Source organism: Salvelinus fontinalis, chromosome 15 (assembly GCF_029448725.1).
Source record: "Salvelinus fontinalis isolate EN_2023a chromosome 15, ASM2944872v1, whole genome shotgun sequence".
Taxonomy (NCBI): Eukaryota; Metazoa; Chordata; class Actinopteri; order Salmoniformes; family Salmonidae; genus Salvelinus; species Salvelinus fontinalis.
In genome coordinates, this window is record NC_074679.1 from 1,266,905 (window position 1) to 1,338,993 (window position 72,089).

Here is a 72,089-nt window from a genome sequence, read left to right on the forward strand (position 1 = left end):
CAATATGTTGGCATGATGTATCATTCAGAACAATATGTTGGCATGATGTATCATTCTACAATATGTTGGCATGATGTAGCATTCTACAATATGTTGGCATGATGTATCATTCTACAATATGTTGGCATGATGTAGCATTCTACAATATGTTGGCATGATGTATCATTCTACAATATGTTGGCATGATGTATCATTCTACAATATGTTGGCATGATGTAGCATTCTACAATATGTTGGCATGATGTATCATTCAGAACAATATGTTGGCATGATGTATCATTCAGAACAATATGTTGGCATGATGTAGCATTCTACAATATGTTGGCATGATGTATCATTCTACAATATGTTGGCATGATGTATCATTCTACAATATGTTGGCATGATGTAGCATTCAGAACAATATGTTGGCATGATGTAGCATTCAGAACAATATGTTGGCATGATGTAGCATTCTACAATATGTTGGCATGATGTATCATTCAGAACAATATGTTGGCATGATGTAGCATTCTACAATATGTTGGCATGATGTAGCATTCTACAATATGTTGGCATGATGTATCATTCTACAATATGTTGGCATGATGTAGCATTCTACAATATGTTGGCATGATGTATCATTCTACAATATGTTGGCATGATGTAGCATTCTACAATATGTTGGCATGATGTAGCATTCTACAATATGTTGGCATGATGTAGCATTCTACAATATGTTGGCATGATGTAGCATTCTACAATATGTTGGCATGATGTATCATTCTACAATATGTTGGCATGATGTATCATTCTACAATATGTTGGCATGATGTATCATTCTACAATATGTTGGCATGATGTAGCATTCTACAATATGTTGGCATCATGTAGCATTCTACAATATGTCTACAAGAAGATTTGCAGTGGTAGGTCATACAGATGAGCGGTATAAATGCAGTCATGTTTTTGTGCAAACAACCCAGAGAGATACAACAAAGATGTAGAGAAGGGAAAGTGTCTCTAACTAAATAGTAGGATTTTATTGGCCATGATGATTACATAGGTAAAAAACCCACTCCAGTCTCCTAATCCACTACCTGGGTGGCACAGTGGCTCTCAGAAGGGATTTTCTAAATGTTTCTCAAACACAGCGTTTTGTCTTCCTCTATGTTCGGGACAGTATTAAAGACAGCGACAAAGAGCAGAGTCATTCTGAGTAGTGTTAGATATTCACAGGGGCTTTGTGCCCCTAGATTTACCAGATTTACCCATCTCATTCATAGCAGCAAAAAAATGCCCCCAAAATCTTTGACTTATTGAAGCCGTTCATTACCCCAAATTTGAGGGTAGCTGGACAATAGCTAGCCAACATTTTACTTACTGTGAATAAATAGCTATATAAAATTTTTATTTTTTCCAAACATGCCCCCTAAATGAAACAACTTGGGCCACATATGCCCCCTAAATGAAACAATGTGGGCCAAAGATGCCCCCTAAAGTAAACAACTGGAGCCAAATATGCCCCCTAAATGTGCATTTTATTTCTTCCAATGATTCTGTGGGATCTCCTACTCCCCTCCATCAGACAGACAGAACCTGAGGATCTATGGGGATCTATGGGGACGGGACTGAACGGTGATTCTGCGGGATCTCCTACTCCCCTCCGTCAGACAGACAGAACCTGAGGATCTATGGGGATCTATGGGGACGGGACTGAACGGTGATTCTGCGGGATCTCCTACTCCCCTCCGTCAGACAGACAGAACCTGAGGATCTATGGGGACGGGACTGAACAGTGATTCTGCGGGATCTCCTACTCCCCTCCGTCAGACAGACAACCTGAGGATCTATGGGGACGGGACTGAACGGTGATTCTGCGGGATCTCCTACTCCCCTCCGTCAGACAGACAACCTGAGGATCTATGGGGACGGGACTGAACGGTGATTCTGCGGGATCTCCTACTGCCCTCCGTCAGACAGACAACCTGAGGATCTATGGGGACGGGACTGAACGGTGATTCTGCGGGATCTCCTACTCCCCTCCGTCAGACAGACAGAACCTGAGGATCTATGGGGACGGGACTGAACGGTGATTCTGCGGGATCTCCTACTCCCCTCCGTCACACAGACAACCTGAGGATCTATGGGGACGGGACTGACTGAATGAGAACAATAAATCCATTGTTCCACAGTGTTCTAGAACCAGACAGCAGCTCTACAACATGTAATCAGAACAGATAGAACTTCTTGGCCAGACACCAATAATATATGCCATTTAGCCAAAAATACTGACAGTCGTGTCTGCGTACATTTCTTGTATGGGTGGCCCCAGCAGGTATTGAACCCTCGATCTTTGGCATTGAAAGCGCCATGCTCTACCAACTGAACCACACAAGATCAGGATTGGACTTTAACTTTGGGCTAGGTGGGATGCTAAACCTGGCCAACATCTGGTGAAATTGCAGAGCGCGAAATTCAAAATACAAAATTCGTAATATTAAACATTCATGAAAATACAAGTGTCTTACATCGTTTAAAAGATTAACTTCTTGTTAATCCAGCCACTTTGTCAGATTTCAAAAAGGCTTTACGGCAAAAGCACACCATGCGATTATCTCTCTATAGCACAGGTGTCAAACTCATTCCACGGGGGGCCGAGTGTCTGCGGGTTTTCGCTCCTCCCTTATACTTGATTGATGAATTAACATCACTAATTAGTTAGGAACTCCCCACACCTGGTTGTCTAGGGCTTTATTGAAAGGAAAAACCAAAAACCTGCAGACACTAGGCCCTCCGTGGAATGAGTTTGACACCCCTGCTCTATAGAGTCTATCTGACATTCTATTGCACATTTGAACAGACTGCTTCTACTCACTAAACAGAGAACTGTCTAAAACATGAATATTATGTAGCAGGTCTGTGAACCACGAGGTGACCATGAGTCCCGCAGTCTCAGAATATCTCCGACTCTCAGGTATATACGGCCATTAAGGCCCAGATTAACCAACAGGGAATGATATTGATGGGTTTAATCTGATGAACACCGGCAAATTTTTCTAAATAATAACTTAAAACAGAAATTATTTATTATTATTATTACAATTCTAAAATCTGTGAAACATTTTATTACATTTTATAGCAAAAATACACAAAATATATATATGCATATGTGTATATCTACATATATCCAGTGCAGTAGTTAAGGTAGTAGTTGCGGAGTTGCGGAATTGTTAGGTTAGATTACTTGTTGTTATTACTGCATTGTCGGAACTAGAAGCACAAGCATTTCGCTACACTCGCATTAACATCTGCTAACCATGTGTATGTGACTAATACATTTGATTTGATTTGATTTGATTTGATTTGATTTGCCTTTGGAAGTATTCAGATCCCTCCCCTGTATCCACATTTGGTTACGTTACAGCCTTATTCTAAAATATGTATGTTTTATTTATTCGTTATCCATCTACACACAATACTCCATAATGACAAAGCAAAAACAGGTATTTAGAAATGTTTGAAAATGTATTTGACAAAATCAAAAACGGGAAATATAACATTTACATAAGTATTCAGACCCTTTCCTCAGTACTTTGTTGAAGCACCTTTGGCAGCGATTACAGCCTCGAGTCTTCTTGGGTATGACGCTAAAAACCTGTATTTGGGGAGTTTCTCCTATTCTTCTCTGCACATCGTCTCAAGCTCTGTCAGGTTGGATGGGTAACGTTGCTGCACAGCTGTTTTCAGGTCTCTCCAGAGATGTTCGATCGGGGCTCTGGCTGGGCCACTCAAGGACATTCAGAAGATTTGTCCTGAAGCCACTCCTATATTGTCTTGGCTGTGTGCTTAGGGTCGTTGTCCTGTTGGAAGGTGAACCTTCACCCCAGTCTGAGGTCCTGAGCGCTCTGGAACAGGTTTTCATCAAGGATCTCCCTGTACTTTGCTCCGTTTATTTTTCCCTCGATGTTGACCAGTCTCCAAATCCCTGCCACTGAACCCCCCCCCCTCCACAACATGATGCTGCCACCACCATGCTTCACCGTAGGGATGGTGTTAGGTTTCCACCAGACGTGACGCTTGGCATTCAGGCCTAAGAGTCCAATCTTGATTTAATCAGACCAGAGAGTCTTGTTTCTCATGGCCTGAGAGTCTTTGGGGGCTTTTTGGCAAACTCCAAGCGGGCTGTCATGTGCCTTTTACTGAGGAGTGGCTTCCATCTGGCCACTCTACCACAAAGGCCTGACATATAGCAGTCATATAGCAGTCATATAGCAGTCATATAGCAGTCATATAGGAGTCATATAGCATTCATATAGCAGTCATATAGTAGTCATATAGTAGTCATATAGCAGTCATATAGCAGTCATATAGCAGTCATATAGCAGTCATATAGCATTCATATAGCAGTCATATAGCATTCATAATGCAGTCATATAGCATTCATATAGCAGTCATATAGCATTCATATAGCATTCATATAGCAGTCATATAGTAGTCATATAGTAGTCATATAGCAGTCATATAGCAGTCATATAGCAGTCATATAGCAGTCATACAGCATTCATATAGCAGTCATATAGCAGTCATATAGCATTCATATAGCAGTCATATAGCAGTCATATAGCAGTCATATAGCAGTCATATAGCAGTCATATAGCAGTCATATAGCAGTCATATAGCAGTCATATAGCATTCATATAGCAGTCATATAGCAGTCATATAGCAGTCATATAGCAGTCATATAGCAGTCATATAGCAGTCATATAGCATTCATATAGCAGTCATATAGCAGTCATATAGCAGTCATACAGCATTCATATTGCAGTCATATAGCAGTCATATAGCAGTCACATAGCAGTCACATAGCAGTCATATAGCAGTCATATAGCAGTCATATAGCAGTCATACAGCATTCATATAGCAGTCATATAGTAGTCATATAGCAGTCATATAGCAGTCATATAGCAGTCATATAGCATTCATAATGCAGTCATATAGCATTCATATAGCAGTCATATAGCAGTCATACAGCATTCATATAGCAGTCATATAGCAGTCATATAGCAGTCATATAGCATTCATATAGCATTCATATAGCAAGGGGCAAACACATAATTAAAGGTACTAAAATCTGCATTTAAAATGACATTCCCATCTTTCTAAAGAAATGTCAACAGTTGTAAAAGCCCATTCAGTGATTTAAACACATTGTATTTCAACGTTTTCAATGAGCAGGGACTCTCCAGATACAATATGATCACATTACGTTTATTGATGATCACAGAGGAGTTTGATGATGCATGTGAAAAGTGAAGACAAAACTATAAGAGGATATTATATTTGTATCATTACTATGCAGCAGTTACACATGGTGAGGATGTCATGTTGAAACCCGGGAGCTGATGAGACAATCGGATATATTTACTGTTCCCATGATGTTTCCCTCAAGAAAACCCCCCCAAAGGATTTACTGATGCTATTCTTGATTCGTTTGATTTGATTCACCATGACATTCCACTGGGCACAGTCGTCAGTTCAACATCTAGTTTATATTTACATTTTTGATTGAGTTGTCAACGAACATTAATTCAACGTGATATCAACATAAAATGTAACCATGTCATTGGATTTAGTTGAAAAGGTAGGTGAAAAAAAGTATACAATTCCAGGAATTCCTTTACATTGGGGCATGTTTATAAAGAGAACTTCAAGCTGTGCTGGTATATTGATGTCTCCTTCACCATCTGATCTGACTCCGTGACATTTACAGACAGGTAGAGGTAAGTACAACAGAAACATCATTATATAAAATAATAACCTATATGGGTCTAGAAGAAGAATCTGTACATCATTTAAATAGTTACAATCTAATATGTATCATTTACAAAAATACACACTTATACACATATACACATATATACAGTACCAGTCTAACGTTTGGACACACCTCCTCATTCAAGGGTTTTTCATTATTTTTTACTATTTTCTACATTGTAGAATAATAGTGAAGACATCAACACTTTGATTTTTGGTTCCAAACTCCGTGTCTTTGTGAGACGCATAGTAGGTGAACGGATGATCTCCGCATGTGTAGTTCCCACCGTGAAGCATGGAGGAGGAGGTGTGATGGCATAGGGGTGCTTTGCTGGTGCCAATGTCAGTGATTTATTTAGAATTCAAGGCACACTTAACCAGCATGGCTACCACAGCATTCTGCAGTGATACGTCATCCCATCTGGTTTGCGCTTAGTGGGACTCTCATTTGTTTTTCAACAGGACACAAATACCCAACACACCTCCAGGATGTTTAAGGGCTATTTGACCGAGGATGAGAGTGATGGAGTGCTGCATCAGAGGAAATGGCCTCCACAATCACCCAACCTCAACCCAATTGAGATGGTTTGGGATGTGTTGGACCGCAGAGTGAATGAAAAGCAGCCAACAAGTGCTCAGCATATGTGGGAACTCCTTCAAGACTGTTGTAAAATAATTACACGTGAAGCTGGTTGAGAGAATGCCAAGAGTGTGCAAAGCTGTCATCAAGGCAAAGGGGGGCTACTTTGAAGCTTCTAAAATATAAAATATATTTTGATTTGTTTAACACTTCTTTGGTTAGTACATGATTCCATATGTGTTATTTTATAGTTTTAATGTCTTCACTATTATTCTACAATGTAGAAAAATATATAAAAAAATAAGAAAAACCCTTGAATGAGTAGGTGTGTCCAAACTTTTGACTGGTACTGTATATTTATACAAAAGTATGTGGACACCCCTTCAAATTAGTGGATTCGGCTATTTCAGCCAAACCCTTTGCTGACAGGTGTATAAAATCGAGCACACAGCCATGCAATCTCCATAGACAAACACTGGCAGTAGAAAGACCTTACTGAAGAACTCAGTGACTTTCAACGTGGCACCGTCATAGGATTCCACCTTTCCAACAAGACAGTTCGTCAAATTTCTGCCCTGCTAAAGCTGCCCAACTGTAAATGCTGTTTTTGTGAAGTGGAAACATCTTGGAGCAACAATGGCTCAGCGGCAAAGTGGTAGGCCACACAAGCTCACAGAACGGGCCCGCCAAATGCTGAAGCGTATAGTAAAAGTCACCTGTTCTCGGTTGCAACATTCACAAGCGAGTTCCAAACTGCCTCTGGAAGCAATGTCAGCACAATAACTGTTCATCGGGAGCTTCATGAAATGGATTTCCATGGCCGAGCAGCCTAAGATCACCGTGCACATTTCCAAGCGTCGGCTGGAATGGTGTAAAGCTCGCCTCCATTGGACTCTGAAGCAGTTGAAACGCATTCTCTGGAGTGAAGAATCACGCTTCACCATCTGGTAGTCCGACAGACGTATCTGGGTTTGGCGTATGCCAGTAGAACGCTACTTGCCCGAGTGCATAGTGCCAACTGTAAAGTTTGGTGGAGGAGGAATTATGGTCTGGTTATTTTTTCCATGTATTAGGGCTAGGCCCCTTAGTTCCATTGAAGGAAAATGTTAACGCTACAGCAGACAATGATATTCTAGACTATTCTGTGCTTCCAACTTTGTGGCAACAGTTTGGGTAAGGTCCATTCCTGTTTCAGTATGATAATGTTCCCGTGGACAAAGTTAGGTCCATACAGAAATGGTTTGTCGAGATCGTTTTGGAAGAACTTGACTGGCATACACAGAGCCCTGACCTCAAACCAATCGTACACGTTTTGAATGAATTGGAATGCAGACTGCGAGCCAGGCCTAATCGCCCAACATCAATGCCCGGACATCAATGCCGACCTCACTAATGCTCTTGTGGCTAAATGGAAGCAAGTCCCCACAGAAAAGTTGCAACATCTAGTGGAAAGCCTTCCCAGAAGAGTGGAGACTGTTATAGCAGCAATGTTCCAACATCTAGTGGAAAGCCTTCCCAGAAGAGTGGAGGCTGTTATAGCAGCAATGTGCCAACATCTAGTGGAAAGCCTTCCCAGAAGAGTGGAGGCTGTTATAGCAGCAATGTTCCAAAGTCTAGTGGAAAGCCTTCCCAGAAGAGTGGAGGCTGCTACAGCAGCAATGTTCCAACATCTAGTGGAAAGCCTTCCCAGAAGAGTGGAGGCTGTTATAGCAGCAATGTTCCAACATCTAGTGGAAAGCCTTCCCAGAAGAGTGGAGGCTGTTATTGCAGCAATGTTCCAACATCTAGTGGAAAGCCTTCCCAGAAGAGTGGAGGCTGCTACAGCAGCAATGTTCCAACATCTAGTAGAAATTCTTCCCAGAAGAGTGGAGTCTGTTATAGCAGGAATGTTCCAACATCTAGGGGAAAGCCTTCCCAGAAGAGTGGAGGCTGTTACAGCAGCAATGTTCCAACATCTAGTGGAAAGCCTTCCCAGAAGAGTGGAGGCTGTTCTAGCAGCAATGTTCCAACATCTAGTGGAAAGTTTTCCCAGAAGAGTGGAGGCTGTTATAGCAGCAATGTTCCAACATCTAGTGGAAAGCCTTCCCAGAAGAGTGGAGGCTGTTAAAGCAGCAATGTTCCAACATCTAGTGGAAAGTCTTCCCAGAAGAGTGGAGGCTGTTATAGCAGCAATGTTCCAACATCTAGGGGAAAGCCTTCCCAGAAGAGTGGAGGCTGTTATAGCAGCAATGTTTCAACATCTAGTGGAAAGCCTTCCCAGAAGAGTGGAGGCTGTTACAGCAGCGATGTTCCAACATCTAGTGGAAAGCCTTCCCAGAAGAGTGGAGGCTGTTATAGAAGCAATGTTCCAACATCTAGTGGAAAGCCTTCCCAGAAGAGTGGAGACTGTCACAGCAGCTAAGGGGGACCAACTTCATATTAATGCCCATGATTTTAGAATGAGATGAGACGAATAGGTGTCCACAAACTTTTGGTCATGTAGTGTGTATACATATATATATATATATCCCATGGGAATATGTATATATATAAATAATGGCTGGAATGGGATGAGTGGAATGGTATCAAATATATCAAACACATGTTTGATGCCGTTCCATCTGCTCCGTTCCAGCCATTATTATGAGCCGTCCTCCCCTCAGCAGCCTCCACTGATATTTAATATACAAAAATGCATTTACACTCATAAGAGTATATTGTGGTTTCAATCGAAGTGTTCCCCAACCACGTAAGTTCCGCAGTATCTAGTCCCACAGTATCTAGTCCCACAGTACCTAGTCCCACAGTATCTAGTCCCACAGTATCTAGTCCCACAGTATCTAGTCCCACAGTACCTAGTCCCACAGTATCTAGTCCCACAGTATCTAGTCCCACAGTATCTAGTCCCACAGTATCTAGTCCCACAGTTTCTAGTCCCACAGTATCTAGTCCCACAGTATCTAGTCCCACAGTATCTAGTCCCACAGTACCTAGTCCCACAGTATCTAGTCCCACAGTACCTAGTCCCACAGTATCTAGTCCCACAGTACCTAGTCCCACAGTACCTAGTCCCACAGTGCCTAGCCCCACAGTACCTAGTCCCACAGTATCTAGTCCCACAGTATCTAGTCCCACAGTATCTAGTCCCACAGTACCTAGTCCCACAGTATCTAGTCCCACAGTACCTAGTCCCACAGTATCTAGTCCCACAGTACCTAGTCCCACAGTATCTAGTCCCACAGTACCTAGTCCCACAGTACCTAGTCCCACAGTATCTAGTCCCACAGTATCTAGTCCCACAGTACCTAGTCCCACAGTATCTAGTCCCACAGTATCTAGTCTCACAGTATCTAGTCCCACAGTATCTAGTCCCACAGTACCTAGTCCCACAGTATCTAGTCCCACAGTACCTAGTCCCACAGTACCTAGTCCCACAGTACCTAGTCCCACAGTACCTAGTCCCACAGTATCTAGTCCCACAGTATCTAGTCCCACAGTACCTAGTCCCACAGTATCTAGTCCCACAGTACCTAGTCCCACAGTACCTAGTCCCACAGTGCCTAGCCCCACAGTACCTAGTCCCACAGTATCTAGTCCCACAGTATCTAGTCCTACAGTACCTAGTCCCACAGTACCTAGTCCCACAGTGCCTAGCCCCACAGTACCTAGTCCCACAGTACCTAGTCCCACAGTACCTAGTCCCACAGTATCTAGTCCCACAGTACCTAGTCCCACAGTATCTAGTCCCACAGTACCTAGTCCCACAGTGCCTAGTCCCACAGTATCTAGTCCCACAGTATCTAGTCCCACAGTACCTAGTCCCACAGTACCTAGTCCCACAGTATCTAGTCCCACAGTATCTAATCCCACAGTATCTAGTCCCACAGTACCTAGTCCCACAGTGCCTAGTCCCACAGTATCTAGTCCCACAGTATCTAGTCTCATGGTAATGAATCCCACAGTACCTAGTCGCACAGTACCTAGTCCCATGGTAACATCCCACAGTACCTAGTCCACTGGTAATGAATCCCACAGTACCTAGTCCCATGGTAACTTCCCACAGTACCTAGTCCCATGGTAATGAATCCCTCAGTACCTAGTCCCATGGTAACGTCCCACAATACCTAGTCCCATGGTATCGAGTCCCACAGTACCTAGTCCAACAGTACCTAGTCCCACAGTACCTAGTCCCATGGTAATGAGCTCCACAGTACCTAGTCCCATGGTAATGAGCCCCACAGTATCTAGTCAAATGGTATCGAGTCCAACACTACCTAGTCCCATGGTAATGAGTCCAACAGTACCTAGTCCTATGGTAATGAGTCCAACAGTATCTAGTCCCACAGTACCTAGTCCCATGGTAATAAGTCCAACAGTATCTAGTCCCACAGTACCTAGTCCCATGGTAATAAGTCCAACAGTATCTAGTCCCACAGTACCTAGTCCCATGGTAATAAGTCCAACAGTATCTAGTCCCACAGTATCTAGTCCCATGGTATCGAGTCCAACAGTACCTAGTCCCATGGTAACTAGTCCCACAGTATCTAGTCCCACAGTATCTAGTCCCACAGTATCTAGTCCCACAGTATCTAGTCCCACAGTACCTAGTCCCACAGTATCTAGTCCCACAGTATCTAGTCCCACAGTATCTAGTCCCATGGTACCTTGTCCCACAGTACCTAGTCCCACAGTTCCTAGTCCCACAGTACCTAGTCCCACAGTACCTAGTCCCATTGTAATGAGTCCAACAGTACCTAGTCCCATGGTAATGAGTCCAACAGTACCTAGTCCCACAGCATCTAGTCCCATGGTAAAGAGTCCAACAGTACCTAGTCCCATGGTAAAGAGTCTAACAGTCCATATTCCCATTTCAATGAGTCCAACAGTACCTTGTCTCATGGTAATGAGTCCAACAGTACCTAGTCCCATGGTAACATCCCACAGTACCTAGTCCACTGGTAATGAATCCCACAGTACCTAGTCCCATGGTAACGTCCCACAGTACCTAGTCCCATGGTAATGAATCCCTCAGTACCTAGTCCCATGGTAACGTCCCACAATACCTAGTCCCATGGTATCGAGTCCCACAGTACCTAGTCCAACAGTACCTAGTCCCACAGTACCTAGTCCCATGGTAATGAGCTCCACAGTACCTAGTCCCATGGTAATGAGCCCCACAGTATCTAGTCAAATGGTATCGAGTCCAACACTACCTAGTCCCATGGTAATGAGTCCAACAGTACCTAGTCCTATGGTAATGAGTCCAACAGTATCTAGTCCCACAGTACCTAGTCCCATGGTAATAAGTCCAACAGTATCTAGTCCCACAGTACCTAGTCCCATGGTAATAAGTCCAACAGTATCTAGTCCCACAGTACCTAGTCCCATGGTAATAAGTCCAACAGTATCTAGTCCCACAGTATCTAGTCCCATGGTATCGAGTCCAACAGTACCTAGTCCCATGGTAACTAGTCCCACAGTATCTAGTCCCACAGTATCTAGTCCCACAGTATCTAGTCCCACAGTACCTAGTCCCACAGTATCTAGTCCCACAGTATCTAGTCCCACAGTATCTAGTCCCATGGTACCTTGTCCCACAGTACCTAGTCCCACAGTTCCTAGTCCCACAGTACCTAGTCCCACAGTACCTAGTCCCATTGTAATGAGTCCAACAGTACCTAGTCCCATGGTAATGAGTCCAACAGTACCTAGTACCACAGTACCTAGTCCCATGGTAAAGAGTCCAACAGTACCTAGTCCCATGGTAAAGAGTCTAACAGTCCATATTCCCATTTCAATGAGTCCAACAGTACCTTGTCTCATGGTAATGAGTCCAACAGTACCTAGTCCCACAGTATCTAGTCCCACAGTATCTAGTCCCACAGTATCTAGTCCCACAGTACCTAGTCCCACAGTATCTAGTCCCACAGTATCTAGTCCCACAGTATCTAGTCCCATGGTACCTTGTCCCACAGTACCTAGTCCCACAGTTCCTAGTCCCACAGTACCTAGTCCCACAGTACCTAGTCCCATTGTAATGAGTCCAACAGTACCTAGTCCCATGGTAATGAGTCCAACAGTACCTAGTCCCACAGCATCTAGTCCCATGGTAAAGAGTCCAACAGTACCTAGTCCCATGGTAAAGAGTCTAACAGTCCATATTCCCATTTCAATGAGTCCAACAGTACCTTGTCTCATGGTAATGAGTCCAACAGTACCTAGTCCCATGGTAACATCCCACAGTACCTAGTCCACTGGTAATGAATCCCACAGTACCTAGTCCCATGGTAACGTCCCACAGTACCTAGTCCCATGGTAATGAATCCCTCAGTACCTAGTCCCATGGTAACGTCCCACAATACCTAGTCCCATGGTATCGAGTCCCACAGTACCTAGTCCAACAGTACCTAGTCCCACAGTACCTAGTCCCATGGTAATGAGCTCCACAGTACCTAGTCCCATGGTAATGAGCCCCACAGTATCTAGTCAAATGGTATCGAGTCCAACACTACCTAGTCCCATGGTAATGAGTCCAACAGTACCTAGTCCTATGGTAATGAGTCCAACAGTATCTAGTCCCACAGTACCTAGTCCCATGGTAATAAGTCCAACAGTATCTAGTCCCACAGTACCTAGTCCCATGGTAATAAGTCCAACAGTATCTAGTCCCACAGTACCTAGTCCCATGGTAATAAGTCCAACAGTATCTAGTCCCACAGTATCTAGTCCCATGGTATCGAGTCCAACAGTACCTAGTCCCATGGTAACTAGTCCCACAGTATCTAGTCCCACAGTATCTAGTCCCACAGTATCTAGTCCCACAGTACCTAGTCCCACAGTATCTAGTCCCACAGTATCTAGTCCCACAGTATCTAGTCCCATGGTACCTTGTCCCACAGTACCTAGTCCCACAGTTCCTAGTCCCACAGTACCTAGTCCCACAGTACCTAGTCCCATTGTAATGAGTCCAACAGTACCTAGTCCCATGGTAATGAGTCCAACAGTACCTAGTACCACAGTACCTAGTCCCATGGTAAAGAGTCCAACAGTACCTAGTCCCATGGTAAAGAGTCTAACAGTCCATATTCCCATTTCAATGAGTCCAACAGTACCTTGTCTCATGGTAATGAGTCCAACAGTACCTAGTCCCACAGTATCTAGTCCCACAGTATCTAGTCCCACAGTACCTAGTCCCATGGTATCTAGTCCCACAGTATCTAGTCCCACAGTATCTAGTCCCACAGTATCTAGTCCCACAGTACCTGGTCCCACAGTATCTAGTCCCACAGTATCTAGTCCCACAGTACCTAGTCCCACAGTATCTAGTCCCACAGTACCTAGTCCCACAGTATCTAGTCCCACAGTATCTAGTCCCATGGTACCTTGTCCCACAGTATCTAGTCCCACAGTATCTAGTCCCACAGTATCTAGTCCCACAGTACCTAGTCCCACAGTATCTAGTCCCAAGGTACCTAGTCCCAGAGTATCTAGTCCCACAGTATCTAGTCCCACAGTATCTAGTCCCACAGTATCTAGTCCCACAGTATCTAGTCCCACAGTATCTAGTCCCACAGTACCTAGTCCCACAGTATCTAGTCCCACAGTACCTAGTCCCACAGTATCTAGTCCCACAGTATCTAGTCCCACAGTACCTAGTCCCACAGTATCTAGTCCCACAGTGTCTAGTCTCATATTACCTAGTCCCACAGTATCTAGTCCCACAGTACCTAGTCCCACAGTATCTAGTCCCACAGTACCTAGTCCCACAGTATCTAGTCCCATGGTATCTATTCCTACAGTACCTAGTCCCACAGTATCTAGTCCCACAGTATCTAGTCCCACAGTATCTAGTCCCACAGTATCTAGTCCCATGGTATCTATTCCTACAGTACCTAGTCCCATATTACCTAGTCCCACAGTATCTAGTCCCATATTACCTAGTCCCACAGTACCTAGTCCCACAGTATCTAGTCCCACAGTACCTAGTCCCACAGTACCTAGTCCCACAGTACCTAGTCCCACAGTATCTAGTACCATGGTATCTATTCCTACAGTGTCTAGTCCCGTATTACCTAGTCCCACAGTATCTAGTCCCATATTACCTAGTCCCACAGTATCTAGTCCCACAGTATCTAGTCCCACAGTATCTAGTCCCACAGTACCTAGTCCCACAGTACCTAGTCCCACAGTACCTAGTCCCACAGTACCTAGTCCCACAGTACCTAGTACCATGGTATCTATTCCTACAGTACCTAGTCCCACAGTACCTAGTCCCACAGTATCTAGTCCCACAGTACCTAGTCCCACAGTACCTAGTCCCACAGTATCTAGTCCCATGGTATCTATTCCTACAGTATCTAGTCCCACAGTATCTAGTCCCACAGTATCTAGTCCCACAGTATCTAGTCCCACAGTATCTAGTCCCACAGTATCTAGTCCCACAGTACCTAGTCCCACAGTACCTAGTCCCACAGTACCTAGTCCCACAGTACCTAGTCCCACAGTATCTAGTCCCACAGTACCTAGTCCCACAGTACCTAGTCCCACAGCACCTAGTCCCACAGTATCTAGTCCCACAGTACCTAGTCCCACAGTATCTAGTCCCACAGTATCTAGTCCCACAGTACCTAGTCCCACAGTACCTAGTCCCACAGTACCTAGTCCCACAGTATCTAGTCCCACAGTACCTAGTCCCACAGTTTCTAGTCCCACATTATCTTTTCCCACAGTATCTAGTCCCACAGTATCTAGTCCCACAGTATCTAGTCCCACAGTATCTAGTCCCACAGTACCTAGTCCCACAGTATCTAGTCCCACAGTATCTAGTCCCACAGTATCTAGTACCACAGTACCTAGTCCCACAGTACCTAGTCCCATTGTAATGAGTCCAACAGTACCTAGTCCCATGGTAATGAGTCCAACAGTACCTAGTACCACAGTACCTAGTCCCATGGTAAAGAGTCCAACAGTACCTAGTCCCATGGTAAAGAGTCTAACAGTCCATATTCCCATTTCAATGAGTCCAACAGTACCTTGTCTCATGGTAATGAGTCCAACAGTACCTAGTCCCACAGTATCTAGTCCCACAGTATCTAGTCCCACAGTACCTAGTCCCATGGTATCTAGTCCCACAGTATCTAGTCCCACAGTATCTAGTCCCACAGTATCTAGTCCCACAGTACCTGGTCCCACAGTATCTAGTCCCACAGTATCTAGTCCCACAGTACCTAGTCCCACAGTATCTAGTCCCACAGTACCTAGTCCCACAGTATCTAGTCCCACAGTATCTAGTCCCATGGTACCTTGTCCCACAGTATCTAGTCCCACAGTATCTAGTCCCACAGTATCTAGTCCCACAGTACCTAGTCCCACAGTATCTAGTCCCAAGGTACCTAGTCCCAGAGTATCTAGTCCCACAGTATCTAGTCCCACAGTATCTAGTCCCACAGTACCTAGTCCCACAGTATCTAGTCCCATGGTATCTATTCCTACAGTATCTAGTCCCACAGTACCTAGTCCCACAGTATCTAGTCCCACAGTATCTAGTCCCACAGTACCTAGTCCCACAGTATCTAGTCCCACAGTATCTAGTCCCACAGTACCTAGTCCCACAGTATCTAGTCCCACAGTGTCTAGTCTCATATTACCTAGTCCCACAGTATCTAGTCCCACAGTACCTAGTCCCACAGTATCTAGTCCCACAGTACCTAGTCCCACAGTATCTAGTCCCATGGTATCTATTCCTACAGTACCTAGTCCCACAGTATCTAGTCCCACAGTATCTAGTCCCACAGTATCTAGTCCCACAGTATCTAGTCCCATGGTATCTATTCCTACAGTACCTAGTCCCATATTACCTAGTCCCACAGTATCTAGTCCCATATTACCTAGTCCCACAGTACCTAGTCCCACAGTATCTAGTCCCACAGTACCTAGTCCCACAGTACGTAGTCCCACAGTACCTAGTCCCACAGTATCTAGTACCATGGTATCTATTCCTACAGTGTCTAGTCCCGTATTACCTAGTCCCACAGTATCTAGTCCCATATTACCTAGTCCCACAGTATCTAGTCCCACAGTATCTAGTCCCACAGTATCTAGTCCCACAGTACCTAGTCCCACAGTACCTAGTCCCACAGTACCTAGTCCCACAGTACCTAGTCCCACAGTACCTAGTACCATGGTATCTATTCCTACAGTACCTAGTCCCACAGTACCTAGTCCCACAGTATCTAGTCCCACAGTACCTAGTCCCACAGTACCTAGTCCCACAGTATCTAGTCCCATGGTATCTATTCCTACAGTATCTAGTCCCACAGTATCTAGTCCCACAGTATCTAGTCCCACAGTATCTAGTCCCACAGTATCTAGTCCCACAGTATCTAGTCCCACAGTACCTAGTCCCACAGTACCTAGTCCCACAGTACCTAGTCCCACAGTATCTAGTCCCACAGTACCTAGTCCCACAGTACCTAGTCCCACAGCACCTAGTCCCACAGTATCTAGTCCCACAGTACCTAGTCCCACAGTATCTAGTCCCACAGTATCTAGTCCCACAGTACCTAGTCCCACAGTACCTAGTCCCACAGTACCTAGTCCCACAGTATCTAGTCCCACAGTACCTAGTCCCACAGTTTCTAGTCCCACATTATCTTTTCCCACAGTATCTAGTCCCACAGTATCTAGTCCCACAGTATCTAGTCCCACAGTATCTAGTCCCACAGTACCTAGTCCCACAGTATCTAGTCCCACAGTATCTAGTCCCACAGTATCTAGTACCACAGTACCTAGTCCCACAGTACCTAGTCCCACAGTACCTAGTCCCACAGTATCTAGTCCCACAGTATCTAGTACCACAGTACCTTTGTCGTGTTGGTTTGTGATCCCTATTGGCATTTCTGCAAAGCAATCCAGAGGAGGATTCTGGATATATCGTCACGTGTTCATTTCAGTGGTTTATTTTGCGATAAGCAGCTGGATCGTTATAGAGAGGTTGACAAGTTTGGTCAAATATGAACTTCCTAACAATTTGGCTGCAGTACATTCCACCGTCCTCTCTGTGGTGGCATGGATTGGGAGTTTTTCAGGCACGTGATCTGTATTGGTGAAGTCCACTGACAGATTGGTAATGTGAATAGGCCAATGGAGCTGCCTGCTGACTGTAGCTGTACAGTTTGTGATTCATAAAGGTGTCGTCAGAGCTCTGTCTCTATCCTGTGAAGGCCATATGAATGGACTGGTCTGTCTCTGTCTTGTGAAGGCCATCTGAATGGACTGGTCTGTCTCTGTCCTGTGAAGGCCATCTGAATGGACTGGTCTGTCTCTGTCCTGTGAAGGCCATCTGAATGGACTGGTCTGTCTCTGTCCTGTGAAGGCCATCTGAATGGACTGGTCTGTCTCTGTCCTGTGAAGGCCATATGAATGGTCTGTCTCTGTCCCGTGAAGGCCATCTGAATGGACTGGTCTGTCTCTGTCCTGTGAAGGCCATATGAATGGTCTGTCTCTGTCCCGTGAAGGCCATCTGAATGGACTGGTCTGTCTCTATCCTGTGAAGGCCATATGAATGGACTGGTCTGTCTCTGTCCTGTGAAGGCCATCTGAATGGACTGGTCTGTCTCTGTCCTGTGAAGGCCATATGAATGGTCTGTCTCTGTCCCGTGAAGGCCATCTGAATGGACTGGTCTGTCTCTGTCCTGTGAAGGCCATATGAATGGTCTGTCTCTGTCCCGTGAAGGCCATCTGAATGGACTGGTCTGTCTCTGTCCTGTGAAATCCATATGAATGGTCTGTCTCTGTCCTGTGAAGGCCATCGGGGCGGCAGGTAGGATAGTGGTTAGAGTGTTGGACTTGTAACCGAAAGGTTGCAAGATCGAATCCCCGAGCTGACAAGGTAAAAATGTGTCGTTCTGCCCCCTGAACAAGGCAGTTAACCAACTGTTCCTAGGCCTTCGTTGAAAATAAGAATTTGTTCTTAACTGACTTGCCTAGTTAAATAAAGATACAATATGACTGGTCTGTTTCTCTCCTGTGAAGGCCATATGAATGGACTGGTCTGTCTCTATCCTGTGAAGGCCATATGAATGGGCTGCTCTGTCTCTGTCCTGTGAAGGCCATGTGAATGGGCTCCTCTGTCTCTGTCCTGTGAAGGCCATATGTATGGGCTGCTCTGTCTCTGTCCTGTGAAGGCCATATGTATGGACTGGTTAGCCAAGCCCTCTGATTTGGCTGACCTGTCGTAGTCCGTGACTATACACTATATGCTATATGTGACTATACGTCTGTGCCCTCTCGGGGGTATAAGATATTGTTGACACTAAAGCTGTTGTAGAAGTGGCTGTTGAACTGTCCTGCCTGGCCCCCTCCACTGAAAGTGTTGTAGTACAGTCCTCTGTTGAAGGGAGACAGGCTGTCTGCTGGGTGACCGTGGCCCCCGAGGCCTGCCTCTGAGACCCCCGGGCTGTGACTGTCCTGGCCTGGGCCTGGGCCTGGGGTGTGGGGTGTGTGGTTGTGGTATGGGCTGCTATGGAGGGCTGTAATGTTCCTATTGGTCAGCTCGTTGACCAACCCCAGAGAGCCAGTCTGTCTGCTGGGGGGGCCAGAGGCACCTAGGGACCCAGAGCCCAGCCCAGCCATACTGCTGAAGAAGTTATTAAAACACGGGGTGCCACCGGACGCAAGGCCCGAGGGGGAGGAGCTCTTATGACCCTCACTGACCACCTCCATGTCAGGGGAGGCGGGGCCTAGGAGCTGGGGGCTGTCCATGGTCTTGGGCGGGGCTGCTCGGCCGTCCTCTGTCTTGGTGCTGTTAGTGGAGTCTGAGCGGCGTTTCCTCTTCCTCCTGAAGTTCCCGTTGTCAAACATCTTCTCGCAGTTAGGATCCAACGTCCAGTAGTTCCCTTTACCTGGAACATAAATAATAGAAACTTTAGCATTATTATATAGTACTTATATATTAATAAGACATTATTATATAATATTTATATATTAATAAGACATTATATAGTATTTATATATTAATAAGACATTATATAGTATTTATATATTAATAAGACATTATATAGTATTTATATATTAATAAGACATTATTATATAGTATTTATATATTAATAAGACATTATTATATAGTATTTATATATTAATAAGACATTATCATATAGTATTTATATATTAATAAGACATTATCATATAGTATTTATATATTAATAAGACATTATTATACAGTATTTATATATTAATAAGGCATTATTATATAGTATTTATATATTAATAAGGCATTATTATATAGTATTTATATATTAATAAGACATTATTATATAGTATTTATATATTAATAAGGCATTATTATATAGTATTTATATATTAATAAGACATTATTATATAGTATTTATATATTAATAAGACATTATTATATAGTATTTATATATTAATAAGGCATTATTATATTGTATTTATATATTAATAAGACATTATTATATAGTATTCATATATTAATAAGACATTATTATATAGTATTTATATATTAATAAGACATTATTATATAGTATTTATATATTAATAAGACATTATTATATAGTATTTATATATTAATAAGACATCATTATATAGTATTTATATATTAATAAGGCATTATTATATAGTATTTATATATTAATAAGACATTATTATATAGTATTTATATATTAATAAGACATTATTATATAGTATTTATATATTAATAAGACATTATTATATAGTATTTATATATTAATAAGACATTATTATATAGTATTTATATATTAATAAGACATCATTATATAGTATTTATATATTAATAAGGCATTATTATATAGTATTTATATATTAATAAGACATTATTATATAGTATTTATATATTAATAAGACATTATTAATATATACACATTAGTATTATGTACATATCCAATGAAGAACTGGAGGGAGATGTGTTCATTCTAAACATGAGAAAACTAATGCTGGGATAAAAAATATTACAGGATAAAATAAATGAGACCCGCATACAGAATGAAAAACGTATGTGAAATAATAAAGGAATAAAGCCCTATGAACAGCAATATTTCATGTACGGGCCACTCATTCCATGTACGGGCCACTCATTCCATGTACGGGCCACTCATTCCATGTACGGGCCACTCATTCCATGTACGGGCCACTCATTCCATGTACGGGCCACTCATTCCATGTACGGGCCACTCATTCCATGTACGGGCCACTCATTCCATGTGCGGGCCACTCATTCCATGTGCGGGCCACTCATTCCATGTACGGGCCACTCATTCCATGTACGGGCCACTCATTCCATGTGCGGGCCACTCATTCCATGTACGGGCCACTCATTCCATGTGCGGGCCACTCATTCCATGTACGGGCCACTCATTCCATGTGCGGGCCACTCATTCCATGTACGGGCCACTCATTCCATGTGCGGGCCACTCATTCCATGTACGGGCCACTCATTCCATGTACGGGCCACTCATTCCATGTACGGGCCACTCATTCCATGTACGGGCCACTCATTCCATGTACGGGCCACTCATTCCATGTACGGGCCACTCATTCCATGTACGGGCCACTCATTCCATGTACGGGCCACTCATTCCATGTACGGGCCACTCATTCCATGTACGGGCCACTCATTCCATGTACGGGCCACTCATTCCATGTGCGGGCCACTCATTCCATGTGCGGGCCACTCATTCCATGTACGGGCCACTCATTCCATGTACGGGCCACTCATTCCATGTGCGGGCCACTCATTCCATGTACGGGCCACTCATTCCATGTACGGGCCACTCATTCCATGTACGGGCCACTCATTCCATGTACGGTCCACTGTATGAGTACAACTCCACATAATGTTGTATTAGTTTAGTATGGTGCACATTATCACAAACAGCGATGTCATGCACCTAATACTCTGGCTTTGGATTTGGAATGATGCACCGATGAGGAAGCCAATGTTCTAGGTAGCTATTGATTTGAATGAGTTTGGGGTTAAATTGTGTCCTTCCCCAGAAGGACTCCGCTCTGCCCTTCGAGGATATCAAACCTTTTATCTATAAACTGCCATGGTAGGAAACTGAAGACTCAGTGTGGACATGAAGCCTCTAATAACAAGCTGTTGGAATCCATAAAGTTTCCTACACTAAACTTTATAGTAATGTTAAACGCATTTACGGTAACATAATGTACCTTTATTTACAGTCATTTACAGGTAACTGGCTGCCAGTAAATTATCGTAAAAACAATAGGATTCTTTTTTACAGTGTATTATAACAAACTTTTGGGGCAATCTAATATTGACCACATAGTCCTAATATAATCTACATAATAATATATATTCTAATCTGTAGAATGACCTCATAGTTCTAATCTAATCTACATAATACTATATATTCTAATCTGTAGAATGACCTCATAGTTCTAATCTAATCTACATAATACTATATATTCTAATCTGTAGAATGACCTCATAGTCCTAATCTAATCTACATAATACTATATATTCTAATCTGTAGAATGACCTCATAGTTCTAATCTAATCTACATAATACTATATATTCTAATCTGTAGAATGACCTCATAGTTCTAATCTAATCTCTAGAATAATATATATATATATATATATATATATATATATATATATATATATACTTTTACAAGTGTTATATATATATATATATATATATATATATATATATATATATATATATATATATATATATATACATATAAATATTCTAATCTATAGAATGACCACACAGATATAATCTTAACTCTAGAATAATATAGATTCTAATCTCTAAAATGACCTCATACCATGCTAAAGAAGCAAAAGCCACTCAATATATTAGATATATTATATTTGACTCATCTCAAGTCTCAAGTCACTGCTGATAACAATTCCTAGATTTAATATGCACCACATATGCACTATGATAAGCATTCTAGTCTTCAAAATAAAGGAAACAAATTAAAGGATCAAATTAAGAATTATCAGCATATGGTTTGAATAAGCCTTTATTTTATCGAACTGATGTTAACTGACATGATAGCCTGCAACCACCCTTAGCTAGGTTGTTTATAAGGGAATTAGCTCATTCAGCCTAGCTTCTTTTCCCATTGAAAACCAGATGTGGGAACTCCTGCTCAGGCGTTTTGTTTTACGTTAGTTTAGCCTACAACAGGCCTACACCAATTTGTTCAATCGGTTTTAGGCCCAAACTTTTACACGTATTTTTAGAGGATTTCTAACCGACAGCTGAATCACATAGCCTACCTGAGTAATTAAAATATATCTACAAATGGCCCTAGATGTTACAAAAATAGAATAGAACAGGATAGGATCATACCTGGGTCGTCCTCATCGCGGGGGACCTTTTTAAAGCAGTCGTTGAGTGACAGGTTGTGTCGGATAGAGTTCTGCCAGCCCGCCTTGCTCTTCTTGTAGAACGGGAAGTTATCCGCGACATACTGGTAGATCTGACTCAGGGTCAACTTCTTCTCGTGTGCGTTCTGGATCGCCATGGCGATGAGCGCAGAGTAAGAGTACGGAGGACGGACCAGTTTTAGCAACTCTTCCTGACTGGCGATGGACAGCCAACCCAGATCCGGACCACCGAACCCGGGAGAGTTGGTAAGGAACTGCCGCTGGGTACCGTAGGAAGGTGGCATAAAGGATGCTGTGTTGTTTCCGTGCAGGTAGGGAGTGGAGGAGTTCACGGTGGGCCCGTTCAGCCACAGGGATGACGCGTAATCTCCCAGGCCGTATCCAGACGGTCTCTGTGCACTCTGGAGTCCAGGCTGGTGGTACATGCTGAAGTTATCGCAGTAGACAGCCATCTCCGGCGGCTCCTGAGTGCTCTTGGGTTGGGGTTGGAGAGAGCTTGCTGTTGGAGAGGAGGTGTGGTGGACTGAAGGGTCGATGGAGTTCATGCTCCACACGGGAGGACAACCCCAACGGAATTAGAACACAACAGTAACGGTTCAAACGGACGACCTGATTCCAAGCGCGCAACGTCAGCAACAAGTGCCAGAATCCAAAATCTGAGTTTTAATTTTATAACTTCAGAGCGACAGTTTCTCATCCAGACACTAGATCATCTCTAGCAGCCAATAGACACTCACTAACTGGTTGGGGGTGTGGCCATTGAGTTTAGAATTGACAGGCAGAGGTGTGAAGGAGAATAACTTCTCGATGTTTCATACAAACGGCAACATAAAACCCGACAGTGAGTGTTTACTTGAAATGTAATATTAATACAAAAATTGAGTTTGTGAATTATTCAAATTTGCGCTAGTAGATAGGTCTAATATAAAAAATACTTCCCACTTCCCCTACTGTTCTCCAAAGGCTTTTAATATATCATATATATATTTTAATTATTGGTGTTATAATTACTACCGTTAAATACCAGTATTATTATAATATACATTTACATATTAATAGTTTCTAATTATATGTATTCAATGATGGTAAATTAGCGTTGTTAGGGTTGGGGTGGGAGTAAATGGGAGATTAATGGGCCTATCTAATACATTTAAGGTAACATATCTCTGACTAAATCATGATTATATTATAATTTAAGGTAGCATATCTCTGTCTAAATCACGATTATATTATAATTTAAGGTAGCATATCTCTGTCTAAATCATGATTATATTATAATATAAGGTAGCATATCTCTGTCTAAATCATGATTATATTACAATTTAAGGTAGCATATCTCTGTCTAAATCATGATTATATTATAATTTAAGGTAGCATATCTCTGTCTAAATCATGATTATATTACAATTTAAGGTAGCATATCTCTGTCTAAATCATGATTAAATTATAATTTAAGGTAGCATATCTCTGTCTAAATCATGAATATATTACAATTTAAGGTAGCATATCTCTGTCTAAATCATGAATATATTACAATTTAAGGTAGCATATCTCTGTCTAAATCATGATTATATTATAATTTAAAGTAGCATATCTCTGTCTAAATCATGATTATATTACAATTTAAGGTAGCATATCTCTGTCTAAATCATATGATTATATTATAATTTAAGGTAACATATCTCTGTCTAAATCATGATTAGACATTATAATTATTATTAATTATAATTATCATCCTTATTAGTAGCAGTAGTATATTGGTAACAGCAGAAGCCTAGATTCAAATTAGGCCTATTATAATGAGTAGCCTACTAGTAGTAATCCTATACATTATTATATTCATTTCACTGGGCTTATGGCAATAACTTATAATAATATTATTAATAATAATAATATATATATATATATATATATATATATATATATATATATATATATATATATATATATTTATCCAAATATTTCTTATATCATTATTCAATTAGATTTGATTTGAGTGTTTGTTCGTTTGTATGTTTGTTTGTGTGTTTGTGTGTTTGTGTGTTTGTGTGTTTGTGTGTGTGTGTGTGTGTGTGTGTGTGTGTGTGTGTGTGTGTGTGTGTGTGTGTGTGTGTGCGTGTGTGTGTGTGTGTGTGTGTGTGTGTGTGTGTGTGTGACTATACAAGAGTGTGGCCTAAACTAAGACCTGTGGGTGTATAATGGTATCAGCCTGTTGCCTCAGACTATCTATAAAAATAGAAAATACTTTAAATCTGATTTTATGGAATAAATGTCAAATGTGCCCAACCGTAATAAAGCAGACTTCTAAACCGGATAAGACAGAAGAAACAATGGCCACATTCCTGTGTCAATTGAGTAAAAACCCTCATCGATCATAAACTAATAATCCAAACATTGGAAAACAACAGAAACGGTTGATGTGGTGTAGCTCTTGTCCAGTTTCTAAAATAGCTTTTCTTCTTGTATAACAAGATCACATGACCAACTACGTGGTGATCGATCATCATGTTCATATAGATGAGCGAAAAAAAAGAAACCACCTGCCTTGCAATCTTAAAAAGGAGCACGTATGCTATTATAACACACCTCCCAGTACAATCTCCTTCAGACACACTGCTTGCTAATGACGCCCGTCCATCACACAAGGTTCAGGTTTGGACTCAACTCACAGCGAATGCAATAAATAAAAGGCAAACATTAAATGTTGGAAAAATTTCATGTAAATCCTATCAAATTCATAGACCTGCCCTACAAGCTCAGACTCTTTTTGTATCCGGCAATTTATAATATTGGCAAAGAATATTGGCCATTTATCATTTATTTAATCAATCATTTGTCGTTCACGTTTTAGAACGTGAACGACAAACTCAAGCATAGGCCTCTTCTGATTGAGGCCTACGCCATCCGTGGGGCTATAGCGCCCTCTACTGTAGATAGACTGATATTGGAGAAAGGCGACAAGTGACACAGTGCACAGATTAACCAAGGAGAGCTTTCTCTCTCCTCCCCAACCAACACATCATGCAGTGTACGTAATAGCCACACGATGGCGACAAACGTCTGTGTTCCACTGGAGGAATACATGAAACATGAAATGAGATGAAAATGTTACGAGAACATGAAAATGTTTTAAAACTTCTTCGGGATCGGTGTCCCTTCCACCGGAGGGTTGAGCTAACGTAAGCTAATGCGATTAGCATGAGGTTGTAAGTAACAAGAACATTTCCCAGGACATAGACATATCTGATATTGGCAGAAAGCTTAAATTCTTGTTAATCTAACTGCACTGTCCAATTTACAGTAGCTATTACAGTGAACGAATACCATGCTATTGTTTGAGGAGAGTGCACAATTTTGAACATGACAAGTTATTAATAAACAAATTAGGCACATCTGGGCAGTCTTGATACAACATTTTGAACATAAATGCAATGGTTCATTGGATCAGTCTAAAACGTTGCACATACACTGATGACATCTAGTGGCCAAAATCTAAATTGCACCTGGGCTGGAATAATACATAGGGCCTTTATCTTGCATTTCAAATATGATGGTACAAAAAAATTCAAAAGAACGTTTTTTTTTCTTCTTTCTATTGTATTTGTCAGATCCACTGTGTTATATTATACTACATTCCTTTCACATTGCCATAAACTTCAAAGTGTTTCCTTTCAAATGGTACCAGGAATATGCATATCCCTGCTTCAGGGCCTGAGCTACAGGCAGTTAGATTTGGGTGTGTTATTTTTTGCAAAAATTGAAAAAAAGGGGATAATCCTTAAAAGGAACATGCACCTGTGGAATGGTCGTTTAGACACTAACAGCTTACAGACGGTAGGCAATTAAGGTCACAGTTATGAAAACTTAGGACACTAAAGAGGCATTTCTACTGACTTTGAAAAACACCAAAGAAAGATGCCCAGGGACCCTGCTCATTTGCGTGAACGTGCCTCAGGCATGCTGCAAGGAGGCATGAGGACTGCAGTAAATTGCAATGTCCGTACTGTGAGACGCCTAAGACAGCGCTACAGGGAGACAGGACGGACAGCTGATCGTCCTCGCAGTGGCAGACCACGTGTAACAACACCTGCACAGGATCGGTACATCCGAACATCACACCTGCGGGACAGGTACAGGATGGCAACAACAACTGCCCGAGTTACACCAGGAATGCACAATCCCTCCATCAGTGCTCAGACTGTCCGCAATATGCTGAGAGAGGCTGGACTGAGGGCTTGTAAGCCTGTTGTAAGGCCTACAATCCCTCAGACATCACCGGCAACAACGTCGCCTATGGGCACAAACCCACCATCGCTGGACCAGACAGGACTGGCAAAAAGTGCTCTTCACTGACAAGTCGCAGTTTTGTCTCACCAGGGGTGATGGTCGGATTCGCGTTTATCGTCAAAGGAATGACCGTTACACTGAGGCCTGTACTCTGGAGCGGGATCGATTTGGAGGTGGAGGGTCCTTCATGGTCTGGGGCGGTGTCACAGCATCATCGGACTGAGCTTGTTGTCATTGCAGGCAATCTCAACGCTGTGCGTTACAGGGAAGACATCCTCCCTCATGTGGTACCCTTCCTGCAGGCTCATCCTGACATGACCCTCCAGCATGACAATGCCACCAGTCATACTGCTCGTTCTGTGCGTGATTTCCTGCAAGACAGGAATGTCAGAGTTCTGCCATGGCCAGCGAAGAGCCCGAATCTCAATCCCATTGAGCACATGCCATGACATGCCAGCAACAAACGATGATACTACACATCCAAGTATATCGGACCAAATTATGAAAGACAAGAATTGTACTTTTTAATTCCGTAAAGTCAGTGTGGAAGAGGTGAAAACATTATTGTTGTCTATTAACAATGACAAACCACCGGGTTTGTCCGGGTTTGACAATCTGGATGGAAAATTACTGAGGATAATAGAGGACGATATTGCCACTCCTATTTACCACATCTTCAATTTAAGCCTACTAGCAGGTGTGCCCTCAGGCCTGGAGGGAAGCAAAAGTCATTCTTTACTGGCTCAAATAGCCCACCAATCAGCCTGTTACAAAGTAAACTTCTGGAAAAAATGGTGTTTGACCAGATACAATGCTATTTCACAGTAAACAAATTGACAACAGACTTTCAGCTTCTAGGGAAGGACACTCAACAAGCACAGCACTTACACAAATGACTGCATTTCCTGAGAGAAATTGATGATACAATGATTGTGGGGGCTGTCTTGTTAGACTTCAGTGCAGCTTTTGACATTATTGATCATAGTCTGCTGCTGGAAAGACATATCTGTTATGGCTTTACACCCCCTGCTATAATCTGGATAAAGAGTTACCTGTCTAACAGAACACATGTTCTTTATGGGGCGGTAGCCTAGTGGTTAGAGCGTTGGGCTAGTAACCGAAAGGTTGCAAGTTCAAATCCCCGAGCTGACAAAGTACAAATCTGTCGTTCTGCCCCTGAACAAGGCAGTTAACCCACTGTTCCTAGGCCGTCATTGAAAAATAAGAGTTTGTTCTTAACTGACTTGCCTAGTTAAATAAAATAAAAAAAGGTTAAATGTAAGACGCTCTGGATAAGAGTGTCTGCTAAATGACGTAAATGTAAATGTTAACGGAAGCCTCTCCAACATAATCCAGGTAGAATCAGGAATTCTGTTTACTAACGACATTCCACTGACTTTGAGTAAAGCCAGAGTGTCACAGTGGCGTGTATAAGTGGCAGAGGAAGTCAGGCGCAGGAGAGTCAAAATAGAGTGTAGCATGGAGTACTTTAATTAAAGTCCCAGTAATCTGCTCCATAACACTCACGGAAAAATAATAATACAAATCTGGGTACGAAGACCCATCGCACACCTATACACAAACAACACAACACTTGACAACGAACAATCTCTGACAAACACATGAAGGGAAACAGAGGGTTAAATACACAACAGGTAATGAATGGGATTGACAACAGGTGTGTGGGAAGACAAGACAAAACCAATGGAAAATGAAAAATGGATCGATGATGGCTAGAAGACCGGTGAAGTCGACCGCCGAACACCGCCCGGACAAGGAGAGGCAACGACTTCGGCAGAAGTCGTGACAGTACCCCCCTCCTGACGCGCGGCTCCAGCAGTGCGTCGACACCGGCCTCGGGGACGACCCGGAGGGCGAGGTGCAGGGCGATCCGGATGGAGGCGGTGGAATTCTTTTAACATGGAAGGATCTAAAACGTCCTCCACCGGAACCCAGCATCTCTCCTCCGGCCCGTACCCCTCCCAGTCCACGAGGTACTGAAGGCCCCTCGCCCGACGTCTCGAATCCAAAATGGATCGAATAGCGTACGCCGGGACCCCCTCGATGTCTAGAGGAGGCGGAGGAACTTCACGCACTTCAGCCTCCTGGAGCGGGCCAGCCACCACCGGCCTGAGGAGAGACACATGGAACGAGGGGTTAATACGGTAATTAATGGGCAGTTGTAATCTATAACATACCTCGTTCACTCTCCTCAGGACTTTAAACGGCCCCACAAACCGCGGACACAGCTTCCGGCAGAGCAGGCGGAGGGGCAGGTTTCGGGTCGAGAGCCAGACCCTGTCCCCTGGTACGAACACCGGGGCCTCACTGCGGCGACGGTCTGCGCCAATTTTCTGGCGCCTTATGGCACGCTGAAGGTGGACGTGGGCTGCCTCCCAAGTTTCCTCAGCGTGCCGAAACCAATTGTCCACCGCAGGAGCTTCGGTCTGACTCTGATGCCAAGGAGCCAGAACCGGCTGATACCCTAATACACATTGAAAAGGGGTAAGGTTAGTGGAGGAGTGACGTAGCGAGTTCTGGGCTATCTCTGCCCAGGGCACGAACTTCGCCCACTCCCCTGGCCGGTCCTGGCAATAGGACCGCAGAAACCTGCCCACATCCTGGTTAACTCTCTCCACCTGCCCATTACTCTCGGGGTGAAAACCTGAGGTAAGACTAACCGAGATCCCCAGACGTTCCATGAACGCCTTCCAGACCCTTGATGTGAACTGGGGACCCCGATCAGACACTATATCCTCAGGCACCCCATAATGCCGGAAAACATGTGTAAACAGAGCCTCCGCAGTTTGTAAGGCCGTAGGGAGACCGGGCAAAGGGAGAAGACGACAGGACTTAGAGAACCGATCCACAACGACCAGGATCGTGGTGTAACCCTGTGAAGGTGGAAGATCAGTCACAAAATCCACTGACAGGTGCGACCACGGCCGTTGAGGAACGGGTAAAGGTAAAAGCTTACCTCTAGGCAGGTGTCTAGGAGCCTTGCACTGGGCGCACACCGAACAGGAGGAAACATAAATCCTCACGTCCTTAGCTAAAGTGGGCCACCAGTACCTCCCATCAAGACAGCGCATCGTCCGACCTATCCCAGGATGACCAGAGGAGGGTGATGTGTGAGCCCAATAGATCAATCGGTCGCGGACAGCAGACGGAACGTACAGACGACCAGCTGGACACTCTGGAGGAGTGGGCTCTGCACGTGACGCCCGCTCAATGTCCGCGTCCAGCTCCCACACTACTGGCGCCACCAACCACGACTCTGGGAGTATGGGAGTGGGATCCATGGGTCGCTCCTCTGTGTCATACAGCCGAGACAATGCGTCTGCCTTGACGTTCTGGGAGCCTGGTCTGTAAGTAAGCGTAAACACAAAACGAGTGAAAAACATGGCCCACCTTGCCTGGCGAGGATTTAGTCTCTTCGCCTGCCGGATGTACTCCAGATTGCGGTGGTCAGTCCAGATGAGAAAAGGGTGATTAGCCCCCTCAAGCCAATGCCTCCACACCTTCAAGGCTTTTACGACAGCTAACAGCTCTCGGTCCCCCACATCATAGTTACGCTCCGCCGGGCTGAGCTTCTTTGAGAAAAAAGCACAGGGGCGAAGCTTCGGTGGCACACCCGAACGCTGAGAGAGCACTGCTCCTATCCCAGCTTCGGATGCGTCCACCTCTACTATGAATGGCAAAGAGGGATCCGGATGAGCCAACACAGGCGCCGAGGTAAACAGAGCCTTCAGTTTACCAAAAGCCCTATTCGCCTCGGCCGACCACTGCAAGCGCACCGGTCCCCCCTTTAGCAGTGAGGTAATGGGAGCTGCAACCTGACCAAAACCCCGGATAAATCTCCGGTAGTAATTGGCAAACCCTAAAAAACGCTGCACCTCCTTTACCGTGGTTGGAGTCGGCCAATTACGCACGGCTGTAATGCGGTCGCTCTCCATTTCCACTCCTGAAGTGGAAATCTGATGCCCTAGGAAGGAGATGGATTGTTGGAAGAACAAGCATTTCTCAGCCTTGACATATAAATCATGCTCCAACAGGCGACCAAGCACCCTGCGCACCAAGGACACATGCTCAGCGCGTGTAGCAGAGTATATCAAAATATCATCGATATACACCACTACACCCTGCCCGTTCAGGTCCCTGAAGATCTCATCTACAAACGATTGGAAGACTGATGGAGCATTCATCAACCCATATGGCATGACCAGGTACTCATAATGACCTGAGGTGGTGCTAAATGCCGTCTTCCACTCATCACCCCTCCTAATACGCACCAGATTGTACGCACTCCTGAGATCCAATTTTGTGAAGAAGCGGGCCCCGCGCATTGACTCCATTACTGTATTAATCAAAGGTAGCGGGTAACTATATTTTACCGTGATTTTATTAAGGTCTCGATAATCAATGCACGGGCGTAAACCGCCATCCTTCTTCTTCACAAAAAAGAAACTCGAAGAGGCGGGTGAAATGGATGGCTGAATGAACCCCTGACGCAGGGATTCAGAGATATAATTATCCATAGCCACTGTCTCCGCTTGCGACAGAGGATACACATGACTCCTGGGATATGCAGCGTCTACCAGGAGATCTATCGCACAATCCCCCTGTCGATGGGGTGGTAATTGAGTCGCCTTCTTTTTACAGAAGGCGAGTGCCAAATCGGCATATTCTGGGGGAATGCGCACGGTGGAAACCTGGTCTGGACTTTCCACCGTAGTAGCACCAACGGAAACCCCTACACACCTACCTGAGCACTCTCGCGACCACCCCGTGAGAGCCCTCTGTGGCCAAGAAACAGTGGGGTTATGAGTAGTTAACCAGGGTAGGCCTAACACCACAGAATACGCAGGGGAATCAATAAGAAAAAGACTAATCTTCTCCTTGTGACCCCCCTGCGTTATCATAGACAAAGGTGCGGTGACCTCCCTGATAAACCCTGACCCTATTGGTCGACTATCTAAGGCATGAATAGGGAAAGGCATATCCACAGAAACAACAGGAATCCCTAAACTATGAGCAATATTTTTATTAATGAAATTCCCAGCCGCGCCTGAATCCACTAGCGCCTTATACTGGGAATGCAGGGAAAAATCCGGAAAGGTGACAGAGACAAACATAAGTGCAGCAGAGGGCTCTGGATGAGTATGGTGCCTACTCACCTGGGGTGATGCCAGAGTGCCCTGCCTGCCTTCTCTATTCCCAGAGGAACCAACCCGACACCGATCAGCAGTGTGATCTCTGCGATCATAGATGGTGCTCGAGCGGGTACCCCCTCCGGTCTCCCGACGCACCGTCCCTCCCAATTCCATTGGTTCGGGAGAGAGGGTGCGGGAGGATGGAACAACCAGACCCCGATCTAGACGTCCCCGAGTAGCCAGCATGTTGTCCAGCCTGATGGACATGTCCACCAGCTGGTCGAAGTTAAGGGTGGTGTCTCTACAGGCCAGCTCCCGACGGACGTCCTCGCGTAGGCTACAATGGTAATGGTCGATCAGGGCCCTGTCGCTCCATCCAGCGCCGGCAGCCAAGGTCCTAAACTCCAAAGCAAACTCCTGGGCACTCCTCGTCCCCTGCCTCAGATGATAGAGGAGCTCACCCGCCGTTTTTCCTTCGGGAGGATGGTCGAATACTCTCCTGAAATAAAGGGTGAACTCCTCAAAATGGTCCAACGCCGCATTCTCCTCTCTACACACAGCGCTGGCCCACTCCCGGGCTTTCCCGGTGAGGCATGAGACGAGGGCGGAACTCTTCTCCCGGTCGGATGGTACTGGGGAGACCGTGGCCAGATATAAGTTCAGTTTAAGGAGGAAACCCTGGCAGCCAGCAGTATCTCCGTTGTAACCCGTGGGTAGGGGTAAACGGATTTTATTAGGTTCAGGTGGGGAAAACGCGTTAACGGTAAATCCCAGTTGTGGCAGTGGAGGCGCTGAAGAAACTCCCTGTCTCTCCCAGCGATCCATATTCTGGACAATACGATCCATGATGGCGCTCAAACAGTCAATCTCCTTAGCTTGTTCCATAACGCGCTTTTCCACCTCCATGGCCGTCGTGTCCTCTCCTGCTGACTTCATATATATGGGTCAGAGATTCTGTCACAGTGGCGTGTATAAGTGGCAGAGGAAGTCAGGCGCAGGAGAGTCAAAATAGAGTGTAGCATGGAGTACTTTAATTAAAGTCCCAGTAATCTGCTCCATAACACTCACGGAAAAATATAATACAAATCTGGATACGAAGACCCATCGCACACCTATACACAAACAACACAACACTTGACAACGAACAATCTCTGACAAACACATGAAGGGAAACAGAGGGTTAAATACACAACAGGTAATGAATGGGATTGACAACAGGTGTGTGGGAAGACAAGACAAAACCAATGGAAAATGAAAAATGGATCGATGATGGCTAGAAGACCGGTGAAGTTGACCGCCGAACACCGCCCGGACAAGGAGAGGCAACGACTTCGGCAGAAGTCGTGAAACAGAGTGTCTATGTAAGTGATAATTGAGCAAGTTGAGGTGACTAAACTGCTTGGAGTAACCCTAGATTGCAAACTGTCATGGTCAAAACATATTGATGCAGTAGTAGCTAAGATGGGGAGAAGTCTGCCTATAATAATAAAGTGATGCTCTGCCTTAACAACACTGTCAACAACAGATTTGTCGCACCTGGACTACTGTTCAGTCAGGTGCCACAGAAAACAACTTAGAAAAATTGCAATTGGCTCAGAACAGGGCAACACGGCTGGCCCTTGGATGTACACAGAGAGCTAATATTAATCATATGCATGTCAATATATCCTGGCTGAAAGTGGAGGAGAGATTGACTTCATCACTACTTGTATTTATGAGAGGTATTGACATGTTGAATGCACCGAACTGTCTGTCTAAACTACTGGCACACAGCTCGGACACCCATCCATACCCCAAAAGACATGCCACCAGAGGTCTCTTCACAGTCCCCAAGTCCAGAACAGACTATGGGAGGAACACAGTACTACATAGAGCCATGACTACATGGAACTCTATTCCACAGTACTACATAGAGCCATGACTACATGGAACTCTATTCCACAGTACTACATAGAGCCATGACTACATGGAACTCTATTCCACAGTACTACATAGAGCCATGACTACATGGAACTCTATTCCACAGTACTACATAGAGCCATGACTACATGGAACTCTATTCCACAGTACTACATAGAGCCATGACTACATGGAACTCTATTCCACAGTACTACATAGAGCCATGACTACATGGAACTCTATTCCACAGTACTACATAGAGCCATGACTACATGGAACTCTATTCCACAGTACTACATAGAGCCATGACTACATGGAACTCTATTCCACAGTACTACATAGAGCCATGACTACATGGAACTCTATTCCACAGTACTACATAGAGCCATGACTACATGGAACTCTATTCCACAGTACTACATAGAGCCATGACTACATGGAACTCTATTCCACAGTACTACATAGAGCCACGACTACATGGAACTCTATTCCACAGTACTACATAGAGCCACGACTACATGGAACTCTATTCCACAGTACTACATAGAGCCACGACTACATGGAACTCTATTCCACAGTACTACATAGAGCCACGACTACATGGAACTCTATTCCACAGTACTACATAGAGCCACGACTACATGGAACTCTATTCCACAGTACTACATAGAGCCACGACTACATGGAACTCTATTCCACAGTACTACATAGAGCCACGACTACATGGAACTCTATTCCACAGTACTACATAGAGCCATGACTACATGGAACTCTATTCCACAGTACTACATAGAGCCATGACTACATGGAACTCTATTCCACAGTACTACATAGAGCCATGACTACATGGAACTCTATTCCACAGTACTACATAGAGCCATGACTACATGGAACTCTATTCCACAGTACTACATAGAGCCACGACTACATGGAACTCTATTCCACAGTACTACATAGAGCCACGACTACATGGAACTCTATTCCACAGTACTACATAGAGCCACGACTACATGGAACTCTATTCCACAGTACTACATAGAGCCACGACTACATGGAACTCTATTCCACAGTACTACATAGAGCCACGACTACATGGAACTCTATTCCACAGTACTACATAGAGCCACGACTACATGGAACTCTATTCCACAGTACTACATAGAGCCATGACTACATGGAACTCTATTCCACAGTACTACATAGAGCCATGACTACATGGAACTCTATTCCACATCAGGTAACTGATGCAGCAGTAGAATCAGATTTATAAAACAGATAAAAATACACCTTACGGAACAGCGGAGACTGTGAAGCAACACAAACACACACACACACACATACACACACACACACACACACACACACACGCACACACACACGATAACATACGCACTATACATACACATGGATTTAGTACGGTAGATATGTGGTAGTGGTGGTGTAGGGGCCTGAGGGCACACAGTGTGTTGTGAAATATGTGAATGTATTGTAATGTTTTTAAAATTGTATAAATGCCTTAATTTTGCTGGACCCCAGGAAGAGTAGCTGCTGCCTTGGCAGGAACTATTGGGGATCCATAATAAACCCCAGGAAGAGTAGCGACTGCCTTGGCAGGAACTAATGGGGATCCATAATAAACCCCAGGAAGAGTAGCTGCTGCCTTGACAGGAACTAATGGGGATCCATAATAAACCCCAGGAAGAGTAGCTGCTGCCTTGGCAGGAACTAATGGGGATCCATAATAAACCCCAGGAAGAGTAGCGACTGCCTTGGCAGGAACTAATGGGAATCCATAATAAACCCCAGGAAGAGTAGCTGCTGCCTTGGCAGGAACTAATGGGGATCCATAATAAACCCCAGGAAGAGAGCTGCTGCCTTGGCAGGAACTAATGGGGATCCATAATAAACCCCAGGAAGAGTAGCTGCTGCCTTGGCAGGAACTAATGGGGATCCATAATAAACCCCAGGAAGAGTAGCTGCTGCCTTGACAGGAACTAATGGGGATCCATAATAAACCCCAGGAAGAGTAGCTGCTGCCTTGACAGGAACTAATGGGGATCCATAATAAACCCCAGGAAGAGTAGCTGCTGCCTTGGCAGGAACTAACGGGGATCCATAATAAACCCCAGGAAGAGTAGCTGCTGCCTTGGCAGGAACTAATGGGGATCCATAATAAACCCCAGGAAGAGTAGCTGCTGCCTTGGCAGGAACTAATGGGGATCCATAATAAACCCCAGGAAGAGTAGCTGCTGCCTTGGCAGGAACTAATGGGGATCCATAATAGACTCCAGGAAGAGTAGCTGCTGCCTTGGCAGGAACTAATGGGGATCCATAATAAACCCCAGGAAGAGTAGCTGCTGCCTTGGCAGGAACTAACGGGGATCCATAATAAATACAAAAGACAAATACAATAAAGATACTCATCAGAGACCCCGCGCAGCTCCTTAGTTGTACGTATTTCCAGAAATCTCCCTTATCTGGCAAATTATATTTTCCATTCAGGTCCTGATAGAGCATAAGCACTCCTTTCTCATATAGATCCCCCACTACATGCTGGCCTTGTCTAAGCCATACCTCCCAGATAAATGAATGTTTTCCTATGTAAACCGATGGGTTGTGCCATATGGAAGATAAGTTTCAAACATCTAATGCATCTTGACTCATAACTCTTGGGAATGTTGTAGGATTGGGTTAGCCTCTTCAGTTGGCTCTCTCTGAATACTTTTTTGTGATAAGGCCTCAATAGGCTTAAACAGGGCTGTGACAGACCTCTCAATCTGAGTCCATCCCAAATGGGAATCATAATTGTCTCAGTGTCTGGCCAATTTGGCTACTTCAAATGATATGTTGTATAGTTCTACTTTGGGTAATGCTAGTCCTCCTTTATCCGTTGGATCATATAACAGGTTCACATTTATTCTGGGTGTTATCCCACCTTAAATAGTAAGGGAGAAAAGGCCACAGGGAGCATAATGGACACATAATTAAACTGTGGGGCCACAACCATTTTAACACTATTTATTTTACGCCGTAAAGTAAGATTAAGCAACCTCCATTTATCAGGAGTATTCTTAATTTTTTTGTAGTAGTGGCATCATATAAATTTGCACGATATTCTGTAGTTCGTTGCTCAATTTTATACCCAGTTATTTCATCCCTGATGGTACCCATTTGATCTGTAATGAAGTAATTGCAACAGGAGGACAGAATTTGGATACAGGCATAGCCTCTGCCAATTAATCTTTTAACCAGATATCTGTGAGAAAATGCCAATTGTGTTCAAAACCAAAGAGATTGATGTGGTCAGTTCCCTAATAAGTAACAATATATCGTCAGCATATAAAAACAGGTTATGCTCTCTGGCACCTCCCATCACTCCTTTGATTCCTGATTCAGCTCTGATTGCTGCTGCAAAGGGCTCAAAAAATACAGTAAAAAGGAGAGGTGAGAGAGGACTACCCTGCTGGGTTCCACTCGACAGATTTTTTTTTAAAGGAAGAGATCATACCATTTGTGAGGACCGCTGCTCTTGGATTGGAGTATCCTCATGCCTCCTTGCAGCATGCCAAAGGCTCTTTCATGCAGATAAGGGTCCCTGGGCATCTTTCTTTGGTGTTTTTCAGAGTCAGTAGAAATGCCTCTTTAGTGTCCTAATTTTTCATAACTGTGACCTTAACCCACTTGATAAATCCAGGGCCAAACTTCTCAAGGGTATATGTCAAAAAGCCCCACTCCACCCTATCGAATACCTTCTCTGCATCTAGGGAAAGGGCTGCCACCCGAGTATCCTCTTTTTGACAAAAAAAGCTAATGTCTAAGATTGTATGTGGAGGTTCTACTTTTTAATATGAGGTAAACATCTAGCCTCATGGCTTGTACTTTGGAGAGCACCTTACAATCAACTCCAATTAAACTGAAAGGGCGAAAACTCCCTGGGTCAGTGGGGTCTCTTATCCTTCTTGAGAATTAATGAGATTAGTGCCTTATTAAGTGTCAGGTATGCAGGAGGTATGCAGTATGCAGGAGGTATGCAGAAGGTATGCAGTATGCAGGAGGTATACAGTATGCAGGAGGTATGCAGGAGGTATGCAGTATGCAGGAGGTATGCAGGAGGTATGCAGTATGCAGGAGGTATGCAGTATGCAGGAGGTATGTAGTATGCAGGAGGTATGCAGTATGCAGGAGGTATGCAGGAGGTATGCAGTATGCAGGAGGTATGTAGTATGCAGGAGGTATGCAGTATGCAGGATGTATGCAGGAGCTCCAGTTCAAGAGCTCCTGCATACATAGGTGTTGATATAGGAGTTAATACGTCAACATTCCTGTTACAGGACTCAACTGGAAACCTTCTAATACTGATGACTTTCAACCCTTCATTATGATGTGATGGCTGTTCTTATCTCAGATTCTAATATAGGAGCATCCACATCCTGTATTTGGCCCCCGAAGCTCTATCTTATAAAGAATGGCATTACATTTTGTTGGGTCTCAGTAACATTCAGACTTATAAAGAGCTGAATAAAGTCACAAGACACATTGTTAATATCTTTTACCAGTCATTACCTCCCACCTCCATTTTTGATAGCAGGTATTACGAAACTGGCATCTTTTTTGTTTCAATTGTCTAGCCAATAATTTATTTAATTCACTTTCGTCAGTTAGAAACATATTCAGCCTTTTTGTTATAGATCTCAGAGAGATTTGATCTCTTGTTGAAACGTCAGATCATGGACTTGTTTCAACAGTGACTCAGTATTTTTCTTGGATAACTGTCACGACTTCCGCCGAAGTCGGTTCCTCTCCTTGTTTGGGCGGTCGACTTCACCGGTCTTCTAGCCGATCCACCTTTCATTTTCCATTTGTTTTGTCTTGTTTTCCCACACACCTGGTTTACATTTCCCTCATGACTTGTCGTGTATTTAACACTCTGTTCCCCCCATGTCTGTGTGTGAAATTGTTTATTGTCAGGTTGGCACGCTTCCGGTAGGTTTGCGCCGGGTTTGCTTTTATACCCGTGCTTTGTGGCAGCCGGTACTTTGTACTTTGTTTGTGGTACTTTATGTCGCCTCACTTGTACTTTGGGCATTTGTTTTTGTGACGCGGTTGCGTTCTGTTCAAATGATTGCCTCAGTAAAGTGATTTGTCCGCTCATCTCTGCTCTCCTGCGCCTGACTTCCATGCACCAGCTACACCCACCCCTTGACAATAACTCTTTTTCCAGCTCTTTAATTTGAGACTCTAGCTTTTCAACTCTCTCTATCTTCCCTTTTCTTTCTACTGGTCTGTGCTATTATTTTGCCCCTAACATAAGCTTTAGTCCTCCCATACTGTAGTCAATTTGTCAGTGGAACCAATGTTTGTTTGAAAAAAAAACTTGAGGTCTTCATTGAGGTGAAAGGTTAAATGTTTTGTCGAGGAATAAGGACGTATTCATCCTCCATCTAATGCTTTCCTTAGCCATATCAACCTAAACATAATTCCACTGTTGCGCGATCAGTAAAAGCAATAACCCCAATTTTACTATCTATCACTTCTTTAGTCATATTCTTGGAAATTAGGAAGTAATCAATCCTGGAATGAGATTCATGGTTATGTGAATAAGACGTATATTCCTTCTCTCTAGGATTGACAAGCCTCCACCAGACCCAGATCCCTCATTAATAGGTCGCTGCTCTGTCCCTTGGTACAGTTTTTGAATTAGTTTTATCAAGTAAACCATCTTGAACCTGGTTAACTTAGAGCTAGACGTCCCGTCAGCGGGACACCTTTCGATAACTTCCGGTGAAATTGGAGGGCGTGCAATTCAAATAAATAATCATAAAAATTATGGATATTAAACATTTAGGTACAAGTGTCTTATATCGGTTAAAAGCTTAAATTATTGTTAATCTAACTACATTGTCCAATTTACAATAGGCTTTACAGCAAAAGCATGCCATGAGATTGTTTGAGGACGGCGCCCCACATCAACATATTTTTCCACCGGCACAGGCTTGTCACGTTCCTGACCTTATTTCCTTTGTTTAGTCTTTGTTTAGTTGGTCAGGACGTGAGCTGGGTGGGTGTAGTCTATGTTATGTGTCTCATTGGTCTAGGTGTGTCTGATTTGCCTGATATGGTTCTCAATCAGAGGCAGGTGTTTTACGTTGTCTCTGATTGGGAACCATATTTAGGTAGGCTGTGTTCACTGTTTGTTTGTGGGTGATTGTTCCTGTTCGTTGCGTTCTTTGTTTTATAGGTTCACACGTTCAGGACTGTAGCGTCGTTGGTTTCGTTTTGTTTATTGTTTTTGTTCGTGTCAAAGAAGTATTCAAATAACTATGGATACATACCACAGGATTACAACAAGGCTACAAGGCTTCATAAAATCACAAATAGCGATGAAATTTCACTTACCTTTTGAAAATCCTCCTCTGATTTGCAATCCAAAGGGTCCCAGCTACAACATGTATGGTCGTTTTGTTAGATAAAATCCTTCTTTATATTCCAAAAAAGTTTGTTTAGTTGGCGCCATCGATTTGAGTTCAACATGCAGAGAAAGGAATCCAAAAAGCTACCGCTAAACTTTGTTATAACAAGTCAACCTAAGTTTCTATTTAACCCTCAGACACCCTAAAATGTAATTAAACTATAATATTTCATACGGAAAGAAGTATTTTCAATAGAAAAGTAAAATTAGCAAGTGCGCATCTTCGTCGCGCGCCCACAGAATGATTTCCAACTGTGACTCCCTGTACCAAAACTCAAAATTCTTCCTCATTTTGGAAGAAACAAGCCTGAAACCTTGAACAAAGACTGCTGACATCTAGTGGAATCCATATGAATTGCAATCTCGGAGCTGGAATTGCATAGGACCCATAGCTTTCCATTGAAAGAGAATAGGCTCTCAAAAAAAAAAAATCTGTTAGGTTTTTCTTTGGATTTCCTCCAACCATATCAATTGTGTTAAAGTCTCATACATTATTTTAACAGTCCTACAAACTTCAAAGTGTTTTCTATCCAATGGTACCAGTTACATGCATATCCTGGCTTCTGGGCCTGAGTAACAGGCAGTTTACTTTGGGCACGTCAGTCAGGAGGAAATTCTGGAGAAAGGACCCTAGCCCTAACAAGTTTTTAAAGCCCTCCCTTACTCGGCCCGTGAGACACTACAAGTGGTCACCCTAGTCCCAAGCCCCCCCCCCCCCCCCATCCCCTCCCCTTCTCAATTTAGCCATCTACTTGAAAATATACAGCACACCTTCGTAAAACAAATATAAAAAGGAAATATGAAAGCGTGCACCCCCTTACACTTATTTAACCAGCAGAACAATACTTGTATCTGTAACAGTATAACTTTACGTCGTCCCCTCGCCCCGACACGGGCGCGAACCAGGGACCCTCTGCACACATCAACAACTGTCACCCACGAAGCAGCGTTACCCATCGCTCCACAAAAGCCGCGGCTCTTGCAGGGCAAGGGGCAACCCTACTTAAAGTCTCAGAGCAAGTGACGTAACTGATTGAAATGCTACTAGCGCGTACCCGCTAACTAGCTAGCCATTTCACATCCGTTACATATCCACCCACCAAATGGCAATAAGTAAAAAGAGTAGAGAAGAAAAATAAACTGAAATGAAAGGAAAGGGCAACCATATCTAATCAGATCAATTCGAAAAATGTCAATGTTGTTAGTTCCATATATTTACTTTACCGACATATTTGCTTAAGGGTAGTTTTGACCAAATCAAATCAAATCATCAAATCAAATTTTATTTGTCACATACACATGGTTAGCAGACGTTAATGGATGATCTTCTGGATGATAGCGGGGTGAACAGGCAGTGGCTCGGGTGGTTGTTGTCCTTGATGATCTTTATGACCAGGCAACTTGAGTACAGTCACTGAGTAGCCAACCGGCTAAACCTCCAGTTACCAAAATAGCATTGTAGCTATACAGTCTGAAATAGACAAATAGCTAAACACTGTAGCTATTAGTTAGCCTAATTGTCATTTCAGTGTCTTTGTGATAGTATGTCACACAGACACTGTCCCATAAAGAACTCACCGGCCAATATACCTATGCCATCCATGCCCTTATTTCTGGTCCTCTGAGTTTTTCTTGAGGAATTCCATTAGCTGCTTTGCCTCATCTCTGTGATATGACAGATACATCTTCTTTCCATCGTTTGACCTGAGAAACGTCCGATTCAAGAGATTCAAGAATGGTGCTGACTCCGCCCATTTCTTCCATGCCCTTCTATAGGGATGATTGAACTGTCTCGGAGGCCGACCACGAGCCTGGTTCTATGTTCTGCCCTTTCAAAGGCATGCTTGTTGAAGTACTAGCAACAGAGCTAGCCTTGTTAAGCGATTGCGTCAGCGATTGTGCTACGTTGAAGCAAATAAAATACATTTCCCCTCAAACAATTATACTAAATGTACTATTCTATTGAGTAAATTGGGAGGGTTTTATCATAGGGGCGGCAGGTAGCCTAGTGGTTAGAGTGTAGGGGCGGCAGGTAGCCTAGTGGTTAGAGTGTAGAGCCGGCAGGTAGCCTAGTGGTTAGAGTGTAGAGGCGGCAGGTAGTCTAGTGGTTAGAGTGTAGAGGCGGCAGGTAGCCTAGTGGTTAGAGTGTAGAGGCGGCAGGTAGCCTAGTGGTTAGAGTGTAGAGGCGGCAGGTAGTCTAGTGGTTAGAGTGTAGGGGCGGCAGGTAGCCTAGTGGTTAGAGTGTAGGGGCGGCAGGTAGCCTAGTGGTTAGAGTGTAGAGGCGGCAGGTAGCCTAGTGGTTAGAGTGTAGAGGCGGCAGGTAGCCTAGTGGTAAGAGTGTAGAGCCGGCAGGTAGCCTAGTGGTTAGAGTGTAGAGGCGGCAGGTAGCCTAGTGGTTAGAGTGTAGAGGCGGCAGGTAGCCTAGTGGTTAGAGTGTAGAGGCGGCAGGTAGCCTAGTGGTTAGAGTGTAGAGGTGTCAGGTAGCCTAGTGGTTAGAGTGTAGAGGTGGCAGGTAGCCTAGTGGTTAGAGTGTAGAGGCGGCAGGTAGCCTAGTGGTTAGAGTGTAGAGGCGGCAGGTAGCCTAGTGGTTAGAGTGTAGAGGTGGCAGGTAGCCTAGTGGTTAGAGTGTAGAGGCGGCAGGTAGCCTAGTGGTTAGAGTGTAGAGGCGGCAGGTAGCCTAGTGGTTAGAGTGTAGAGGCGGCAGGTAGCCTAGTGGTTAGAGTGTAGAGGCGGCAGGTAGCCTAGTGGTTAGAGTGTAGAGGCGGCAGGTAGCCTAGTGGTTAGAGCGTTGGTTAGAGTGTAGAGGCGGCAGGTAGCCTAGTGGTTAGAGTGTAGAGGTGGCAGGTAGCCTAGTGGTTAGAATGTAGAGGCGGCAGGTAGCCTAGTGGTTAGAGTGTAGAGGCGGCAGGTAGCCTAGTGGTTAGAGTGTAGAGGCGGCAGGTAGCCTAGTGGTTAGAGTGTAGAGGCGGCAGGTAGCCTAGTGGTTAGAGTGTAGAGGTGTCAGGTAGCCTAGTGGTTAGAGTGTAGAGGTGGCAGGTAGCCTAGTGGTTAGAGTGTAGAGGCGGCAGGTAGCCTAGTGGTTAGAGTGTAGAGGCGGCAGGTAGCCTAGTGGTTAGAGTGTAGAGGCGGCAGGTAGCCTAGTGGTTAGAATGTAGAGGCGGCAGGTAGCCTAGTGGTTAGAGTGTAGAGGCGGCAGGTAGCCTAGTGGTTAGAGCGTTGGTTAGAGTGTAGAGGCGGCAGGTAGCCTAGTGGTTAGAGTGTAGAGGTGGCAGGTAGCCTAGTGGTTAGAGTGTAGAGGCGGCAGGTAGCCTAGTGGTTAGAGTGTAGAGGCGGCAGGTAGCCTAGGGGTTAGAGTGTAGAGGTGTCAGGTAGCCTAGTGGTTAGAGTGTAGAGGTGGCAGGTAGCCTAGTGGTTAGAGTGTAGAGGCGGCAGGTAGCCTAGTGGTTAGAGCGTTGGTTAGAGTGTAGAGGCGACAGGTAGCCTAGTGGTTAGAGTGTAGAGGTGGCAGGTAGCCTAGTGGTTAGAGTGTAGAGGCAGGTAGTCTAGTGGTTAGAGTGTAGAGGCGGCAGGTAGTCTAGTGGTTAGAGTGTAGAGGCGGCAGGTAGCCTAGTGGTTAGAGTGTAGAGGCGGCAGGTAGCCTAGTGGTTAGAGCGTTGGTTAGAGTGTAGAGGCGGCAGGTAGCCTAGTGGTTAGAGTGTAGAGGTGGCAGGTAGCCTAGTGGTTAGAGTGTAGAGGCAGGTAGTCTAGTGGTTAGAGTGTAGAGGCGGCAGGTAGCCTAGTGGTTAGAGTGTAGAGGCGGCAGGTAGCCTAGTGGTTAGAGTGTAGGGGCGGCAGGTAGCCTAGTGGTTAGAGTGTAGAGGCGGCAGGTAGCCTAGTGGTTAGAGTGTAGAGGCGGCAGGTAGCCTAGTGGTTAGAGTGTAGGGGCGGCAGGTAGCCTAGTGGTTAGAGTGTAGAGGCGGCAGGTAGCCTAGTGGTTAGAGTGTAGAGGCGGCAGGTAGCCTAGTGGTTAGAGTGTAGAGGCGGCAGGTAGCCTAGTGGTTAGAGTGTAGGGGCGGCAGGTAGCCTAGTGGTTAGAGTGTAGAGGCGGCAGGTAGCCTAGTGGTTAGAGTGTTGGACTAGCAACCGGAAGGTTGCAAGATCGAATACCCGAGATGACAATGTACAAATCTGTTGTTCTGCCCCTGAACAAGGCAAATTCTAATTTTAAATGATGGCCTAGGAACAGTGGGTTACACTGTTCCTAGGCCATCATTTAAAATTAGAATTTGTTCTTAATTGACTTGCCCAGTTAAAAATAAATAAAAATACCTCAAAACGTGATAAAAATATGAAATCGTTTTCTGGTTTGGGTGAGAAGTTTACAAATGGGGAAATAAAAATGAATCATATTGAGTAACCATGCCTAATGAAAGCAGTCTGATCTATGCATTTGACTACATGGTATTCATTTCTTTTCATTTACATTACATTACATTTAAGTCATTTAGCAGACGCTCTTATCCAGAGCGACTTACAAGTACATACATTCATACTTTTTTTTTTTTTTGTACTGGCCCCCCGTGGGAATTGAACCCACAGCCCTGGCGTTGCAAGCGCCATGCTCTACCAACTGAGCTACACGGGGCTTTTCTAAGTGCCTTCCACCATTATGTAATCAGATATGGTTGAGAACATCGTGTCGCTACTTTCTACAATAATCAAGGCAGACTTTGCCACATTATTAATATTTATACAGCTGTGAGAAGGCTCACTCAAAGTCAATGATTCCAGATAACAGCTCATTTAAAACACTGTCCAGGGAGGGAACAGATCATGATTGCTACAGCCCTGTTTTCAGCCTGTATACTAGCCTGCTTTTGTGTTCATGGTAAGTACAGGTTGTTTTCCAGAGAGACAGTTATATTTATTAACACTTTAAGTTCCTGAAATGACAGAGCATCACATTATTCAAAGCCTCCATATAATGTTACATGCACTCCATACAAAATTGCACACCAGTATGTATGTATGTTTACTTTCTAATAACTTATCTCCAAGGCAACGAAAGGTGGCAGGAGTCCAACCAGCTTCAGAATGAAGTGAAGGAGAATCTGAAGGTACTGTAGATTTACACATCGTCCACAAACATCACCGTAGCAACATCCGCTAATTCATCAGACGTGTTTCTTATTGTCTTGGTGTCCAGGAGTTCCCTGCGACCACATTACACCCTGTCTTTCACTGCCCGGACATGAGCCCCTCTCCCACGGTTCCCACCTCAGGTGAGTCTCTCCTCCTGTCCTTTCCTCTCCTTCTCAACCTCAGGTGAGTCTCTCCTCTCCTCCTGTCCTTTCCTCTCCTTCTCAACCTCAGGTGAGTCTCTCCTCTCCTCCTGTCCTTTCCTCTCCTTCTCAACCTCAGGTGAGTCTCTCCTCTCCTCCTGTCCTTTCCTCTCCTTCTCAACCTCAGGTGAGTCTAATTACAAAACGCTGTCCTTAATTCAACTGAGAGAAAAACACACCGGACAAAGCTGTTTCAGAACACTGCAGCCAAACAGTCTTTGTGTATGTTGTTGTTAATGCTGATGTCCTTTGATTCCAGTGGAGTTGGTGAAAGCTGCAGATATCAAAGTCATAGCAGCTCTGGGGGACTCTCTGACGGTGGGTGGAATTAACTGTCCACCATCACTAGCTATTCAGCTCAGTAAATATGTCACTTTCCTCCTTAACAAATGTGGTGAATATTGTCTCTGGCCAATGTAGTGAATGAATTGTGTGTCTCTGTTGCAGACAGCTATTGCTGCCAACGGCTCCACCATTCTGTCAGTCCCTGTTGAATATCGGCATGTTTCATGGAGGTGATTTTTACTTCAACAATTAAAGTTGAACTCAAGTCAAATGTTTATTTGTCACATGCGCTGAATACAACAGGTGTAGAAGACCTTACAGTTAAATGCTTACTTACAAGCCCTTAACCAACAATGCTTTAAGAAGTTAAGATGTAAAAAAAAAAAAAAATGTGTTAAGTAAAAAATTGAAAATAAAAGTAACATAGTGAAACAGCAGCAGTAAAATAACAAGCAAGGCTATATACAGGGTATTACGGTACAATGTGGAGGCTATATACAGGGTATTACGGTACAATGTGGAGGCTATATACAGGGTATTACGGTACAGAGTCAATGTGGAGGCTATATACAGGGTATTACGGTACAATGTGGAGGCTATATACAGGGTATTACGGTACAATGTGGAGGCTATATACAGGGTATTACGGTACAATGTGGAGGCTATATACAGGGTATTACGGTACAATGTGGAGGCTATATACAGGGTATTACGGTACAATGTGGAGGCTATATACAGGGTATTACGGTACAATGTGGAGGCTATATAAAGGGTATTATGGTATAATGTGGAGGCTATATACAGGGTATTATGGTACAATGTGGAGGCTATATAAAGGGTATTATGGTACAATGTGGAGGCTATATAAAGGGTATTACGGTACAATGTGGAGGCTATATACAGGGTATTACGGCACAGAGTCAATGTGGAGGCTATATACAGGGTATTACGGTACAGAGTCAATGTGGAGGCTATATACAGGGTATTACGGTACAGAGTCAATGTGGAGGCTATATACAGGGTGTACCAGTACAGAGTCAATGTGCGGGAGGGGCGGTTAGTTGAGGTAATTGCGGTAATATGTACATGTAGGTAGAGTTAAAGTGACTATGCATAGATAATAAACAGAGAGTAGCAGCAGCGTAAAAGAGGGGTCTGGGTAGCCCTTTGATTACCTGTTCAGGAGTCTTATGGCTTGGGGGTAAAAACTGTTAATTTATTTAACCTGGTAGGCCAGTTACGAGCAAGTTCTCATTTACAACTGTGACCTGGTCAAAATAAAGCAAAGCAGTGCGACACAAACAACAACACAGAGTTACCCATGGAATAAACAAACGTACAGTCAATAACACAATAGAAAAGTCTCAATACAGTGTGTGCAAATAAGGTAAGTTAAGGGAGGTAAGGCAATAAATCGGCCATAGTGGCAAAACAATTACAATTTAGCAATATAAACACACGAGTCATAGATGTGCAGAAGATGAATGTGCAAGTAGAGATACTGGGGTGCAAAGGAGCAAAAAAAATAACAGTATGGGGATGAGGTAGTTGGATGGGCTATGTACAGGTGCAGTTATCTGTGAGCTGCTCTGACAGCTGGTGCTTAAAGCTAGTGAGGGAGATATGAGTCTCCAGCTTCAGTGATTCTCTTTCAATTCGTTCCAGTCATTAGCAGCAGAGAGCTGTAAGGAAAGGCGGCCAAAGGAGGAATTGGCTTTGGTGGTGATCAGTGAAATATACCTGCTGGAGCGCATGCTACGGGTAGGTGCTGCTATGGTCACCAGTGAGCTGAGATAAGGCGGGGCTTTACCTTGCAAAGACTTATAGATGACCTGGAGGCAGTGGGTTTGGCGACGAATATGTAGCGAAGGCCAGCCAACGAGAGCATACAGGTTGCAGTGGTGGGTAGTATATGGGGCTTTGGTGACAAATCGGATGGCACTGTGATAGACTGCATCCAATTTGCTGAGTAGGGTGTTGGAGGCTATTTTGTAAATGACATCGCCGAAGTCCAGGATCGGTAGGATAGTCAGTTTTACGAGGGTATGTTTGGCAGCATGAGTGAAGGAGGCTTTGTTGCAGAATAGGAAGCCAATTCAAGATTTCATTTTGGATTGAGATGCTTAATGTGAGTCTGGAAGGAGAGTTTACAGTCTAGCCAGACACCTAGGTATTTGTAGTTGTCCACATATTCTAAGTCAGAACCGTCCAGAGTAGTGATGCTAGGCGGGCGCAGGCAGAAATCGGTTGAAGAGCATGCATTTAGTTTTACTTGCATTTCAGAGCAGTTGGAGGCCACGGAAGAAGTGTTGTATGGAAGCTCAGAAAGTTGAATGAATGGTGTTGTCTGCGTAGAGGTGGATCAGAGAATCACCAGCAGCAAGAGCGACATCATTGATAAATACAGAGAAAAGAGTCAGCCCGAGATTAGAACCCTGTGGCACCCCCATAGAGACTGCCAGAGGTCCAGAAAACAGGCCCACCAATTTGACACACTGAACTCAATCTCAGAAGTAGTTGGTGAACCAGGCGAGGCAGTCATTTGAGAAACCAAGGCTATTGAGTCTGCCGATAAGAATGCGGTGATTGACAGAGTCGAAAGCCTTGGCTAGGTCAATGAAAACGGCTGAAAGACACAGTATTGTCTTCATCAGGTTATGATATCGTTTAGGACCTTGAGCGTGGCTGAGGTGCACCCATGACCAGCTCGGAAACCAGATTGCATAGTGGAGAAGGTACGGTGGGATTCGAAATGTTCGGTGATCTGTTTGTTAACTTGGCTTTCGAAAACTTTAGAAAGCCAGGGTAGGATAGATATAGTTCTGTAATAGTTTGGGTGTAGAGTGTGTCCCCCTTTGAAGAGGGGGATGACTGTGGCAGCTTTCCAATCTTAATGGATCTCAGATGATACGAAAGACAGGTTGGACAGGCTAGTAATAGGGGTTGCAACCATTTTGGCAGATAATTTTAGAAAGAGAGGGTCTAGGCCAGCTGATTTGTTGAGATCCAGATTTTGCAGCTTCTTCAGAACATCAGCAGTCTGGATTTGGGTGAAGGAGAAGCGGGGGGGGGGGGGGGTGCAAGTTGCTGCGGGGGGTGCAGAGCTGTTGGACGGGGCAGGGGTAGCCAGGTGGTAAGCATGGCCAGCCGTAGAAAAAATGCTTATTGAAATTATCGATTATTGTAGATTTATCAGTGGTGACAGTGTTTCCTAGCCTCAGTGCAGTAGGCAGCTGGGAGGAGGTGCTCTTATTCTCCATGGACTTTACAGTGTCCCAAAACATTTGGGAATTAGTGCTACAGGATGCAAATTTCTGTTTGAAAAAGCTAGCCTTAGCTTTCCTAACTGACTGTGTATATTGGTTCCTGACTTCCCTGAAAAGTTGCATATCACGGGGGCTATTCGATGCTAATGCAGTACGCCACAGGATGTTTTTGTGCTGGTCAAGGTCAGTCAAGTCTGGGGTGAACCAAAGGCTTTATCTGTTCTTAGTTCTAAATTTTTTGAACGTGGCATGCTTATTTAAGATGGTGAGAAAAGCACTTTTAAAGAACAACCAAACAACAAAATATCCAGGCATCCTCTACTGATGGGATGAGGTCAGTATCCTTCCAGGATACCCAGGCCAGGTCAATTAGAAAGGCCTGCTCGCAGAAGTGTTTTAGGGAGCGTTTGACAGTGATGGGGGGTGGTCGTTTGACCGCAGACACATAACAGATGCAGGCAGTGATCGCTGAGATCTTGGTTGAAGACAGCAGAGGTGTATTTAGAGGGCAAGTTGGTCAGGATGATATCTAAGAGGGTGCCCGTGTTTACGGATTTGGGGTTGTACCTGGTAGGTTCCTTGATCATTTGTGTGAGATTGAGAGCATCTAGCTTAGATTGTAGGACGGCCGGGGTGTTAAGCATGTCCCAGTTTAGGTCACCTAACAGTACGAACTCTGAAGATAGATGGGGGCGATGAATTCACATATGGTGTCCAGGACACAGCTGGGGGCTGAGGGGGGTCAATAACAAGTGGCAACTGTGAGGGACTTATTTCTGGAGAGATGGATTTTCAACAGCAGAAGCTCGAACTGTTTGGGCATAGACCTGGATAGTATGACAGCACTCTGCAGTAGATTGCAACTCTGCCCCCTTTGGCAGTTCTATCTTGATGCAAAATGTTGTAGTTGGTGATGGAAATTTCTGAATTTTTGGTGGTCTTCCTAAGCTAGGATTCAGACACGGCTAGGACATCAGGGTTGGCAGAGTGTGCTAAAGCAGTGAATAAAACAAATTTAGGGAGGAGACTTCTGATAACATGTCTGAAACCAAGGCTTTTACGGTTGCAGAAGTCAACAAATGAGAGCGCCTGGGGAATAGGTGTGGTGCTGGGGGCTACAGGGTCTGGGTTAACCTCTAAATCCCCAGAGGAACAGAGGAGGAGTAGGATGAGGGTACGGCTAAAGGCTATAAGAACTGGTCTTCTAGTGTGCGTTGGGAACAGAGAATAAAAGGAGCAGATTTCTGGGTGTGGTAGAATAGATTCAGGGCATAATATACAGACAGGGGTATGGTAGGATGTTAATACAGTGGGGGTAAACCTAGGCATTGAGTGACAATGAGAGCGGTTGCATCTCTGGAGACACACACTAAGCCAGGTGAGGTCTCGTGTGGGGTGTGTAACAAAATAACTATCTAAGGCATGTTGAGCTGGACAAGGGGCTCTACAGTGAAATAAAACAACTACCCGAAACAGCAGAAGACAAGGCATATTGACATTAGGGAGAGGCATGTGTAGCCGAGTGATCATAGGGTCCAATGAGCAGCTATAGGTGAGTCCAGTAGTCACTACTACGCTAGGCGAGCGGAAGTCACGGCATTCGGAAATCTAGCGGGCCGGGGCTAGCAGATTGGTCTTCGGTGACATCGCAACGGAAAAGCCTGTTGAAACCACATCGGAAGATTATGTCGGCAGACCAGTCATGATGGATCGGCGGGGCTCCGTGTCGGTAATAAAGGGTCCAGGCCAATTGGCAAAAGAGGTATTGTAGCCCATGAATTAGCGGGTATACCTCTTCGACTAGCCGGGAGATGGGCATAGCTCGAGGCTAGCTCAAGACTAACTGGTGCTTGCTTCAGGACAGGGGCGTTAACCAGCGGTAGCCACGGTTGCAGCTAGCTAGCTGCGATGATCCGTTGTAATGGTCCAGAGGTTGCGGGGATGTGGTGGAGAAAAGCTGTCCGATACGCGGTTCTGCTGTGCAAACTGGCAGGTATTGACCGAGCTAAAGCTGGCTGGTCTCCAAGGTGAAGACCTCTAGCCGTGGCTAACAGTGACAACTAGCTAGTAGCTAGTTAGCTGACTAGCTGCTGATGGAGGTTCCAGCTATAACGTATAAAAATAGCAGATCTGTACCACATTGGGTGAGGCAGGTTGCAGGAAAGTATATTTAGATCATAGGTGGAAAGTGAGATTAAAATATATACGAAAAAAACGATGAAACCGACTATTTACACGGGACAAGACGGGACAAGAAAAAACACACGTCCGAATGCTACGCCATCTTGGATCTTGACCCTCTTTGTGTTAGGATTAGGGGTTCTGGTGAAGGGTAGGTATCGGTGTCAGTTCATTGTCCCTTTTCTTTGTGTTATACAGTATTGGAGGTTATGGGACTTATCAAGATGTCATCACACTTGCAAGTAAGTTGCAATATAAGTGGTACTGTTTTCATAACCAGAGATGAAATCAAATTAAATTAGCACAACATACACGTTTAGAATTGCTCTTTGCTTATTTCTTGTTTTCAGTTTTAAGTACCTAACAAGAGTTCAGTGTCAAGAGCCATGAGTTCTGTTTCTCTGTGGTTCCAGACATCTTCAAGCTGTTTAACCCCGAGCTGCTGGGTCCGGCTCCACTGTGGACGCTCCATGGCTACCCTACTAGCATCAATGAGACAGGATTCAACTTTGCTGTGACAGGACACAACTCTATGTGAGGGACTGACTAGAACGCAACTCTCTGAGGGACTGACTAGAACATTCTATGTATTTACTGATGACAAAAAGGTCAACTGAGGCTGCGCTTAGAATATGGAATGGCTTGTGAAATTACAAGCAGTGTGTACTTTGGGTTCAAATGTTTGTTTATTAACTTTAATAACTATGATAACACTTTATTGCTGCCATTTATTACTGACGCAAAACCAATTAACCTCAAACCTTTTTCAAGATAACGGTGTGTGTGTGTGTGTGTGTGTGTGTGTGTGTGTGTGTGTGTGTGTGTGTGTGTGTGTGTGTGTGTGTGTGTGTGTGTGTGTGTGTGTGTGTGTGTGTAACGAGAGAGAGCTAGATGGTTTGGTCTGAATATATCTTAAATCATTAATATTTTATTTTAGTTTTTTCCTCTCAGGAATGTCTCTGACCAGACCAGACATATGATCGACACGTTTAGGTCCTACCCGGTAAGCCTCATCACTATTCAGACACCTTCCTATTGGTTACTGTATTTATTATGGCTCTTCCTGGGGTCCAGCTAAATTAAGGCAGTTTATACCATTTTAAAAACATTACAATACATTCACAGATTTCACAACACACTGTGTGCCCTCAGGCCCCTACTCCACCACATCTACAGTTGTGTGTGTGTGTGTGTGTGTGTGTGTGTGTGTGTGTGTGTGTGTGTGTGTGTGTGTGTGTGTGTGTGTGTGTGTGTGTGTGTGTGTGTGTGTGTGTGTGTGTGTGTGTGTGTGTGTGTGTGCCAATGTTTGTGTTGCTTCACTGTTCTATAAGGTGTATTTTTATCTGTTTTTTAAATCTGATTCTACTGCTGCATCAGTTACCTGATGAGGAATAGAGTTCCATGTAGTCATGGCTCTATGTAGTACTGTGGAATAGAGTTCCATGTAGTCATGGCTCTGTGTAGTACTGTGGAATAGAGTTCCATGTAGTCATGGCTCTATGTAGTACTGTGGAGTAGAGTTCCATGTAGTCATGGCTCTATGTAGTACTGTGGAATAGAGTTCCATGTAGTCATGGCTCTATGTAGTACTGTGGAATAGAGTTCCATGTAGTCATGGCTCTATGTAGTACTGTGGAATAGAGTTCCATGTAGTCATGGCTCTATGTAGTACTGTGTGCCTCCCATAGTCTGTTCTGGACTTGGGGACTGTGAAGAGACCTCTGGTGGCATGTCTTGTAGGGTATGGATGGGTGTCTGAGCTGTGTGATAGTAGTTTAGACAGAAAGCTCGGTGCATTCAACATGTCAATACCTCTCATAAATACAAGTAGTGATGAAGTCAATCTCTCCTCCACTTTCAGCCAGGATATATTGACATGCATATGATTAATATTAGCTCTCTGTGTACATCCAAGGGCCAGCCGTGCTGCCCTGTTCTGAGCCAATTGCAATTTTTCTAAGTCCTTTTTTGTGGCACCTGACCACATGACTGAACAGTAGTCAAGGTGCGACAAAACTAGGGCCTGTAGGACCTGCCTTGTTGACAGTGTTGTTAAGAAGGCAGAGCATCACTTTATTATAGACAGACTTCTCCCCATCTTAGCTACTGTTGTATCAATATGTTTTGACCATAACAGTTTACAATCTAGGGTTACTCCAAGCAGTTTGGTCACCTCAACTTGCTCAATTTCCACAAAATGTATTTCAAGATTTAGTTGAGGTTGAGGGTTTAGTGAGTGGTTTGTTCCAAATACAATGCTTTTAGTTTTAGAAAAATTTAGGACTAACTTATTCCTTGCAACCCACTCTGAAACTACCTGCAGCTCTTTGTTGAGTGTTGCAGTCATTTCAGTCGCTGTGGTAGCTGACGTGTATATTGTTGAGTCATCCGCTTTACTCAAAGTCAGTGGCATGTCGTTCGTAAAACTTTTAAAAAGCAAGGGGCCTAGACAGCTGCCCTGGGGAACTCCTGATTCTAACTGGATTATATTTGATAGGCTTCCATTAAAGAACACCCTCTGTGTTCTGTTAGACAGGTAACTCTTTATCCACATTATAGCAGGGGGTGTAAAGCCATAACACAATATAGCAGGGGGTGTAAAGCCATAACACAATATAGCAGGGGGTGTAAAGCCATAACACCCTCTGTGTTCTGTTAGACAGGTAACTCTTTATCCACATTATAGCAGGGGGTGTAAAGCCATAACACATTATAGCAGGGGGTGTAAAGCCATAACACAAGTTTTTCCAGCAGCAGACTATGATCGATAATGTCAAAAGCTGCACTGAAGTCTAACAAGACAGCCCCCACAATCATTTTACCATCAATTTCTCTCAGCCAATCATCAGTTAGTGCTGTGCTTGTTAAATGTCCTTCCCTATAAGCTGAAAGTCTGTTGTCAAATTGTTTACTGTGAAATAGCATTGTATCTGGTCAAAGACAGTTTTTTCCAGAAGTTTACTAAGGGTTGGTAACAGGCTGATTGGTCGGCAATTTTAGCCAGTAAAGAGGGCTTTACTATTCTTAGGTAGAGGAATGACTTTAGCTTCCCTCCAGGCCTGAGGGCAGATGCTCTCTAGTAGGGTTACATTGAAGATGTGGCAAATAGGAGTGGCAATATCGTCTGCTATTATCCTCACTAATTTTCCATATAGCCAACACACACAAGGAAAATAGTAAATAAATCAATGCCATACAACATAATACATTTACATTACAATTCACAGAATGTTTTGGCTCCTAAATTTTAGAAGTTTTACAGGATGTCTCAAATGAAGTGTATTTACATGTGTACCCTGGGAAAGTATTCAACCACATTGATGTTTGCCACATTTTGTTACAGCCTTATTCTAAAATGGATTACATTTAATGTAAACACAACACCCCATAATGACAAAGCGAAAACCGGTTATTAGAGATTTTTGTAATTTGTTACAGATTTTTTTTTTTAAATACCTTATTTACATAAGTATTCAGACCCTTTGCTATGAGACTCAAAATTGAGAAGAGGTACATCCTGTTTTCATTGGGAAGAAGGTTCACCTTCCAGCAGGAAGTTGCAATGACCCTAAGCATACTGCTAAAGCAAAACTTAAGTGGTTTAAGGGGAAACTTTTAAATGTCTTGGAATGGCCTCGTCAGACCTCAATCCAATTGAAAATCTGTGGTGTTACTTAAAGATTGCTGTACACCAGCAGAACCCATCCAACTTGAAGGAGCTGGAGCAGTTTTGCCTTGAAGAATGGGCAAAGATCACAGTGGCTAGATGTGCCAAGCTTATAGAGACATTTTTTTTCACCTTTATTTAACCAGGTAGGCCAGTTGAGAACAAGTTCTCATTTACACCTGCGACCTGGTCAAGACAAAGCAAAGCAGTGCGACAAAAACAACAACACAGAGTTACACATAAACAAACGCAGTCAATAACACAATAGAAAAATGTATAGTGTGTGCAAATGTATTAAAGTTATGGAGGTAAGGCAATAAATAGGCCATAGAGGCGAAATAATTCATTTAGCATCAACACTGGAATGATAGCTGTGCAGATGATGATGTGCAAGTAGAGATACTGGGGTGCAAAAGAGCAACAAAAAACAGTACGGGGAGGAGGTAGTTGGGTGTGCTGTTTACAGATGGGCTGTGTACAGGTACAGTGATCGGTAAGCTGCTCTGACAGCTGAAGCTTTAAAGTTAGAGAGGGAGATATGAGTCTCCAGCTTCAGTTATTTTTTATTTTTTTTGCAATTCGTTCCAGTCATTGGCAGTAGAGAACTGGAAAGAAAGGCGGCCAAGTGAGGAATTGGCTTTGGGGATCACCAGTGAAATATACCTGTGATGCTAGTCGGGTGGGCGGGTGGGGGCAGTAATCGGTTGAAGAGCATGCATTTAGTTTTACTTGCATTTAAAAGCAGTTGGAGGCCACGGAAGGAGTGTTGTATGGCATTGAATCTCGTTGGAGGTTTGTTAGCACTGTGTCCAAAGAAGGGGCAGATGTATACAGAATGGTGTTATCTACGTAGGGGTGGATCAGAGAATCACCAGCAGCAAGAGCAACATCATTGATATATACAGAGAAAAGAGTCGGCCCGAGTATTGAACCCTATGGCACCCCCATAGAGACTGCCAGAGGTCCAGACAACAGGCCCTCCGATTTGACACACTGAACTCTGTCTGAGAAGTAGTTGGTGAACCAGGCGTAGGAACAATTTGAGAAACCAAGGCTGTTGAGTCTGCCGATAAGAATACGGTGATTGACAGAGTCAAAAGCCTTGGCCAGGTCAATGAAGACGGCTGCACAGTACTGTCTTTTATTGATGGCGGTTATGATATCGTTTAGGACCTTGAGCGTGGCTGAGGTGCACCCGTGACCAGCTCGGAAACCAGATTACATAGCGGAGAAAGTACGGTGGGATTCGAAATAGTCAGTGATCTGTTTAACTTGGCTTTCGAAGACCTTAGAAAGGCAGGGTAGGATAGATATAGGTCTGTATCAGTTTGGGTCTAGAGTGTCTCCCCCTTTGAAGACCTTAGAAAGACAGGGTAGGATAGATCTAGGTCTGTAACAGTTTGGGTCTAGAGTGTCTCCCCCTTTGAAGACCTTAGAAAGGCAGGGTAGGATGGATATAGGTCTGTATCAGTTTGGGTCTAGAGTGTCTCCCCCTTTGAAGACCTTAGAAAGACAGGGTAGGATAGATATAGGTCTGTAACAGTTTGGGTCTAGAGTGTCTCCCCCTTTGAAGAGGGGGATGACCGCGGCAGCTTTCCCATCTTTAGGGATCTCAGATGATACAAAAGAGAGGTTGAACAGGCTAGATATAGGGATTACAACAATTTTGGCGGATCATTTTAGAAAGAGAGGGTCCAGATTGTCTAGCCCAGCTGATTTGTAGGGAATCAGAATTTGCCGCTCTTTCAGAATATCAGCAGTCTGGATTTGGGTGAAGGAGAAGTGTGTGGGGAGGTGCTTGGGCAAGTTTCTGCTGGGGGTGCAGAGCTATTGGTCGGGGTAGGGGTCGCCAGGTGGAAAGCATGGCCAGCCGTAGAAAAAAATGCTTATTGAAATTATCAATTATCGTAGATTTATCGGTGGTGACAGTGTTTCCTAGCCTCAGTGCAGTGGGCAGCTGGGAGGGGGTGCTCTTATTCTCCATGGACTTTACAGTGTCCCAGAACTTTTTGGAATTAGTGCTACTGGATGCAAATTTCTGTTTGAAAGAGCTAGCCTTAGCTTTCCTAACTGATAGACTGTGTATATTGGTTCCTGACTTCCCTGAAATGTTGCATATCGCGGGGGCTATTTGATGCTAATGCAGTACGCCACAGGATGTTTTTGTGCTGGTCAAGGGCAGTCAAGTCTGGGGTGAACAAAGGGCTACATCTGTTATTAGTTCTACATTTTTTGAACGTGGCATGCTTATTTAAGATGGTGAGGAAAGCACTTTTAAAGAACAACCAGGCATCCTTTACTGATGGGATGAGGTATCCTTCCAGGATACCCCGGCAAGGTCGATTAGAAAGGCCTGCTCGCAGAAGTGTTTTAGGGAGCGTTTGACAGTGATGAGGGGTGGTCGTTTGACCGCAGACCCATAACAGATGCAGGCAATGTTAACATGCATGAAACCAAGGCTTTTACAGTTACAAAAGTCAACAAATGAGAGCACCTTGGGAATAGGTGTGGTGCTGGGTTCTACAGGGTCTGGGTTAACCTCTACATCACCAGAGGAACAGAGGAGGAGTAGGATGAGGGTACGGCTAAAGGCTATATGAACTGGTCGTCTAGTGCGTTGGGGACAGAGAATAAAAGGAGCAGATTTCTTGCCGTGGTAGGATAGATTCATGGCATAATGTGCAGACAAGGGTATGGTAGGATGTGAGTACAGTGGAGGTAAACCTAGGCATTGAGTGACGATGAGAGCGGTTGTGTCACTGGAGCCACAAGTTAAGCCAGGTGAGGTCTACGCATGTGTGGAGGGAGGTTGTGACAAAAGAGCTATCCAAGTCATTTAGGGTGGGGCTGGGGGCTCTGTAGTGATAAAAAAAATACTAACCTAAACAGCAGAAGACAAGGCATATTGACATTAGGGAGAGGCACGTGTAGCCGAGTGATCATAGGGTCCAATGAGTAGCAATAGGTGAGTAAGGGGAATGTTCGTTAGTCGCTTCTACGCTAGGCGAGCTGGAGACACGGCGGTTCAGAAAGCTAGTGGGCCGTGGCCAGCAGATGGATCTTTGGCACGTCACAATGGAAAAGCCTGTTGAAACCCCCTCGGAAGATTACGTCGGCAGACCAGTTGTGATGGACTGGCGGGGCATCGTGTCGGCAATAAAGCGTCCAGGCCAATTGGCAAAAGCGGTATTGGTGCCCAAAAATGCTGGTGTACTTCTTCGGCTAGCCGGGAGATGGGCCTAGCTCGAGGCTAGCTCAAGGCTAACTGGTGCTTGCTTCGGGATGGAGACGTTAGCCAGGAGTAGCCAATCGGATTGCAGCTAGCTAGCTGCGATGATCCGGTGTAAAGGTCCAGAGCTTGCGGTACGAATCTGGAGTTTTGGTAGAGAAAAAGCAGTCCAATATGTCTGGGTTGATATCGCGCTGTGCAGACTGGCAGGTATTGGCCGAGCTGAGGCTGGCTGGTGTCCGAATTAACGGTGAAGACTGCTAGCAGTGGCTAACTGACTGACTAGTAGCTAGTTAGCTGGCTAGCTTCTGAAGGGGGTTCTGGTCCTAAGGTATAAAAATAGCAGATCCGTACAATTTTGGGTGAGCCGAGTTGCAGGAGAGTGTATTCAGTCCTTAGATGGAAAGTGAGATTAAAATATATAGGAAATATATACAAAAAAATGAGGAAAATGATATTTACTCGGACAGGACTGTAAGGGCTGTCATTCTCCTCATCCTCAGACGAGGAGAGGAGAGAAGGATCATCAGACCAAAATGCAGCATTCGGGAAATAAGCCATCTTTTATTTGTAACGACGGCAACACGAAAACAAACACTTTCAAAATACAAAACAAGAAAACGACGTAGACGAAAAAACCTGAACATGAACTTACTTAACTAAAACGTAAAACTCACGGACAGGAAACAGACTACATCGAAACGAAACGAACAACCGAACAGTCCCGTATGGTGCAAGACATAACACAGATACGGAAGACAATCACCCACAAACAAACAGTGAGAACACCCTACCTAAATATGACTCTTAATTAGAGGAAAACGCAAACCACCTGCCTCTAATTAAGAGCCATACCAGGCAACCCAAAATCCAACATAGAAACAGAAAACATAGACTGCCCACCCAAAACACACGCCCTGACCATAAACACATACAAAAACAACATAAAACAGGTCAGGAACGTTACAGGACAAGACAAAACACACGTCCGACTGCTACGCCATCTTGGACTTGTAGCTGTAATTGCTGCCAAAGGTGGCTCTGCAAAGTATTGACTTTGGGGGAGTGAATAGCTAGTTTTCTAGCTTTTTTTGTCTTATTTCTTGTTTGTTTCGTCAAAAAATATCTTTTGGATCTTCAAAGTGGTAGGCATGTTGTGTAAATCATATGATACAAACCCCCCAAAAATCTATTTTAATTCCAGATTGTAATAGGAACTATTCCAAGGGGGTGAAGACTTTCGCAAGCCACTGTATGTAAATGTGATATTTCCATTTTTTATTTGGAAATTAGCAAAATTTCGAAACCTGTTTTGGCTTTGTCATTATGGGTTATTGTGTGTAGATTGATGAGGGGGGAAACTATTTAATACATTTTAAGGCTGTAACCAAATGTGTTAAAAGTCAAAGGGTCTGAATAGTTTCCCGAGGCTCTGTGCGCACATCTGGCACAAAAGTGTTTCGTTATCGGAGAAATACGGGACATGTGGAGGGCCGTTACAAGGCTGGACACTTCCAGAAACTGTACGTTTTCGGACTTGTGCACTGGAGTGTTCGAGCTGTAAGTGTGCCTTTCCATGCAGAGATTAACTACAAAATGCATTTATATTACATAATATTACTATATTTCAGGGTCTGAACTACAAAGAAGATTGGAAGCTGGTGACAGTGCTTATTGGAATGAATGACATCTGTGATTATTGTAAAAACAAAGTAAGGCAACATTTTTTTTCTTCATAGATTGTTGGATATAAAGTCACTCATACCCATTAGATAGTCACTCCTACACATTAGATACAGTCACCCCTGCCCAGTAGATACAGTCACCCCTGCCCAGTAGATGCAGTCACGCTTGCCCAGTACATGCAGTCACTCCTGCCCAGTAGATGCAGTCACGCCTGCCCAGTAGATGCAGTCACGCCTGCCCAGTAGATGCAGTCACTCCTGCCCATTAGTCTTTCTGCCCTACTTTAGATACATTGCAATGTTTGTTAACTAAAATCACTAGAATATCTGTTACCTAAACTCACCAGATTATTTGTAACCTAAACTCACCAGATTATCTATTACCTAAACTCACCAGATTATCTGTTACCTAAACTCACCAGATTATCTGTTACCTAAACTCACCAGATTATCTGTTACCTAAACTCACCAGATTATCTGTAACCTAAACTCACCAGATTATCTGTTACCTAAACTCACCAGATTATCTGTAACCTAAACTCACCAGATTATCTGTTACCTAAACTCACCAGATTATCTGTAACCTAAACTCACCAGATTATCTGTAACCTAAACTCACCAGATTATCTGTTACCTAAACTCACCAGATTATCTGTTACCTAAACTCACCAGATTATCTGTAACCTAAACTCACCAGATTATCTGTTACCTAAACTCACCAGATTATCTGTAACCTAAACTCACCAGATTATCTGTAACCTAAACTCACCAGATTATCTGTTACCTAAACTCACCAGATTATCTGTAACCTAAACTCACCAGATTATCTGTTACCTAAACTCACCAGATTATCTGTAACCTAAACTCACCAGATTATCTGTAACCTAAACTCACCAGATTATCTGTAACCTAAACTCACCAGATTATCTGTAACCTAAACTCACCAGATTATCTGTTACCTAAACTCACCAGGTTATCTGTAACCTAAACTCACCAGATTATCTGTTACCTAAACTCACCAGATTATCTGTTACCTAAACTCACCAGGTTATCTGTAACCTAAACTCACCAGATTATCTGTTACCTAAACTCACCAGGTTATCTGTAACCTAAACTCACCAGGTTATCTGTAACCTAAACTCACCAGATTATCTGTTACCTAAACTCACCAGATTATCTGTAACCTAAACTCACCAGATTATCTGTAACCTAAACTCACCAGATTATCTGTTACCTAAACTCACCAGATTATCTGTAACCTAAACTCACCAGATTATCTGTTACCTAAACTCACCAGATTATCTGTTACCTAAACTCACCAGATTATCTGTTACCTAAACTCACCAGATTATCTGTAACCTAAACTCACCAGATTATCTGTTACCTAAACTCACCAGATTATCTGTAACCTAAACTCACCAGATTATCTATTACCTAAACTCACCAGATTATCTGTAACCTAAACTCACCAGATTATCTGTTACCTAAACTCACCAGATTATCTGTTACCTAAACTCACCAGATTATCTGTAACCTAAACTCACCAGATTATCTATTACCTAAACTCACCAGATTATCTGTAACCTAAACTCACCAGATTATCTGTTACCTAAACTCACCAGATTATCTGTTACCTAAACTCACCAGATTATCTGTAACCTAAACTCACCAGATTATCTGTTACCTAAACTCACCAGATTATCTGTAACCTAAACTCACCAGGTTATCTGACAGAGTAATTAACGGTGTATATTAAACAGAGGAAAATAGTGCGCTGCTGTAAAACTGATACGGTTTAACTATTGTTTATTAATATTCCACAGACTCTCTTCTCAGCGGACAACTTCATCTACTACATGACAGAGATGCTTGACACAATGATGAACGAGGTATGACAGAAATGCTTAACAATGATGAACAAGGTATAGTCAGTCACATGACAGATGCGTGACACGATTATGAACGAGGTATAGTAAAGTTATTTTGTAACATTTTATTATGCACTGAAGATGATTCTATGATGACTTATATTGTGGTCCTTTGTTTTTCACTGATTTCTCTTTCTGTCTCTTTCACCCCCCCCTCTTTCTCTCTCTCTTCTCCCTCTCTCTCTCTTCTCCCTCTTCTTTCTCTCTTCCCTCTCTCTCTCGTCTCCCTCTCTCTCGTTCTCTCTTTCTCTCTCTCTCCTCTCTCTCGTTCTCTCTTTCTCCCTTTTTCCCTTTCTCTCTCTCTTCCCTCTCTCTCTCTCTTGTTCTCCCTTTCTCTTTCTTTCTTTCTCTCTCTCTCTCACTCAGGTCCCTAGGATGATAGTGAACATCGTGCAGATCCTTCCCATGGAGAGTCTCAGAGAAGTTCAGAGGCCCTCCATCGGCTGTGAGCTCCAAAAGTAGGACTGCTCTCCCTAACCTTGATACAATTCCACTCAAGTGTCTTTAAATGTTTTACTCTCTACCAAGGAGGTTCTGCTCCTGCTTGGTGTTACCAGAGGATAACTCTACTGACCTGAAGGAACTAGGTTTAGATGTTAGGGGTTGGGGTTAAATTACTGAAATGTTGTACTCTCTACCAAGGAGGTTCTGCTCCTGCTTGGTGTTACCAGAGGATAACTCTACTGACCTGAAGGAACTTATAGAACTCAACTTTGAATTTCAGGTGTGTGTTGATACAACTATCCCAGGGGTGGGCAACTTTGGTCCTCAAGGGCCTGATTGGTGCCCACCCCTTGCTCTATCCCAGCATGCAGCCTGTGTGTACACTTCCCTATCTTCCACTGAGTACCCTTGACATGATACTCTATTGATACCTATCTCACATTGTGTTTCCAGTGGAGGCTGGAGAAGCTTCTGGAAACCGACCGTTTCTTCAAAGAGGACTTTGCTGTGGTTCTGCAGCCCTATCTTCAAAATGCCCAGCCACCAAGACTGCCTGTTTGTTCCCTACCCATGAACCTCTAACCCCTAACATCTAACCCCAACCTATAACACTCCCAACCACCAAGATTACCTGTTGTCGTTCCCTAACCTCTACCTACAACACACCGAACCACCAAGACTAACTCTTCGTTCTCTAACCCCTAACCCGTACCACCTAACCTCTAACCAGTACCTACAATATGCCCAAACACCAAGACTAATCGTTCGTTCCCTAACCCCTACCTACAACAAGCTCAACCAGACTAATCGTTCGTTCCCTAACCCCTACCTACAACAAGCTCAACCAGACTAATCGTTTGTTCCTTCAGGCCAAAGAGTTCGATCTTGGTTTCATCAGACCAGAAAATCTTGTTCCTCATGGTCTGGTGGTTCCAAACTTCTTCCATTTAAGAATGATGGAGGCCACTGTGTTCTTGGGGACCTTCAATACTGCAGAAATGTTTTGGTACCCTTCCCCAGATCTGTGCCCCGACACCATCCTGTCTCGGAGCTCTACGGACAATTCCTTCGACCTCATGGCTTGGTTTTTTACTCTGACATGACCTGTTCTAGGATGCACCTGAACTCAGTTTCTAATCTCACAGTAAAGGGTCTGAATACCAATGTAAATAAGGTATTTATTTTTTATTTTTAAATGTTTATTTCGTAAAAACCTGTTTTCGCTTTGTCATTATTATTGTGTGTAGATTGATTAAGGAAAGGTTTTTATTTAATCAATTTTAGAATAAGGCTGTAACGTAACAAAATGTAGAACAAGGGAAGGTTTCTGAATACTTTATGAATGAGCTGTAAGTAACTCTAAATTATGCATATAGGACCTAACATAAGGATCAGGACCTAACATCACTCAGAGGATGCTATTCTGATCTTCTGCAATAGACTACATTTAGGAATACCTGTCCACAGCTGTATGGCATAGCCAGATCAGGACCTGCTAAATGAACTAGTGTAGCTCACAGCTCACAGTAACTCTAAATTATGCATATAGGAATACCTGTCCACAGCTGTATGGCATAGCCAGATCAGGACCTGCTAAATGAACTAGTGTAGCTCACAGCCATATGGCATAGCCAGATCAGGACCTGCTAAATGAACTAGTGTAGCTCACAGCCATATGGCATAGCCAGATCAGGACCTGCTAAATGAACTAGTGTAGCTCACAGCCATATGGCATAGCCAGATCAGGACCTGCTAAATGAACTAGTGTAGCCCACAGCCACATGGCATAGCCAGATCAGGACCTAACATCAATCAGAGGATGCTATTCTGTTCTTCTGTAAAAAACTACATTTTCTTCATATCATGTTTCTTTAGACCTGTCTAAAATAAATAATGGATTCATTGTGAAGGTGTAGGCTGTATTACATGGGTTTATTAGACGTTTTACATAACCCGTTCAATCCAAATCAAGTGTTATTTGGTGCTGAAAACAACCGAGAAATGCTGACTTATACAAACCCTTAACCAACAATGCAGTTCAAGAAATAGAGTTAAGAAAATATTTACTAAATTAACTAAAGTAAAACATTTAATAAAAAGTAACACAGGGGGTACCGGTACAGAGTCAATGTGGAGGCTATATACAGGGGGTACCGGTACAGAGTCAATGTGGAGGATATATACAGGGGGTACCGGTACAGAGTCAATGTGGAGGCTATATACAGGGGGTACCGGTACAGAGTCAATGTGGAGGCTATATACAGGGGGTACCGGTACAGAGTCAATGTGGAGACTATATACAGGGGGTACCGGTACAGAGTCAATGTGCAGGGGTCCAGGTTAGTAATGAGGCTATATACAGGGGGTACCGGTACAGAGTCAATGTGCAGGGGTCCAGGTTAGTAATGAGGCTATATACAGGGTATTACGGTACAGAGTCAATGTGCAGGGGTCCAGGTTAGTAATGAGGCTATATACAGGGGGTACCGGTACATAGTCAACGTGCAGGGGTCCAGGTTAGTAATGAGGCTATATACAGGGGGCACCGGTACAGAGTCAATGTGGAGGGGTCCAGGTTAGTAATGAGGCTATAGGGGGGCGGAGCTAGCATGTTGGAGTGAACGGCTGCGTGTGAGAGGCTCCTGCAACTTTTTTGCGAAATAATCTAACTTACCCTACTTTATGATACTTTTTACAACAAACGTTTCTTTCTAATACAACATCGTAACTTTCTGTGTAAAAATGCCGAGTAATAAGCAACCAAAGGACAATAAATCCACATCGGAGGCCTACTCCACACCAAACAACGAGACAGACATGGCGGAAGGCACAGGCAACAACGTGACACTTAAAGAACTTACCCAGGCTTTGGGAGAACTACGTGTTGCTCTAGCTGAGGATCTTAAGGCTACTATTGCTGAACTGGACACCAAAATCGAGGGCACCATTCGAGCGGTCGCTTCGCAGGGCCAGAGTATTGTGGACCTTGAGAGGGCTTCTGAATTCAGCGCTGGTAGGATCGACGAGTTAGAGAAGCTGTGCTCGTCACTACAGGGTACTGTGCAGAGGCTTTCTGTGAAAGTGGTCGACCTGGAGGGCCGTTCCAGACGTAATAACCTTCGCGTTGTTGGTCTGGCAGAGGGGGTAGAGGCGGGCTCTCGCCCCACCGACTTCTTCGCCAAGCTATTGAAGGATGCAATGGGATCGGACGTTTTGGCTTCGGACCCCCAGCTGGACCGTGCACATCGCGCCCCTGTCCCAGTGCCTGGACCGGGTCAACGCCCTCGCCCAGTAATCATCTGTTGTCACAGTTTCAAGACCAAGGATCTTATCCTGCGCGAGGCCCGAATGAGGGGCAACCTGTTACATAAAGGGCACCCCTTCCGTGTCTATGATGATTATGCGCCCGATGTGGCAAAGGACCGTGGCGGCTACAGAGATGTCATGGCCAAACTCTACAAACTCCATCTTCGCCCAGCCTTGCTCTTCCCTGCAAGACTAAGAATTACCCCGCCCTCTGGTGAGAAGATGTGGCTCTCCTCGGTTTTGGACGCAGAGAAGTTTATCCGGGAACATACGCCAATCCCCCGTACAGGTTAGAGTGCCTTGTCATTGTGTGTTAGGGTCTGCTCATGGAATCGAATCCATACTAAACCATAACGGGTGAAACCGTATTGAACGGTCTCAACAAGGGCTACCGAACATGCAAGATGCTGTGGAGGGCGGTCTTGGCTCTCAATTAAAGTCACTTTCATTCTGGCTGTGTTCAGAGCGATGCCTATTTAGGATGCCTTCCAGGTTTGATCATTGTCACTTTCGGATGAATATACTTATATTCCCCCCATTTTTTTTTGTTTCGTTATTTATTTTTTAATTCTTACATTTATTGTTATTACAATACCATTTATTTAAAGCTTGCAGGGGACTGGGGGTGATGGTGGGGAAGGGGCAGACACCTGGATAGCAGGTGGATGTTTTGTGCCGTTCTACCTTTGTTATAGCCGAGGGCCGCTCTCCCGATTAGATCCCTACCAGCCCTCTGTAGTGTCTAGGTAGGTGTGCGTACATATAATTATTATTTGTACTTTATAATTATTTTCTCTTAGCATGTTACTATTATGTATGTGTATATTTTAAATTAGTGTAGATTATTACTCTGGGGCATGAATGTTTCTGTATGTATGGGTATGTATGTGTATATGCGCATATGTAGATATGTATGGGTGTGTGTGTGTATATGTATATTTTTAAATATATACCTTTATATGTATTTTCTGGGGATGTGTGTGTGTGTGTATGTGTTTGTATGTGTGTATGTGTATGTATGTATATATGTATATATATGTGTGTATATGTATGTATGTATGTATATGTATATATATATATATGTATATGGGTAAGTATTTGTATGTGTGTGTATGTATATTATTACCTTTTTATTTATTTATTTTCTGACTGGGGGATACGTTTAATTTAGAAAAATTCTTGTTTCCGATCTAACCCACAATATGTAAATGTACGGCTGTCTAAGTTGGTTGCTGATGGTTCATGTTTAGACCGGCAGTGCTTAGCAAAATAATCTTGTGATGCTATATCTTGCTTATCTCAGGGATAGATAGACCCAAGATGACGCTTAAGTGCGCAATATGTTTAGGTTGAAACTTATTCTCTTTAGGTTTATTAGATGCTAATTGGACACTTTATTCGCGGGAGCCTCCTCAGTTCATATGTTAGTAGAAGTTCTAGGATAGTGAGAGGTGAACGTACAGTTGGGATTTTATTTCTGTTTCACCTCTTGTTCGAGGTCGCGCCGTGCTTTTTTGGCATCGGCCAGACAATGTGTTTATTATTTTTATTTTTATTTTATTTTCTCTCCTATTTGTGTATGCCTGTTAAAGGTGGGTTGGGCGGGGGGGTAAATAGTGGGGAAAGTAGGGGAACAGGGTGGGAAGTAAAGGGGCTTGCAGGGGGGGAGGGGCTGGTTGGATACTGCTCGGGTGTAGCTGCTACATATGCTGATCGTGATGGTTTGGTGCGCTTTCTTACCTTTTTATTGAGTTACAAGTTATGCAGGCCACCATAGGAACTACAAATGAGAGGGGGGCGGGGCTCACATTCACTTCCTGGAATGTCAGGGGCTTAAACGAACCAATTAAGAGAGGCAAGGTCCTAGCCCACTTGAAAGCACTCTCGTCTGATATTATATTTTTGCAAGAAACCCATCTGAAAAATAATGCTCACAGCAGACTTAAATGTAGGTGGGTGGGGCAAGTGTATCACTCTAACTTCTCTGCCAAAACGAGAGGCACAGCGATTCTGGTACGGAAAGGAATTCCCTTTCTACATAAAACCACTATTGTGGATAAAGAGGGTCGTTATGTGATCGTAATAGGAGAGATCCACTCTACTTCTGTAACTCTACTAAATATCTATGGGCCAAACATTGATAACCCCTCTTTTTTCAAAAGAGTCCTTGCCCTGATTCCAGATATCTCCCATACTAACCTGATCATTGGAGGGGACCTTAACTGCGTGCTAGACCAATATTTGGACAGATCCTCTACCCGGCGAACCCCCACCTCCTATTCAAGTGAATTCTTGAATACCTACATAAAGAATTCTAACTTATTTGATATATGGAGGATCACTAACCCTACGGGCAGGGAATACTCCTTTCACTCTCATGTTCACAATGTTTATACTCGAATTGACTACTTTTTGGTTGATGCTAAACTACTCCCCTATACCTGTAATGTGAAGTATCATGATATTATAATCTCGGACCACAGTCCACTCACCTTCTCCCTGAGATTGGGTGACATGGTACCAAACGAGAGGGTCTGGAGGTTAAATCCTCAGCTCCTCACAGAACCAACATTCTGTGAACATCTTAAAGACCAAATAACATTTTTCTTTGATACCAACGACAACACAGAGACTTCCCCAGCATTACTGTGGGAAACACTTAAGGCTTATTTGAGAGGCTGTATCATCTCCTATCAGACTGCCAGGAGTAGGCAAAACAAGGGAAAATTGGTAGAACTGGAGGGACAAATTCACTTACTGGATAGGGAGAATGCTAGACATCCATCTATGGAGAAACATAAAAAAATTACCTCTTTAAAATTTGAATATAATCAGACTCTCTCAGCTAAAATTGCTAAATCTTTTCTCTACGCCAAGCAAAAATATTTTGAGTTTGGTGACAAACCACACAAATTACTCGCCAGACAACTTCGAAAAATTGTGAGTGACCGAATGATTCACAAAGTTAAGTCTGCATCTGGGGAATTACTCTCTTCCCCCAAAGACATCAATGACAGATTCCGTCAGTTTTATGAGACTCTATATACATCTAAAGCCGATTCTAACCCCTTAATTATGCAAAACTTTTTGGATGACTGTAATCTTCCTGCCCTGAACCAGGAAGATTCTAACTTCCTGAATAAGGAAATATCTCTTGAAGAAATTCGAGAAACAATCAAAACTCTAAAGAGTGGCAAGACCCCGGGCCCAGATGGATACCCGGGTGAATTCTATAAAACATTCAGCAACATGCTCTCTCCCTACCTGCACAAAATGTTGGTTCAGTCCAGAGAGGATGGAGCTCTCCCATCTACTTTGGATGAAGCATTCATTACAGTTATACATAAGAAGGGTAAAGATCCGGAAGAGGTAGGGTCATACAGACCAATATCCCTCCTCAATACAGACCAAAAGATTTTAGCAAAAACCCTGGCTAACAGGCTTAGCACTTTAATTGGCAAACTGGTCCATTCGGACCAGACCGGCTTTATCCCGAACAGAAACTCATTCTTCAATCTCAGGCGCCTCTTCAACATTATGTATTCTCAGAGGTTACCAAACATGGACCTTGCCGTTATATCTCTTGACGCCGAGAAGGCTTTTGACCAAGTTGAGTGGTCCTATCTATTCAAAGTCCTACATAAATTTAATATTGGAGATGGGTTCATAAATTGGATCCAGCTTTTATATAGGAACCCCTGTGCGAGAATACTCACTAACCAATCATTGTCGCCCCGATTTAACCTCTACAGAGGGACAAGGCAGGGTTGTGCGCTGTCGCCGATGCTCTTCGCCCTAATCATTGAACCTCTCGCTCAGACGATTAGATCTGATGCAGCAATACACGGCTATAATACTAAAGATACTCTAAATAAGATTTCCCTATACGCAGATGACATTCTCCTCTATGTAACAGAACCCCAAGCTAGTATTCCAGCTATTCTTGATGTGATTAATTTGTTTGGTACCTTCTCGGGATACAGAATAAATTGGAACAAGAGTGAATTAATGCCCATACGGTTACAAAACACCTCCTGGCTAGAACATCTTCCACTTAAGTTATCTTCAGAAAAATTTACCTATCTAGGAATTGTAGTTACCAAACAATATTCCTTACTATTTAAAGAGAATTTCCCCTCGCTGATGCAAAAACTAAAAACAAACATACAATTTTGGAGAACTCTCCCAATTTCTCTGCTCGGAAGAATTAATGCCATTAAAATGGTCTTCCTCCCACAACTGCTCTACCTATACCAGAACATCCCAGTATTCATACCTAAATCCTTTCATAAACAACTGGACTCAATTATCAATCCTTTCATCTGGGATTATAAAACACACAGGATAGGTAAAAAACACCTCTGCAAATCCAAGATGGAAGGAGGATTGTCTCTCCCAAATTTTACATTTTATTATTGGGCCGCTAACCTCCGTGCGGTTACGTTTTTGCTGGATGACGTACGTCCGTCACCCACCTGGCTTGGTATGGAGCGGGAGGAGTGTCACCCCTTCTCTATTGGTGCTGTGATTTTGTCGCCTGTCAATCTGGAGAGGTCACTTTATCGTAACAATCCTATTATACATAGCACAGTCCGAATCTGGAAGCAAATTAAAACCCACTTTGAGCTTAGACCAATGTCATTCATGCTCCCTGTTGCCAGGAACCCCTCCTTTGCCCCCTCCAACCTTGATAACACCTTTGAGCAATGGGGAGAGTTGGGGATAAGTACCATAGGGGATTTATATATAGAAGGGACCTTTGCTTCCTTTGAGTTGCTGAGGGAAACTTATAATCTTCCCAGAAATAACTTTTTCAGATACCTACAAATCAGAGACTATGTTAGGAAACACCTCCCAACATTTGGGAACGCTAAGCCTTCCATGTTTGACGGATGCATAAAAACATCCCCCACCTCAGACAAACTGATATCTCGTTTATATGACTCTTTTCAATCGGTTAGCACACCCTCTACAGATGCCATTAAGGCAAAATGGGAGGAAGAACTAGGGACTGACATTTCGATGGCAGACTGGGAAGATAGCTTGGAGTATATCCACACCTGCTCCATTAACTCCAGACATCGGCTCATACAATTCAAGGTATTACACAGATTACACTATTCCAAAACCAAACTGCATAGGATATTTCCTGATACATCCCCCATGTGTGATAAATGTCAGGCTGCACAGGGTACACTTCTCCACTGCTTTGCCCTATGCTCTAGCTTGCATGGTTACTGGTGTGGAATTTTTAGGATCCTCTCTGAAGTTCTGGAGACTTCAATTGACCCAGACCCGCTTCTGATAATCCTGGGAGTGTCTGATTCCCTAATCGGACTAACCAACCCCCAAAAACAACTTATCTCTTACAGTCTCATTTCGGCAAAAAAACTAATCTTGTTGTTCTGGAAAAAGAGGGAAGCGCCCACTACCAAATTATGGCTCAGCGAATTGGCAAACACTGTACACTTAGAAAGGATTAGATATATTCTGAACAATAAATTATTAACATTTGATCAGATCTGGCAGCCTTTCCTCTCTTACTTGGACCATTCGGCGCTGTGAATTTGTACTTTTTAACGCACTCTCCATTGTAATATTTTAATCCACCTCTGGGCAGCACGTGCTGGCACCGCCACCCGAGCAGCGGGGAGGGGTATAAGGGGAAGGGATAAAGGGGGGGGGGAATAAGGGGGGATGACACTCACCCTCTTTCTTTCTACCTGTCCTTGTTTTGTATGTCTTGTTTTGTAATAATTGTTTTGTACCCAGAACTCTGGATCTTTTTATTTCCGTCTGCTCTTTTATGTTTAGTTAAAAATTGTATACCTGCCTTTCATACCTATACACCATTCCTGTGTGTGTTCAATAAAAATATTTGAACGGTAATGAGGCTATATACAGGGGTTACCGGTACATAGTCAACGTGCAGGGGTCCAGGTTAGTAATGAGGCTATATACAGGGGTTACCGGTACATAGTCAACGTGCAGGGGTCCAGGTTAGTAATGAGGCTATATACAGGGGGTACCGGTACATAGTCAACGTGCAGGGGTCCAGGTTAGTAATGAGGCTATATACAGGGGTACCGGTACATAGTCAACGTGCAGGGGTACAGGTTAGTTGAGGTAATTTGTACATGTAGGTAGGGGTAAAGTGACTATGCATAGATAATAAACAGCGAGTAGCAGCAGTGTAAAAACAAAATAGT

At 43.8% G+C, this 72,089-nt stretch overlaps 1 protein-coding gene across 1 annotated transcript; it reads right to left on the minus strand.

The window, feature by feature from the left end:
- Positions 1-18,625: 18,625 nt before the first annotated feature.
- Positions 18,626-23,305, minus strand: foxi2 (forkhead box I2). The gene is made up of 2 exons (XM_055864055.1): positions 22,723-23,305; positions 18,626-19,257 (listed from the first exon to the last, which is right to left on the minus strand). The coding sequence occupies exons 1-2, from the start codon at positions 23,303-23,305 to the stop codon at positions 18,626-18,628; spliced, it is 1,215 nt and encodes a 404-aa protein (XP_055720030.1).
- Between the last annotated feature and the right edge of the window lie 48,784 nt (positions 23,306-72,089).

Excerpts from the sequence above, each read along its gene's own strand:
- foxi2 (XM_055864055.1), bottom strand. The coding sequence starts at position 23,305 with ATGAACTCCATCGACCCTTCAGTCCACCACACCTCCTCTCCAACAGCA. Across the intron at positions 19,258-22,722 it reads CCGCGATGAGGACGACCCAG|GTAAAGGGAACTACTGGACG; the intron begins GTATGATCCTAT and ends TTTATGTTCCAG.